The sequence below is a fragment of the Mustela nigripes genome, chromosome 2 (genome assembly GCF_022355385.1).
Source record: "Mustela nigripes isolate SB6536 chromosome 2, MUSNIG.SB6536, whole genome shotgun sequence".
NCBI classification, from domain to species: Eukaryota; Metazoa; Chordata; class Mammalia; order Carnivora; family Mustelidae; genus Mustela; species Mustela nigripes.
The window spans coordinates 141325966-141398054 of record NC_081558.1 but is presented as its reverse complement, the minus strand read 5'-3'; positions in this window follow the sequence as shown (position 1 = coordinate 141398054).

Genomic DNA, 72089 nt, shown 5'->3' with positions numbered 1-72089 from the left:
GTTTCCCTGGTGTTTTCAGGGTAATATTACCCTCTTGAAGGAGGAATAGACCAGACTCATCAAGGGTGTTAGGTATGGGCTGACACTGTCGTCATGGTCCACTGGTTGGAATGAAGACTCATAGATGGCTGGTAATAAATGGAGAGTGGTCTCAAGTCCATTTCACTGTAAGTTCAATGGGTCTGTAGACTCAACCTGTAGTTACTTCCCCAGTTCTGGAAGGTATAATTGGGATAGATACTTAACTATCAATCCTCACATTCATGGCCAAATTTAATCAGATAGTGGACTAATTGCAGTTATTCTGCCAGATGTGGTATCTTTGCTGAAGTGAGGGTCATCATAGCCCATGCTGCTGTTGGGAAATGAATTCTTCTCCATCCCTTGAGTAGGGAAACACACAAGACAGTTCCCTTCATAGAGCAGGGTGGCATACATTCTCTATTTTGCTTCAGGGTTCTGAATCAAACTGAATGCTTACTCCCTTTGTCATAATATAGTCGGAAGGAATCTTTACTGTCTTGACATTTCCTAGAATATCATATTTTGATACCATTATGCATTCTAGACTTGGTGAGCAGGTTGTAGCAATTATCCTAGATACTCTGGTCATATATATGTATAAACCAGAGGCGCTGAAACATTAACCTTTTTTTAGTGAATCAGTGCTTTGGGATATGCCAGCAAGTTCTTCTCTAGGTAAGTAACAGTTTTGCATCTTGGAATCCCATTAAGAAAGAAGCATAGTAGTTGTTTGGTTTGTTGGTTGGGCCTATTTGATTTTTCGAGTCATCTTATGCTATACTTGGGAATACTGCTCCCAATCCATTTATCAGATTATGGGAGAACATTATAGTTTTGTTTAGGACTCAGATTGGAGATGACTCTGCAGCCAATCCAGGCTATGGTACAGTCTTCCCTGCCCCTTGGCCATAATAACCTGCATATTTGATGGTGCTCGAGGTATACATGATAGATATTTGGATTCTCTGGCAAGCTCCAGGGGGAAGGTAGCAGTCTGACACCGGGGGTAAAAAGTAACTTGAAAGTTGAGTGGCTTATCCTAAATTGAATATTTTCAAATCCAAGGAGTCATCAGGTGGCACAGGATATCACTGATCTATTGTATAATAGAAGTAGTAGATTTGTAAAACAGGAATAGACGTCTCAAGAAGATTGCATAAATAGGTGGTCCAGACTTGCAAGTCAGCAACTGCCACAGTGGGGAAAGAAAATTTTCACAGTGGTCACAGCTGCAAGCACTACACAGTGCACATGTTCAACTGGTATGGAGGGAAAGATAACCTGATACATGCAAATACAGAGAATTTTTTGAGATGCTGGAGATGTTCTGTATCAATAATCACATATATGTGCCTACTGGTGTTTGGAATGTGACTAGTGCAACTTTTAATTTTAGTGAATTTTACATTTTAATTCATTTAAATGTAAATAGCCATCTTGCAGGGCAACTGGGTGGCACAGTTGGTTGAGCATCTGACTCTTGGTTTTGGCTCAGGTCATGATCACAGGGTTGTGAGGTTGAGTCCTAGGTCAGGCTCCACTCAGCAGAGAGTCTGCTTGAGTTCTGTCTCCCTCTCTCTCCGCTGTGCGTGCTCTCTCTCTCTAAAATAACTAACTAAATAAAACCTTTAAACAGACATTCTTGGCTGGTGGCCGCCATATTGGGACAGCACATATCTAAATTATATATATTTTAATAATGAATAACCAGTGATATGAGTTAAAGGAAAAGTCATTGATACAATTATTCTAATAATTTCTCACTCTGACATGGCTCTAGCCAGATAAATGATACTTCTGTCTGAACTACATTTTGACTGTGTCTCTTCCAGTGATTACACATTGAGTAGTCACTCTCGTTTATCATCCTTAGTTATTGAGAAAGAGTAGTCACTCTCTCATTTATCATCATTAGTTATTGAGAATGCTAGGCATCGAAGTTCACTTGCTGCCCTTCCTCTCAGTCTGTTTTCCTCACTGCACTCCTGGCCTCTCAGTGACTCTCCTGTCACGAACCACAGTGATACCAACCATTGTGCTCAGATGCTGTTCATATGCCAGGACCTCATGCTGGGAACACCGGAGCCAGAGGATAGGCAAACCAGGGGAGGGCATGGTGGCCTAAAGCTAAGGGGTGAGGTGGGCTAGATTTGTTTTTTCCTGATTGTCAGAGCTAGTGGCTGGCCAGAACCTGGTCATACACAAAGGCAAGGGCATGGTGGATTTCAGTCCAGTTAGTATCCTGGAATGAAGGCAGAAGTGGGAAAGAATAGAAGAGAGATAATAAAGAAAAAAGAAAAAAAAGTGCAAAAAGTGGACTAGGATGGGCAGGGGTCAGTCAGGGCCACCCTGAGGCTCAGTTGGCTGGAAAGTAGCAGATCAGAAAAAAAGATTTACAAAGGGATAGGCAGCCTCATTTGAGGCTCCTCTGCCCAGGGACCATTTGTGAGGGTAGGTCTGAAGGGACTATATGTAGGGCTGACTTGCTGGACAGTCTGTTCTTCTGGACGTACACTGGACTTTTCAGGACATACCTACAGACCTCCCCTTATCTATAGTGATTTATGTGCTTTCCCAGGAATTAAATTGTTCAATACAGCAGAACTTCCCAAACCCACCTGAAGGGAAGTTAACACACTGGGTGGGACTATATCCTCCCCCCTCCCCCCATGATCAGTTTATGTCCTTGACCGCTGGCGGCCTTCTCAGCTAATATCTGAGCTGGAGGAGCATGTACTGCCCCTTGGGTAGTGAGGTTGAAAGATTAGGTCTTCCTCAATTTAGCTATGCCACCTACTCCCCCTCTCACCAACTTTTGAAAGGAACAATAGAAGGTTTGCATCTGGCCACTTTCAACAACCTCAGCTTCACTACCCAAAGGAGAAAATGCCTTGAGTTACAATGGACACGGTGGAATTGTGATGTTGGATGGATGGATGGATGGATGGATTTACACTGCTTCTCAATTCCATGGAATATTAGACTATTATCAGTCAGTACAGAAGTACTGCATTATTTTAACAACCCATTAATTTGCTCAACTTGATATTCCCACTGAGTGTTAGTCCTAAAGGCATGTGATGGCTTTTTCCCCACTGTTATTTTCCCACAGCTTTGTCCAGGAACTGTAAATTGTTTTGAAGTCTTCTTGGTTGGCTTCAGAGTTCACTGTATTCAAATAAGAGTTACAGTAATAGTCTCTCCACTACAGCTTGATCACTGAATGATTAATATTTGAGTGACTTACAGTTACTGTCCACATAGCTTTTCCTCAGTCGTGGCTGCAGAAAAATGGTTTGACTCAGGACCGGTGAAGATGGGCACTCTGGTCTTGGGAGCTGTGTATGTAACTTGTAGATTGCCCAGAGGGAACTGGGTCTTACTGGAACAAGATTCAAAAGAGGGTTGTGTTTACCTTCAGAACTAGAATGTTAACTATGAGTATCAGGGAGATTAGAAATCTCACTCTAGCTAGCTGGGGAAGGCAATTGATTGATTGACCAATTGACTGAAGTTAATAAATTTACTGAAGAACTCATGCAGAGTCACTGACCCGGAACTCCGGAACTCCCAAAGGGATGGCTATTAGCATCATTTAATGAGCTTTAGATAACAACTTCCCACTCCTGCGCCATGGGGATTTTGGGAAAAAGCCCAGTCAGAGATAGTGATTGAGCCCACTCCTCCAGGAATGGTTGTTTTGCACTGTCTCAGGCCAGCGGATTCCTGTTCCATGGCCTGGTGACATTCTGTACTGGGATGCTGCTTCTTTGTTTCTGTGCCTTCATGACTGTTTACACAGAGCCCTCAGCCTTCCCATCTGTAAACAATCAAAGTTCACTCCAAGTGCAGTTGATGGAGGCCTCTGCTCCCCTCCAGTGTACCTGGCTAAATGCCCCAGGTGCAGGCACAGGCATTTGCTTTTTTATCCTTTACCCCAGGAATGGCATTGCTTTCCACCGCCCCCCCCCCCCCCACCCCGGCCTGGATTTCAGACCTGCCCAGAGTTCTGTTCCGCTAGCTGGGTGTGTGTTCCAGCATAGGCATCCAATGGAGAGAGGTACACTGCGACGGCTAATTTTGGTTGGGTGTGTCCAAGATCTGACTTGAAGCATCTCCTTCCCCATCTGAGGGAGGCCCTTGCATTTCACTGCATAATCTGACATTCCTCTGGAGTGAATAACCAGCAGTGTTACTACTACAAGTACAAGGAATAATAACTCTGAAATTTGTACTTTGATTCCCAATAATAGATGAAATGTGTTTATGATAACTGATGAGTTATTTGACTCAGCTAGTATGTCCTTTAATTAGATGCCTGAAAGCCAAGTTACTCTGCTGCCTGGTGTTTTGGGATTTTTTAAAAAAAATATTTCATTTATTTATTTGACAGAGAGAGCAATCACAAGTAGGCAGAGAGGCAGGCAGAAGGAGAGGGGAAAGGAGGCTCCCTCCTGAGCAGAGAGCCTGATGGGGTCTCGATCCCAGGACCCTGAGATCATGATGACCTGAGCCGAAGGCAGAGGCTTAACCCACTGAGCCACCTAGGCACCCCGAGATTTTTAACCTATGTCCTGGTTTGGGTTTTTTAAATGGCTGCACTTTCTAAAAGCCATCTGACATTGACAAGGCAACTGATTCTTAGCCTCTAAAAAACCCAAACTGGAAGAGACTCTGTGGGATCTCCTGGGTGGGCCCAGGAAGGCAGAGGCAGTGGCTGCCTGGTGCGCCCACGCTATGGGTCTCAAACACCTGCCATGACAAAGGCAAATAAAAGAATTCTTGCAACTATTATAAAAATGTCCCCTGGCACCCGCTGGAAAGATACTTGAAGTTGGATGGGTTTAGAGCAGATCGGGGAGCTAAAATCATGACCCTTTCTCAGCTCCTGTAATTGTTGCCACATGTCGAGGTGACCCATTATTGCTAGATTTTCTGTTTTTCTGGAGAAACCAGACATTTTTATTTTTCAGTGAACTCTCCTGACTTTTAAAAGTTGGCTAAAATGTTTTTAAAACCTAGTGTAGGCCAAACAAAGCACATCTGCAGGCCAGATGTAGCCTTCCACCATTGATCTGCAACCTGTCGTGTAGGGATTCCTGTGCCTCCTGTGGCCTGAAACAGCAGAGGCTGTTGGTCTGGAGAAGTGGTACATACAGGGACCCAGGTAATACACAGACCAATGGCCCAAGACCAGAAGACCCCTCCATCACCAATATGTTGACTCCACCACCTAACTCAAGGATATGAGCGAGAAGTGGGAATTCCAATAAGCAATGAGGATAACTGTTTCACCAGCCAGTCAAGAGGAAGGTTAAAAATAGAAACTGATTTGAGTTCTAAAGAAAAGAGATGTGATAATCCTTCCACACAAGAATTCATGGACTGAGATTTATACTCGCTATGCCGGAGGACCTCCCAGGCTTTGCAAAAAATTCCCAGAGGAGCATCCCTCCTTTGAGCTATTCCCCGCATTCTCTTAATCTTCAGGCCATCTGGTGACCTGGTGAGGTCTGCTATAAGGATGGGATCTTATTCCATAGAGTATCTGGAGGGATCACTGCCATGCTCTTTTTATTTTTTAGCAGCTTTATTGTGGTATAATTTACATAACATAAAATTTACCTGCTACAATTAATTTACCTACTATAATGATCCTGGTAAATTTACAGTGTTGTGTAACACCAAAATCTAGTTTTGGGACATTCCCATCACTGTATAAGGTTACTTTGGGCCTCTTTACAATCATACCTCACCTCTAGTCCCAGCCCTGGGCAACGACTGGTCAGCTTTCTGTCCATAGTTACTCCATGTTTGGACATTTGATTTGAATGGCATCGTACGATATGTAGTCCTTTTCATCTGATGTCTGTCACTCTAGCAGAATGTTTTTGAGGTTCCTTCTTGTTGATGCATGTATCAGCAGTTTTTTCTTTTTCTTACTGAGTAGTATTTCCCCATGTGGAATACCACATTAAAAAAAAAAATGTATTGGACAGTTGATGGATATTTGGGTAGTTTTCCAGTTTTGGGGTTGTATGAATAATGCTACCATGAGCATTCGTAGACATGTCTTTGTGTGGCACTGCCCATGCCTTTGAGAGACAATGTTTCAACATTGGCTGTCTAGAATTTAGGAGAGGTAGCAATTCCACTGCAGTGATGGAATAACTAAGGTAGGCGCGGGGAACCAGGGAGAGGAGGCTGACAGGTTCTGCCAAGCATCTGCTCTGCATTGCCATCTGCTTCAGCTTCCATTAGAAAACCATGACCCACTGAGGAATATTGGGCTGTGGGTCAGAGAGGACATGAGGGGAGATGTATGGGCCTTCATGGAAGCAAACGCAAACTGGTGGCCACCACTTAGGGAGGATGTGGGCTCTCCACCTTGGGGAGTGTGTTTGGTCATTAAACCTAAGCCCAAATTATAAGCGGCCCTTCAGAGGCTATCGTGACTCAAAGAACTGTGGCTAGGCAGACTTCAGGGTATGGGTCAGTGCTGGAAGAGGAGAGATAGGAGCTGAAGATTCACTTTTTGGCACTTCCCCAAAGAGCTTTTTGGGTGACATTTCGAGGAATGCTGTATAATTTACAGAGGGGCATAGGTTACATTCCTATCAGTGTACTTTTGCAGAAATTCCTTAGGGATTTAGTTTCAGGCAATAATGTCTTTGTTAATATATTCCTTTCATATAAATCCTTGAAAAGTAGGACATAGATCGTTAACACAAGTTTATAAAAATAGAATTGAAGTTTTTAGTCTAAAGTTATCATTTACCTTTATCGCACAACAAAATGTGAATGTATGCATATATGATTAAAAAAAAAGGGTAAATGACACACAGTTCAGCCACTGTGAGATACATTTTGAGATATATCTTCCTAGAAAAAATACTCCTGCACACATGGTTTTTTATATCATGAACATCCCTAAGTTTTCTGGTTTCCTGAGGTCACTGTTTTCTTATCTAAATGTCTCTTTCTTTAACCAGGTGTGTCTCGGCATTCCTGGGAAATGCCCGCCCTCTCCTGGCTGCTGGCTCTCACTCCACTTGGAGGAGCTCCCTAGTTCCTGTTAAATGCTGACCAAATGTAGGAGGGGGAATTGGAAAAAATTTAAAACTCATTCACGAGAAACCAGGCCCCCTGCTCCCAAAGTATATGATGCTTTCTCAGAGTTCTGGTCCCAGCCTTCCCCCATGCTCTAGCCATCTGGTCCCCAAACTCCAGCACAGTGTTGAGTTTGGGTAGATGATATCATAGAATGACTAATGAATGGTCTTAAGCCATTCATTATTATCACCACTCAGAATACACGCTAGAGAAAGCGCTTTCTTCACTAGATGTGAAAATAGGAGAAAGATGTTTGCATGCCGTAATTTGTTACCCCCAAGCTATGAGTATCAATGGACTTTCTCCTGTAACTCAAGACACTTTTCAGACTTCTATCTAGAATAGACATATGAAGACTGATCCTGGATTGTTGTTCCCTGAATTGCTTGACTTGGCTGACTTTGCCACGAGACTAAGATACATTGCACAGCCAGGAACACTGCACCATCTGGACGTGTCCACCAGGAACACTGCACCATCTGGACGTGTCCACCCTGCATCACAAGACCTTCCGCTGACCCCTGCCATTGCCCTTCTCTGTGCATCCTACTAGTAATACCGAAACCCAGGTTAGGCTGCCTGTTACCTGAAAAGCCAATACTCAGATGAGTTTTTGATTGGAAAGGAATATGAGCTTTATTCAGGAGGCCGGCCATGTGGGGAGAAGACTGACCTTTGTCCAAAGGCCAACCTGAGATTTCTGCCTGCCCTGGGGTTTTCTTTAAAAGAGTTTAATCAGGCAGTTAATCAGGGAAGGGGTACAGTCAGCCTTGGCATTCCCCTGGATTATGTGCAGACTTGATGGTAGCAGCTGAGATATTATCTTAGTTCTCTGAGGTTGTGCAAGGGGATCTGGCTCCTCGGGGCCCGGGCTTGTGCAAGGGGCTCTGGTTTCTGTTTCGTGATGTGCAGAGGTGCTCTGTTCTTTCTAGGAAAGAATGCATGATCTATAGATAAACAAAGAATGGTTGGTTAATCCATCACACGAGCTGAAGGTGCTTGCTAAAGCTTAAAGACTACTAGGTTGACCAGAGGGACCGAGGCAGCTTTGGGAATGGAACGAACTCCCAAAGCCTCAGCAATAAACCCATCTTGAGAAAGAAGCCCGAGTGTCCCCATTTTCCTGTGTGAATCGTCAGAAATCCTATGGTTGTCTAGTAGGGCTGAAGTGAAGAGGGCATACGGCTTGGCCAGCCCCCAGCTCAAATAAAGTCCTCCATGCCTACAGCCCCGTCCAGGTCTTTTCATTCTGTTTGACTCAACATCTTAATGTCAACCCTTCTTTCATTCACTCACACTGGCTCTATGCTATAGGGTTAAATAATCTTACAGAAAATTGGAAGGTGAAAGCAAGGTTAGGGATATGACTTAGGATCATCATGAGCTTTAAGTCAGTTAATACATGAAATAACTTAGAATCGTGGCTGGCCCAAAGTAGATATTCAACAGATGGAAGCAACGATGATGATAAAGAGGATTATTTATTTTACTTTATGGAGAGAGCGAGAGGGAGCCCATGCATGCAAGTGGGGAGCGGTATAGGAAGAGGAAGAGAGAGACTCTCAGGCAGGCTCTGCCGTAAGCACAGAGCCAGATGTGGGGCTTCATGCCATGATGCTGAGATCATGACCTGAGCCCAAATCAAGAGTCCTACGCTTCACCAACTGAGCCACCCAGGCACCCCAAGAAAGAGGGTTATTACAGTGCATAGAAAACTTCTACTTAGCTTCATCTATTTGTTCTTATACTTGAACCACATATTTTCATTATTATACCTTTAAAATATAATTAAACATCTGCTAGATCAACTTCTCATTTTTTTATTGAATTTTTCCATATATTACATTTTTTTTCCGCAGATGGATTTCAGAATTCTGCTGAACACCAAAGAAAGTTCTGATGAGAAGTCAAGTGATATATAGTATACAAATTTGGAAGGAATTAACATGAGCACAGTATTGTCTTCTTTTCCTAGACCATGGCTATGTCTCTGTATATTCATGCATTATATTTAGTCTTTCAGTAAAGATTTACTGTTCCATAAGCCTCACATATTTCTAGTCACATTTATTCATCATAGTTTTATATGATTTATCACTGTTGTACATTATCCATAATATTCTAAATGGTTTCTGTTTTGTTTTACAAATGCTATTGAATTTATGCATTTATTTTGTACTTTAGCCATCTTACTAAATTCTCTCATGGTTTCTCAGTTAAATTTGATATAACCTGCAAAACTGAAATAAGAGGAATGTGAGTCATAAATCTTCTGAGACAATCTGCCTCGGCAGAGAGTAATTCCCGAATTTCTTTTTCCTGAACAGTTTAAGAAAGAGAACAGAACTCAAGAAAATTATGTACAGGGTTGTCATGATGACATGCTTTTTTTTTTTCTGGAAGGCTGTACTATCTTTAAAAAAAAAAATATATATATATAATGTATTATATTATATATATATATTATATGTGTTATATAATATATATCATGTATATATACTCTTGATTTAATAAATATACATGTGAATAATATCTTTATTATTTTCATTAATCTCTTGTTTTTTGCAAGAACACAATCCTTCAAACCTCAGTTTTGGCAAGAAATTACCCTTGCTGAAATACTATTCCAGTAATACCTTAAGAAAAAGTCTAGTCTGGATTCTTACTGAACACGTGGTGGCTTCGTTGATGGTCATTTCCTTTGCTAAAGAAATAACTCACACTAGAACTTTCCCTAGAGTTGTTCTCAGACTCACGGAGTATATTTGGTGGCTTATACATCTTCTGCTGCCTTGAAACCTGGGACAAGAATGGGCTGGTTTTTGTCAGTTGAATCTAGAACTTGCGGTGATTGACAACTGTTTCACCATTTCATCCACCAGTTCCCTCAGCCTCTGGGAGGTACGAATCTGAGAAAGGAGACCTGAACTAATTAGGAGTTGATAGGTGACATCTGAAAATGTCTCCATCTGTTTTGGCCTTCAGCTTCCTCTTATGTTTCCTTCTGCCTGCGTTTCTAGTGTAAGAATGTTTTATTTGACAGAGGAATGAAAAAAGTGGGGGATTAAACAGTTCATCATTCTCTGTCATCATATCTATTACAATGACTTCTAAGCAAGCTCTTCCTTGGTCTTCATCTGAACATACCTGATCATGTTCATGTGATATACTCCCTCTCTCTCTCTTTTGAGCCTAAACATTCTCTGGCCTATCTTACATGTCTGTTTCTGTCTTCTGCACTTATTCTAATTTGAGAGTCCCCTTCTTCCTTCTTCTCAGTAGGTTTATATACTGGCTGAGCTCATTATGTAAGTTTCCATGCCGTCCTTTCAGACTCGTGATGGATCTTTTCCTTCCCTCTGGAGGGATAATTTGAGTCTGTGTAAATATAATTTAATTTTTGCATGGATATCAAGCTTCTTAAATTGCCACCTTGTTTTCGGAGTCTGAGGCTAGATTATTATACCTATATGTTTTCAGAACTTCTGAAATCTACTCCCTCAAAATCTAAAAATTAGATTTTACTTTTAAATTTAAATGGTATCTTATTACTATATCCTGGCACTGCCTTTTCCCATGTCCCACTAAAATACTAAGAGAAAAAAAAAAAAAGAAAAATACGCATATGTTTGGAACTCACACATACATACACACTAGAATTGTCAATTGTGAGGTGCCTGGGTGGCTCAGTTGGTTAAGCATCTGCCTTTGGCGCAGGTCACGATCCTCGGACCCTGGGATGGAGTCCTGCATTAGGCTCCCTACTGAGCAGAGAGTCTGTTTCTCCCTTTCTCTCTGCCTGCTGCTCCGCCTACTTGTGCTCTCTATCTCTCTGTCAAATAAATAAAATCTTAAAATGAACTGTCAGTTGGATGATATTAACAAATTAAATGTTCACTAACTGCACTGTTGAACAAGTCTACTGAAATATGTTTGATGTGCTACCTGCGCTTCTTGGCCTGAAGCAGCAGTAGCCCAGTCACAAGAAAGTACGTTGGAAAGAATAATCTGTCTATACCTGCCCCCTTTCCCAAGTATAGTGACTAGAACAACCTGAGTACTGGCAACCAGCCCTACATCGCGTGGATGATTTCTCTTTGAATAAATTATAATGCTGCTTCCACCCCAACCCCCAAATCCCATCTCATTTGTTCATATATTCCTCTTTTATCACCAGCTCTTGGAGATGGTATTTCCAGAAAACAGCTAGGCAGGAAATGATGATGGTGGGAGACTGGGGGTGGGGGGAGGTACGGGGATATTAGCTATGGAAGGCCGCATTCTGAGAGCTCAATGTTTTCCCCATATGCTGCTCTGGGGGTAAGAGCAGCAACAGCTTTGATGGTGTATCATAGCAAGTATAAACTTAAAGAAAACCTTTTACTCATTATGGAATAAATTAATCTTCTCCCCTCACTACCTCCGAAACCTCTCCTATCTTGTCTCCAGCTTCTCTCTCCTTCATTCTGTCCTAGTTTCATGCACCCCCTTGAAATTCTATAAACCCACCAGTCATGCTTCCACCTCAGGGGGTCTGCACTTGTCTTGGCCTGTAGCGTTCTTCTCACTGACAGCTGCACGGCTCTCTGGTTCCCTTCTTAGATACGCACATGTATCACCTCTCAACAAGGCTGTCACTAATGGCTCCATGTGGAGAGCAATATTATCGCTCTCACTCTGCTGCAATTTTCTCTTCAGCACTTAGCATCATTTGACATTCTAGATAAGCACCCACTCATTTTTTTTTCAATTTCCCACCACAGGAATTTTTGGCTTCAGGGGGTCAGGGACCTTGTTTAATTCACTGCTGTCTTTTTCAGAGCCTAGAGTCATTCTTGACTAAAAGTTGATGCTTGGGATGAAATTAAATGTTGGAGAACAGGCAGAGGACAAAAATTTAGGTCACATGTCCAGCATAATTGTACTAGATGCAACTTTCTAATAATGTGGACATTGGATTAAGTGCTCTGCATATCAATATGATATCCAGCTAAAAATCAGCATATCTGACAAGGAGTTTAGGACAGAACGCAAGTAGATACAGTTAACCCAAGATCACTCCACACATCTCATTGGTTGACAGATACAAAGTCTGGAGATCTCTTTCTTTATTACAGAGTCAGTCATTATTTAAAAAACAAATGGTATGGGATGCCTGGGTGGCTCAGTTGGTTAAGCGGCTGCCTTCAGCTCAGGTCATTATCCCAGTGTCCTGGGATCGAATCCTGCATCGGGCTCCTTGCTCGTCAGGGAGCATGCTTCTCCCTCTGCCTCTGCCTGCCACTCTGTCTGTGCTCTCTCTCCCTGGCAAATAAATAAATAAAACTTAAAAAAAAAAACAAAACACGGTATGGATCTGTGGCAAATCTCATAACGAAGAGTAGCAAATGTGATTTTTAGAGGTCAGAGAGAGAAATTTCTGAAGTTAATTCACTTCAAGAACCAGAATAAAATATATTATAAATACTCATTATAGTTGACATATATAATGAAAGAGGAGCATGAATATATAAGAGATTAAGTTGAGATTAAAATACTATGGGACGAAAACAGATTGATAAACTAAAGCCATAAGGGAAACATAAAAATGTACACTGGATTGATTAAATGTGACCTTAACATCGAGATATATCAAATCAGAGATGAGAAAATGCATCAAGGATCTAGCAGAGTACAAGAGAAAAGGACAAAAAGTGAAATTTGATGAAGAAGATGGTTGATCTGGGGCAGGGAAAATGTACGCGTGTTCCTGAAGAATAATGTGCGTGGTTAGAAGGGTGCTCAGACACGGAGAGCCATCAGTAAAAGCTAGAAGAATTTCCCCATTAATTTGGTATGTCAGAAGACAACAGAATCATCTTACAGTTTTGATGGGAATATATTGAGATCACCAAAATTAACATTCATTCCCAACAAGCTGAATTTGAAGGCAAAAGTAACAGAAAGACACTTCCTGAAAATCTAAGAGAAACAAATTATGATTTCTATTAATGCAGCTTAGCAAGGTTGCAGATATGAATGTATATAAAAGTATCAATATCGGGTCTTTGGTGGTGTTTCTGAGGAAAATTTGGATCAGTACTGTTGCAGAGGTCGTGTCTTAACAAGCTCACGCATCATAAGAATGTAAAGGAATTTGGACTTCATCTTGTAGGTCAGTGATGCATAAATATTTTTAAAACTGAAGTCATTTTTTTTAAATGAAAATTTAATATAATCAAGAGCCCTCTGTTTTAAGCTAGTTTGGGCCCTTGTAAAGTTCACTAAAGTTGAGTGTGTCAAAGACAAATGATGACTTACTTAAAGATAGGTGAGAATTTCTCATCCCAAGATTATAACAAAATCTATAAAATCTCTTTCTTCATCTCTTCTTTGAGAGATAATCTTCATTTTAATATTCCTGGTGTGTTCTTTATATACTCTTTCATTTTGTTCTTTTCCTTTGCCAGATGAAATCTCAGCTGGACAAAGTCCAGTAAATAGTAAACTGGGATAAATTTGTGTCATTTTTAAAATAGCTAGTAATTTGTATCTGTAAAGAAGTTTATAGTAGAGTTATAAAACATATGGTAATAAACCTTTATTATCATAAAATAAAAGAAAAGAATAGAAAAGAATAAAAATAAGAGAAAAAAAGGAAAAAAAAAAGTTTAAAATCCTTAAATCAGTACCCTAAGCTGAGGGAGCTTAAGAAGTTAGAATCATAAATCCCAAGCCAAGCAGAAGGAAGGAGATATGAGCAGAAATCAATAAAATAGAAGAGAGTAAAACAAACAATAAAGAATTTCAATGAAAATGAAAGTTAATTCTTTGAAAAGACCAGGAAAACTGATAAACTCTAGCTAAGCTGACCAAAAAAGTAAGAGTAAAGACTGAAATAATGAATCAGGACTGAAAGAGAAGACATCACCAACAACTCTAGAGAATTCAAAATCCAAACAATTACAAAGAAGTATTATGAATAACTTTGTGCCACCAAATTATATCATCGAGACAGAATGGATGAATCCTTAGAAGGCCACAAATTACCAAAATTGCAGGAAGAAAAAAATAGAATGACTGAACATAAGGAAAAAAGTTGAATTGGTTATTAACAATCTGTGCACAAAGGAAAGTCCAGCCCCAGATACCTTCACTGATGAATCTTTAAAATAGTAAAAGAAGAGATTATTCCAAAGTCTTTCAGAAAATAGAAGAGGAGGAAACATTCTTCAATTAATTCTAAGAAGTATTACTCTGGTTTTGCACCCAATTCCAACTGGGGAGGGTGGAGAGTTCCCATACTGCTACCAATTCTTTGACACCAGCTGGGAGTTCAACAACTCAATTCAATTCTAACCCTATCAACCTAGAGATAGCATCAAATCCCAGTTTAAGGGATCAGTCCTACATGGACTTTTATCTCTATACTGCTTTTCACATATCCATCCATCCATCCATCCATCCATCCAACTGTATATTCATTCATCTAATCATTCATTTAGTCTTATAATTAGTAAATATTTCATGACTGTTATGACCCAGCACTGATCTACGCACTGGGAAATCAAAAGTGAAAAAAATTTGTCAAGTACCATTGCCCTGTTCAAGCCTAAATTATAGATTCTGGAAGGTTTGAAGTTACTGTCTCTATGAAGAAGTCTATATCATTTCAGCATATTAATATCCATCTTAATTTTTCTTTCCCTTTTTTGCCATATTCTAAAACATATTTATTAACCTTGATCCTTTAATCCTTTGTACCCATCCCTCATAGTATTTAACTATTATCTATTTTAATTTACCTCTGTTTTCTCCATTATATCTTGAAAGCTTTTTTCCAGAACAATTACAGTATATTTCTCAAGCTCCAAGTTCCCCATTACCACTTTTTCTCAGTGGAGGAATCAAGCTTGCTTTGACTGCAACCGACTTTGGTGATCCCCTCAGCAGGAGAATATAGCAGCTTCCCAGCACATTACTGGGACAAGACCCCTAAATTGTGCCTAGTGGTTACCGCTTAGGGCGTCTCTTTTTCACTGGCCTTGTTACTCTGACTCTATGCACTTCTTTGAGTTAGCTCATGGGGAGCTTTGTCTGAATTAAATCAATAGGAGAACTCTGTAATTGTCTACCATTAACGCCATTGGCTAATCTAACCCAGCAACTGTCGGGATGCTTAGGGTGTTTAAAACAGAAGAAATAAGGGCACAAAAAATACCTTGTACCTTTTACTATATTATTTCACAACAAATCTAAGTTCAAAAGTAAAAGTTTAAGAAGTTGCTTCTCTTTCTGAAAAAAGTTAATAAACTTAGCTAGTTTTCCAAAGGAAAGCCTAAATAATTGTACAAAAACATGAATATCTTAACTAAAATTGTTTTTATTTCAATATGTATATGGAAGTATATAAGGTAAAAGAAAATGTACATATTGATCTCTGTCCTGTTTCTAGCACAAAACTTCTAAAACCCCTATAATTTCCTAAATGATAAGAACACTGGCAGCATTGCTCTTAATATTTGTCTTTGACCCATCCTTGACATAGGGCTTCTAAAACCCTTGTAAACTCCTAAGCAAAAAGACCACTAAGAGTCATCTTAGCGTCTTTTATTCTACTAAGATGACTCTGGGTGAGCTTGAAACACTCCCAGGTGAGGACTGGTCACCAGAAAGATTAAGTCACCATCAGAAGCTTGGAATTTTCAGCCCCACCCCCATCCTCCAGAGACAGGACAGGAGCTGGAAATGAATTTAGAAATTGATCGCTTCTATGCGAGGAAGGCTCTAGAAAGTCCCTGTTTATATCTTAGAGCTTCCAGGTAGGTGAAGACATCCACACAGGGCAGGTGAGGCACCCCAGCTCCATGGAGACAGGAGCTCCTGTTCTCCTCGCCCTCCCAGACTTTGCCCTATGTGTCTCTTCATCTGGTTATTCATCTGCATCTTTTTTCATACTCTTATTTTTTTTAAGAGTTTATTTATTTATTTGTTTGTTTATTTATCAGAGAGAGAGAGAGAGAACACAAGCACTGGTGAGGGACAGGCAGAGGGAGAAGCAGGCTCCCTGCTGAGCAAGGAGCCTGATTTGGGCCTGGAACCCAGGACCTGAGATCATGACCTGAGCCAAAGGTAGATGCTTAGCCTACTGAGCCACCCAGGCATCCCTGACATACTCTAATAAAGCAGTAGAGGTAAATAAGTATTTCCTTAAGTTCTGTGAGCCACAAGTATATTAACTGAACTTGACGAAGGGGTCATGGGAACCTTTGGTTTGTAGACAAATTGGACACAGGTTGCTGGTAAGCCAAGGAACTACTACTTGTTATTGGCATCTGAAGTGAGGTGGAAGCCTTCCTGCGGGACTGAGCACTTAACCTATGGGATCTGACACTATCTCCAGGTAGATAGTGTTGGAAATGAGTTAAATGTTAGGACACCTTCGGGTCACTGTGGTGACCAGAAGTATCAGAAGTGAAGTGTTCTGTGTAAGCCATAAGGAAGACATTTAGGAAAGGACGTAGGAGGAAAGGACACTAGGTTGTTTTTACAATACAGGGTGATGCGTGTTTGCTTTCTACATTTTTATATGAGAATATTAACTAGTACCTGAGGGACAATCTTAGAAGCAGATGAGGAGGAGCGCCTGGGTGGCTCAGTGGGTTAAATAAAGCCTCTGCTTTCGGCTCAGGTCATGATCCCAGGGTCTTGGGATTGAGCCCCGCGTTGGGCTCTCTGCTCGGTGGGAAGCCTGCTTCCTCCTCTCTCTCTCTGCCTGCCTTTCTCCCTACTTGTGATCTGTCTGTCAAATAAATTAAAAAATCTTAAAAAAAATAAAAGAAGCAGATGAGGAGACTAATATGTATCGACTGCCTGTATTAACTAAGGATTAAATGGGAGGGTGTAGCTCAATTCTCATAACAACAGTAAAATATATAAATGATTGTTCCCATACCTGGGAAGAGGAAATGGAAATTTAAGGGTGAATTAGAAATTTATGCAAGATCACAGAATTTTTAAGCAGCAGAGGAAAATTGATTCTCAGATCTTTCCAGCAAATTTCTATCTCTACCTCATCTTACCAACTCATATTTCCCTTAAGAAATAATGCTTACAATTAGAAAACCTGAACTTGTACTGAAAGCCGATTGTTCATAGTCAATGTGGCTTAATTTTAGTTCTAAATTCATTCTTTCAAAAATCTTGCCGTTGGAAGAAGTTGGAGAGAGTTGTGATTCATAAATTCAATTACCTGAGTATTTTCTCTCAGAAACATTGATGGATAATTTCCCCTCTTGATTAGTGAATTTAACACTTGAGCAAGTGCTTTTAGGATAATGGCACAAAGGGCATACATCTTATAGACTGTCATCTTGGGAGAAAAAAACATTTCAAGATTCTTTTCACTCCATTTTTAAAGTTTCTTGTATAACTTTTTTAAAAAAAATCTTTCTTCGTTTTCCTAAATCATTGCTTGTGTTTTAATTTCAACAGTACCTCATTGACTTTGGCCATCCATGAAACCAGAGTCTGTTAAGGAGCTGACCAACAATATGAAGAATTACTGACAATAATATTTGATTCATTTTGTTATAACAAAGATTCCATTTATGCTTATTTTTTATCACCTCCTCAAAATCCATCTAAAAAGTCAGGTGATCCTGTTTGTTTTGCTGAAATTGTATCTGTAACTTTAAGATGTCAGCTGTATCACTGAATGGGTCCTATTTGGTCCAGTTTGGGTGTTGGAATGCCAAGGAACACACCACTACTAAAACAATTGGAGAATATCATAAAATATTTTAAAGACAAATGAAATGACAGCCTGCCTCCTGTACAACCAGTTAAGGATAAGGACTCACAGAGCCTGTGCATTGCCCCAGTGCAGCTTCCCTCTATATCTGTCCCAGCCAACGATGTGGAGCTTGGGTGTGAAGACCAGAACCAAGGCTGATTCTTTAGCTGTTCTCTTTGCTGCCTTTGGGAACAGAAAATGTTCAAAGCCTAATCATTTTCCTTTTTAAAGTATAGGACAAAACTTGAATCCAAATCCTCCTTACCTTACTAGAATGCAAAGCAAGTCCCCCATAACTTGGCGGCTGGGTACCTCTCAGACCTCATCTCTTTGCCCTTTCCCACCTTGCACCACCATTTTCAAATATACCCGATAGCTCCTGTCTCAGTAACTTTGCAATTGCTCTATCCAGTGCCTGGAATTCTTTTCCTTAGCTGCAACTGTTCAGTTTTCTCCCTAAATACCCTCAATTCTCTGTTCCTTTCACCTTGGTAGAGAGGTCTTTCTCAAATATACAGGTTTAAATAGGATCTTCTCTCCTTCCATCACTGTTAGGTTCTTTTACATTATTTTTCTTAATAACTTTAATAACTCCAATCACCACTCACATATGATGTATTATTTGCTTATTGTCTTGCTGTCTCCGCCAGAGTTGAAAGCTTCAGGAGAGTGAGGACATTCATTTTACTATGTTTTCCCCAGAACTCTGCTCCCAGGACATCATAGGATCTCCAACCACTGCAGGAGTTGTTGAATTAGCAAGGCATCTTGTTTTTCACTTCAAATATCCAAATTAATGGACAGAATGGCTTTATTGCTTGATGAATAGGAACTGGAGGTGAAAGACAGCGAGGTCAGCGAAGGAAAAATGTAGGAGAACACTTCAGAAAAACAGATGTTAAGACGGAACCCGTGACTTGGGCTAGTCCAGAAAGAGCGTAAACGTTGAAGTTACGCTATGATCACAATGTTAGTTTTCAACGTGACTCAGAATTTTTTTCTTTTACTTCTATTGGTTTCCTCTTTTGAAAAGATTTAAGCTTTATACTCATGAAATTAAACTGATACCATCTCATTCTTAAAAGGAAGCAGGAGCACCACTAACATGCTTTGATTAGTTCTAGAAATCCCTATTTAGAAAAGTATTTTTGTGTACCATATTTTAATACAGCATTCATGAAATGGCTTTTAACTTTTTAATATAGCAAAATGCTTAATGGGATAGATCTAGAACAATGTGATCTGATATTTGGGTCTTTATAGTATTCATATTTTTGTTCAGAAAAAAAGAAATGATAAGCTAGCTAAGAATAATAACACCAAAGATAGAATATGGTGATAATGTACTATTATTTACTTAAACTTCTGTGAGAATCTACTTCATTATTTTTTTTGTAAAGCCAAAAATATGCCTCTCATTATCAGCACCTTCTTATCCATATCTTGTATGTTTTTATGAATAAGATAGCGATCTCCCGACTTGCTGTTCTATTTTCATTGTGCTGAACTTAGGGTTTTCAATCTTCCTTTATAGAAACAAAGAGTACTAGAATAGATTTATGCTTTTAGAGTTTTTACCCTGTAAGGCCAAGGTATACACACAAAACATTAGTTTTCTTGTGAAACATAGTATGTATTTCAGTTCAAGCTTTTTCCTTGTTCTTTAACATTTTATACACCATCTTAAATGTATAGGTTATCAGAAGCTTAATTAAAAAGTGACAAATAATTTTTCTCCATAGTTAAGCTAATGTCACAGACATATATATTAATTTCCATGATTTAAACCAAATATATCTGTTTAATATGACCTTTTTACTTGACTCACAGGATTGTATTTTAAGGTATCATGATTGAAAGGAGCTTCTATTTCCATAGTGATTCACCACCATGAGGGCAGCTAAGGGCAAATATTATTTCTGATTTCTCTAGAAGGGATGATTACAAGGAGTGAATTATAATTGACTAAGTTCTAAACATGAACACAACACCCACACAAAGATAAATTTAGTTTGCAGATGTGCACAAATGTAGTATGCTGAGAGTTCAGTGCCATTTTAGTGTTTTCATTTAAATGAGAAAATTATACCCTTTGAATTTTTCAACACGGGATGTATTGGTAATGCCCTGGTCACTTCCATCTCCAATCAATTTTTATGGCATGACTTGTCATCATTGTAAGAAAATTAGTTGTCTTTGCAACCACAGTATTTAAGCTATAGCCTGAACACAGATTGGATATTTGGTAATCTTACTTGGGCACTACTTTATTAATTGAATATTTTCCTTATTACTATAAAAGTCAGTCAGTCTTCTTCATGGGGGTGGGGCATACTTATATCTATTTAGTGCTAAAGCATAAAAAAAAAATCAAGTTTGGCCCTGACATTGAAATTTTTTCTAATTTTTTCTAATTAAGGAAAAAGAAGTGTCTTTTGTTATAATAGCTATTTGCTATTATAATTTTTAAAAAATCAAGTTCTTGACTAGAATTAAGTGCATGTTAAGATAGTCATAGAGTAAGAAGACTTGTAGAATGGACATCAAATTATTCTATTAAATCTAGTTACTTTTCTCACCCAACCCTTTTAAATAGCTTTCCTCTGGCCAAATCAAAAGAAAATTATTCTATTTAATTCTTTTTTTTTTTTCTAGAGAGAAATTTCTTCTAGAGAAGAAAATAATACATAGGTAATATGTCCTAGAGCATTTGATAATATGTATGCCCTGCTTAATATTCAACTCTAATGCCCAGATGAATTTTCCCTTTCCAGTTGTTTAGGTATGTTTCAGCAATTTTATTATAATTATAATAATAATAGCATAATATAACATATTATATAATAATATATAATAATAATAATGGATTTGATTTATAATAATGAAAATATAATAATAAGAGATTCAATTCATTAGCACTTCTTGTATCCTACAAAGCCCCCCCCCCCACAAGGTAGGTGCTATTATATTTTCATTTTACAGAGAAGAAAATTGAACTTAAATAGCCAAAAACATGAGGCCGGTGAGTGGAGTAAGCAAAATTTTGACACAGAGCTCTGTCTTACTCTAAGCCTATGCTTATAACCACTTGTTATTTATTACTTAGAGAAGGGAGTTATATATATTGATTCCATTACTTAGTGTCACATATTATGCAGGGTGGATTATGCTGTTCCTTATTCCCCACCATAATAGCTACCTAAGATGAATATGTAAAAGCCCTTCTCTACAGATGGGCAGTCTGTGTTTCAGAAATCTAAATTCTCCTCCCCTAACTAGGCGTGCAATCTACGGAAAGACATGCAAACCCTTCAGGAATCAGTTTTGTAGCTACATGAGCATTTGGCTCATTGTTCTCTAAAAAATGATATAGTCTCTGCCCATGACACTTTTGTAACATCTAGAAGATGCCCCAACAATGACTACCTTTGCACATAATGCTCTCCTTCACAATCCAGCCCCTGTGTCTTATGCGGTTCCCTGGGTGGGAAAGAGATGTAATTGACAACGATATCTTTACCCCAACCCTATGTCTGACTCTGATTTCAAAAAAAACCCCACCAAAGCCCTCTTCCTTCACTTGAAGGCTTAGGGGAATATATATAGGGATCCTTCCTCTATGAAAGTTTCAGATGCACAGTCAAGATAATATCCTGGTTAACTTTCAGCTTCATTACTGGTTTTATGCTGGATTCTCTCTAGACACACAGTCGCTTCAACTGAGGCAGTTCATATCTGAAATGGATGCTGGCAATGACATCTTTTTAATGAAGCGTCCTTGTATATGGACTTCATTTATCCCCAGCTGAAGAAACAAAATGAAGGAATAGGATGAAGTAATTCTCAAAGCTCCACATCCCTAAAGAAATTGGTAGAAATGTCTGTTAAAGAGAAGACAAAGTCATAAGAGGTTTATGCTCAATAGCTTTGCTTTCTTTTTCTGCTTCTGTGAGGCGGAAGGCATGATTTAGCAGAGCCAGGAAGAGGAAATGAAAAGTAAATATGTCATCTTGCTCTTCTCAGAGAAAAAGTCTTCCTGTGGTGGAGGAAGAAGAATGAGATGAGGAGGAAAAGCCAAGAGGGACATCAAAGAGTGACCTTAATGCCTAGCCGTGTAGAATTCTAGGGATATTTCTGGGTACATTTGCAGGTATAAGAGAGGACAAAAGAGGCAAGATAAAAGCTGAAAATGGAATAAAAGGTAGAAAAAACTGAAACTATGAAGAAAAGCCTTAGAAACTATAGACAATGTAGAGAGCCTAAGGGAAGTTCAAGTTTGTTAAAGGGGGGTTATGTTTTCCTCTTTGGACGGAAAGAGGGAAAGGAATGAAGTTATAAATGGAGTTCACGATTCCACTAGCGGTAGTTGCAAATCTGGGAAAGTTAGGCTTGTGAATCTGGAAGTGAGGAAATGGAGGAGGCAGGGCAAGCTGTGCCCTGGTGTGCAAGAACTGTTACTGAGACATTGATGCCACCTGGTGGCCAACCTCAAGTTTAATTCTAGCTGGTTCCTGTTTTAGCGGAAGGGTTCCAATCTTTTTTTTTTTTTTTAAGAAGACATGGAGAAATAAGTTCACTGCCATTGCCTCCCTGATGTCCTCTTATCTGTGCTGTCTTCCAAGACTCCTCTACTTGGAAGAGCCTGTGTGTCTTAGTAGGTACTAATTTCTCCCCAAAGAGTGAGGGGAAATCACTTCATAAGGATTGCATTCCATATTTTCAGTTATGTATTACAGTATTTTTCCCATTTAGGAGGATCAGAGCATCTTTATGTTTTCAATTTGTGTATTTGATTGGCAGCCCTATACAGAGTTAAGCCCTCAATTTTTCTTATAAGACCTGCAACGATCACTTGGCAGAATCTCCCATTTCCCCCCCATCACAGTATGATTTGGTAAGATGTTTCTCACAGCCACTCTGGGCTAAATGAGTCAGTCAAGTGACTCTAAGTCCCACACCCTGAAGAATTTGTACATTGCAGGTGATGGAAAGAGGAGGTAGAGAAAAAGAGTGAAAGAGAACTTCTTTATTGCCTTGGTCTTCAAGCCTGAGGATTCAACAAAACTTTGGATTTACAAATCTACTGATTATATTTATAACAAGCTATCTCTTTGGTACTTCCACCATTGTTAATCAGATTGTAGAAAATCTGCCTTCATGGTGTTAATGGGTAAAATCACCATGGTTAATGGAAAAGTTTGGGACAACTAAATTAATCTCAAGATAAGCAACCCTACACTCAGCGCTTAAAGTACTGGGAGGCAGAGGTACAGACCTAGACTTATACTGATGTAGTCACAGGGTCTCAATTCACACTCCCTTCTCTTCCCCCCTGATAACTGGCTGATCCAATTAATTCATAATGACAGTGTCTGCTTCCCGAATTCTGACAATCTAACACAATCACCGCATACACAAATGTAAAATAGATATGAATTTTTAATTTGCCTTCTACTTCCTTCTGCCAGCAATGTCCTCATTTATTTTATGCCTTCTTTTTATATTTTAGTAGTATTATTTAAAGAGTTCTTCATGGACTCTCCCCCCCCCCCCCCTTAAATAAATGGAAGAAGTGTATAATTGTCAAGAGAAAGGAAAAGCATAGATGAAAAAGAGATACATAGGATTGGACTCTCATCTGTATAATCTTGATTGAAGTCCATGGTGTCAGTAACATAATATTATTGATTTTCAGACAGTGAAAATATCTTCCATTAACCAACTCAACTACAAAAGGATCTCCCCCCACCCCCGCGAAAGGGCAATAATATAAATATATCCTTGGGAGACAGAATTTTCAAAGAGGCGAGAAGTAGTGTCACATCAAAGAAAAAGTCTTGAGTATTTCAATTCTTCTTCTTTTTAATCTAGTGCTTCTGCAGTATAAGGGAGGCCTCCAGTCAGCCAGCCATATGTCACCATCACAAATTTTACCTTACTGGTTTTTTATACCTACTATGATTTACTTAATATTTTTCTTTAAACTCATTTTTGTTTGACTATATTCTAGACAGTACAATATATAAAATGACAACTTTGATGTTAGTTTTATAATTCCTACTAAAATAAGCTAATAACTTAAAAAAAAAAAAAGGTCTTCCACTCAAAAGCCAAAACCAAAAAGCTCAAGGGAAAAAAAAATAGAAATTGTACTTTTCTCTAATGTTAACTATTTCTCTTTCCTCTCTCTTCCACTCTCACACACATAGAGCAGCAATCTACTTTTGAGAGTATATTTCTCTTAAAATTTAGGAAAGAAATAGTTGAAAAAAGGGGAAATGAAAACAATATAATACTTTAAAGAATTCAAAACACCTTTATATACAGACTTCCACTTCTCGCCAGGATAGAATAATAAGAACTGGGCTCAGCCTCCTGCTATAAATATAGAAAACTGGTTGAAGTGCATCCAGTGAGAGAGGGAACACAAGCCAGGGGAGTGGGAAGGGAGAAGCAGGCTTCCTGCCACGCAGGGTGCCCGATGTGGGGCTTAATCCTAGGATCCTGAGATCATGACCTGAGTGGAAGGCAGACTCTTAAGGACTGAGCCATCCAGGCACCCACAATCTGGAAGTTGTAAGCAGAATAATTTGTAGAGCTCAGAAAAGCTGGTATATCATTTGAGGACCAACCAGTCATGGTAATCACTTGGGGGCATTCCATGGATATAGCCAAAAGTTCTACCTTAGTAGTAGAGCTGAATTATCTATGGAAGAGAAAAACTCAAAACCTCTTCTAAAAAGGCTTGCAAATGAAAGTGAGAGCCATCAAACTGATCTGCCACTTAACATTCTTTAAAGAAAGACAAGAAAATCCAAAATCCAACAATGTAACAATGACAATGCCCAACACATAGTCAAAACTCCTTAGGATGACAAGAAGGAAAATATGATCTCTAACCAGGAAAAAAGTGCTTATAAGGAGAATATCAAAATAATGAAGAGAGAAGTCAAAGATATAAAAAATAAAATATAAGCAACCTCACGTGCATATTTTACTTTGACGCTTACACAAATCAATTAAATCATTCTACAGTAATACTTAACCTCTTTTTATAGATGAAAAAAACTGAGTTGCAGATATAATAAATGAATTGCTGAAGGGACAAAGGCCCAATAGTTTATCTAGAATCCAATTAGAACCAGAGTCTCCTGAATCATTAATATTCTTTAAGAAGATGGTGCCATGAACCTAAATAAAGGAAACTATTTTGGATGGTATTGGACCATATTACATTTTCCTAGATTCGTCACAGAGCAAAAATATCAAAGAAAATTGAAATTGAAAGTATAAGTATATCTCTCTGTGTATGTGTGGTGGACACTTATGTGTGTATGAATTGTAGCTGTGCTATGTAGATGATGTGATTTGACACAATACTCTTATTATCATAAAGTACATTTACTCATGCTGTATTCAAACCTTAGCGTTGGTACTCTAATAAAAATGACTTTTCTGATAAAACTAGGGCTGAGTTTTCCCCAGCCCTAAAGGCAGGGCTCCAAAACATTGCTCTGGACACATGAATGGGGGGGGGGAATAAATAAATTAGTGTTATAACTAAAAGCTACATTTATGTTTCAAGGTCAATATAACCCAAGAAAGAGTTTAAAAATTGAAACTACATATTTTTTGTTACTGGAATTTCTGAAAAGTCAACAACATGTCCTGAAAACTCTCATATCTTTTGGAATAAGAGGGTTGACTATCAGATGTATTAAAGGCTATTGTAATTATAAGGCTTCAGAATAGGAAACTCTCCCTGGTCAATATTTAACACTTTTGAGTGTTATATTCTATGAAAGGGATCCAAACTTTAGAGCATCCCAATGTTTTGTTTTATTTTATTTTATTTTTTAATGCTCTACTCTTTTTAGGAGTTTACTATCATTCTTATGTTACATTTAGAGAAGTATCAAAATACTCTCTTTTTATGATGCACTCTATAAAATTTTGGAGCATTCAATTCATTGCTGAGTTAAGTTACATTTAGAATACAGGAATCAAAATGACCCAGTTATGCAGGGGTCAGTATAAGACCTCACTAATTTGAACACTTGTACATAAACATGTGTATGAAATATATTTGAGAAATATTGAATATAATATTCTTTCTTGACGATTCACAGTGCCTATTACCATATTAAAGTTTCTGCAAAATTATGCAATAAGTTTTCGTGCATTGGCAAACTTCTCAGACCTTGGAATCAGATTTTGAAAAATAACTATTAATATCCTGCAGAGCTTCTATTCCCCAGAACCCATTTTGAGAAAAAACTGTTAAAGATGCTTACTTCAAAGTTTTGGTGCTAAAATCAGACTTCTTGCATAGAAACCCAAATTCATAGCTTATTAATTATTTAACCTTGCTGTAACTTGCCTTCTATATACAAAAGAGAAATAATAAGGGTATCTATCTCAAAGATTTGTGTGAGAGTTTAAATTATAAACTTCATTCCAAACAGTATCTGGTGCAGAGTAAATACCCAATAAATATTAGCTATATTGGCTAAGATCCAGTGAAATGATAAAATTGTTGAGAAAAACTTTCCATTTAAAAACATTGGGTTGTTAGTGCAAGAGAACTTTGGGGAAAAAAAACAAACAAACCCTCAGAGTAAAGGGGCATATCATTTAAACAGTCAAAAGAAGGTGTGTGGGTTATTTTCGTTCATTTGGCCCTCCTCATATCTGAGAGCGAAGTTGAAAGCACATCCCAGTGTGGTGGCTCTCCCAGTTTCAAGAGGATCTCTAGTAGTTTTTCAAGCAAAGTAGGAGATTCTTCTGTTAAATAAAAACATAGAATCTCTCACCTTGAATGGAGATAGTAAGTGACTCCAAAGCAATAATAAAAAAGAATGTCAGCCCAAAATATGTTTCATGTAAATTTAAATGTTCTCAAAATAGCCACTAAAAAAAAAAAAATCCTCAAACCCTGAATTAACTTCCTTTCCAAAATTAATCCTTCAATAAAATGTTAAGAGTGAATCTAGTGTTGAGGACGCCTTTCATTCAACTCTTTGACTTCACTTGATGTCGGTAATAGCCAAGAAACAATCGCTTGAATATTTGAAGCCACAATTTAGGAGGAGGTGGCGCTAATTCACATAGAGGGGAATTTAAAGATATTTCTCTTCTAATAATAGAAAAACAAAAATTTGAGAGAAGTTTGAACAACATTTGAACATAAGCAATTAGAGTGCCACTTGCTGGAAAACCTTCGAAGTGGACTTTCATCTTAAGAATCAGGTTGTTCTTAGAAGTGTTAGCCTTATAACCAGATGCATCTAGATTTGGACACAACTCCCCAACTTTCAGATTATGGACTTGAGCAAGTTATTTAGCCATGTTGTGACTTATTTATCTTACCTATAAAAAGGAAATTACGCTGCCTACTTTATGAGGCTGTGCCAGTGAGAAAGAAGAAAGATCATACTCCTGCAGAGCTCCCAGCAGAGGCCTAGCAAGGTGTGGGTATTAACCAGGTGTTAATTGCATCTCTTCCCACGCATAAGCTAGCAACATGAAAATTTTTTAACTTGAAGCACATTGCAAAACACATTCTTTAAAAATCATTTTATGGTGTCTTTTCATTCTTTGTCCTCACATAAATAAGATGGAAACAGGATATCTGCATATCTTTGCTCTCCTTTCCACAAGCAGGCAAAACCCCCTTCTGCCTGACTGGCTCAAGAACTCCTTCCCTTTGGAAATAATTCTTAATTCCTAGGCCTGAGTGAGTTGATCATTCCATCCTCTGGATTCGGGTGGGACTTATTTCTGCTAACCCCTGTACTTGCTGCCATCGATCTTTTTATGTCAATGGAATCCCAGCTGGCAAAAAAAAAAAAAAAAAAAAAAAAAAAGTGTTTATAAGGTTCATTTTCTAGCCTGTTATCTATACCACAGAACTCTAATGGCCAGTGAAGCCATATTAAATATAGTTGCTCATTCTGGAAGCCAGGGAACAAATTTTATGCAGACTGTAATATAAAATACCACACAAATCTTTCCTGTGTGATTGATCTTGGATCACTGCATGTTTTTGTGAGGACCTATTTAGTTTGGTTTATAAACCTCTGGGGAAGGGTAGAATCAGGCTACAACCTCTTTCTATACCATTATGTGAAGACCATGCAATGGCTTTAAAGCAACCATAACCCACAGTAAGGTAGACATGTTACCTTTCAGACTAGGACACACACACACACACACACACACACACACACACATTTGTACATGGATATAACTGAAAAAAAATTTACAACATAGCTCTTTATAACTTTTGAGGGATTTTGTCTACTGTAATTCTATTCTCTTTTATCCCATTTGACGTTTTGATACTGCTTTCCTGTATTCTTAGAGAATCTGAGAGTGCTTAAAGGCACATGAAATAACTTATCTCACTCCTCCAACAAATTATTGTGTACTCATTGAATAACCTCTTCCCCATGTGGTTTACTTCAGTATTGGTCTTCTTACCTGGATGTTGCCGTGTTAAAAAATCATATTGTGGGAATAGAAGTCAGATTACTAAGGAGGTGTTTCTTTAAATGAAAAATGCTTGGCATTAAGGCCATCATTTTTCGAACCATGATGCTGCCTTCTAATTTTACTCATGATTAGCACCATCATGGTCCCCACACATCTCCCACCCACATTACACCAATTATAAATTTGTTTTTACAATGAATGGTCACTTCATAAACATGAGGCATGAAAGATACACTTCCTGTGCTGTTCTCCCCAGACAGCTGGGGAAGAAAAGTCTAATTCTTTATACAAAGTCTCCTTGTTGTCAGTACATATGGTCTGTAGTTTCCAGACAGGGTGTCACCCCAGAAGTTGGCAACAAGGTACAGGAAAATGTCAACCTTTGCTATTAAAGTTAAATGAAGTTCACTGCTTAGAGCAGTTTAGTGCCTAGATGGGTTTGTATGTAGGCTTACTGATGGACACGAATATCGTCCCAATTTCAAGGGGGCAAAATGTAACTTTAATGTGAGAAAAGACTAAATGCAGAGCAGAAGGCAGTGGAGAAAGATACTCTCTGAAACACTATTTGTGTGTGTTTGTGTGTGTGTGTGTGTGTGTGTGTGTGTGTGTCTTGAGTAGAACTCCAGGTTCAATAGAAATAACATGCTGCCTTTTCAGCTCTATTTTTTCAGGGAAGCAAGAACAGCCTATACCTTAGCCTGATGACATTTTCCATTAAAATAGTCTAACTCTCTTTGCTCTGGCTTTAGCTTTCTGAAAGAACCATTTCCAGCGGAGATGATTTCTAACGTAGACCTTCCTTGCAGAGAGAGAATGCAGTGAACATTCTAACTCCTCGTCAGGTCTTTTACCAGTATAGGTTAATGCAATAGAGTCTTAGCTCATAAATTAAAGACCACAGATGCTGAAAGAATAAGACATTTTAAAAAACATTTCAAGTCCTTTCTTTTACAGCTCTGGAAATTGAGAGCGAGAGGATGCCATGACTTTCCAAAGCCATGGGTTACAAGTTTGTCCACATTCAGATAGTCTCTCCACACGAGATTACTCCAAGTAAATGGAAATAATTAACAGTTGTCTCAGATCTGATTATTGCAGTTTCACTGGGGGAGAGGGGAGTGTCATTTCTGAACATGCAAAGGCTAGCCAGTAGGCACAAGCTGCGCAACCAGAATTTTGCTCTGGGGTTGCAGCAGTCCGAGTTCAAACATACCTATGCGACATTGGGAAATTTGTATAATTTATCTCATCCTGTTTTCTTTTTAAAATGAGAATATAAGTACTACATGAATTATACCTAACTCATAGGGTTTGTGTAATGATTTAATAAATACACAACAGGTACCCAAAATGTTAGTTATTATTAAAATATTTCACATCTGTTAGGTCTGAATTCCTTATAAATGTGAGGCAGAGACTAGACTTCTAGGAGTCAAGGTTCTAAAGATGGGTAGAACTAGTGGAATTGTCTATTGGTAGAATTGTCTACTGCAGCATTTCTCAAAATGTGACCCCCAGGCGAGTAGTAGTAACATCACCTGGGAGCTTGTTGGAAATGCAACTTTGCGGGCCCTGTTCTAAACTTCCTGAATCAGACACTCTGGGGAGGGAGTCCAGAAATCTGTGTTTTAAAAAGCCCTCCAAGGGATTCTGGCACATGCTAACATTTCAGAGCCACTGGATTGCTAAATTCAGACAGTGAAGGTGGAGCTGGGTAAAAGGTGGTGGGGTCAGCTCGAGGAATCCAATTTGAAGCAACTTCTAAATTGCTTCCATTAAATACCAGCTGTGAGGAAACCAACAGTCCCAACGCGGAGAGGGGTTGGTGAGGCAAAGAGAAATGCTTTATTTAGGTCAGGAGACATTCTCTGTATAGCACAGCTCAACACAGAGTGGAGTAGGTGGGGAAGGGGACATGGGTTCTGAGCCCAGAACTCAACTGGATCCCCCGGTTGGGGTTCCAATCTCATCACTCTGTAGTCACCAGACATTTGGTAAATTTACATTCTGCCTTTTGTGCACGTACAGATGTGTTAGGGATAAAGAGAAACAGGTCTACTTCTCTTCATTCTGCACAAAATAGTATCGTTAATTGAGTAAAGTTCTGTTTAGGCACATAAAATATGCAACTTCCTGCAGACGGAATTTAGTCCCGACTCCTTTACCCAAAGGCTTGAACTGGCCACCCAGTTCTGTCACCCACTGCTTTTCAACATAGTCTCTGGATCTAGCCACTTAAGACTCCACACGTTTCCCTTAGCCCCTTGCCCCATGTCTTTTTTCCTTTTCCACCTCAAGTATTTTCTACCCTAACCAAAGCCACATCTTTAATTCCCTCAGTTAACTCCCCCACCCAATCAAGAAATACTCATTGCGTGCGTAATTACTGTCAAACGCTAGTTACCGAGGACTGAGGAAGTCTTGTTTCTGCCCTCGCTTTGCCTCACAGTCTAATGGTGGGAGACAGACAAAGGTGACACATATTCCCAATATGGTGCAAGGGGCTCATAAGCTCCTGGAGGACGGGAGCTCTGTCGTGTGTCACAGACATTGCTCACAACCGCAGCGCACCAATCATACCACGGAGTTGGGACTTAGATTAAGATAATACTGAATTTCACTGAGATTCAACAATGGGAAAATCCTGTCTGCGTGTGTCCTTTGTTGAGGGAGCATAGCAAGGAAAGTGGAATATGTAAGGAAGGCTTGTCTTTTCTGAGAAATTGTGTAATTACATGTACTAAATACAAAGAGGATGAAAAGAGAATGAGAAAGCATTTGTGGGCTGACTCAGGAGAACCTCAAATAAGAGGTTCTCAGGCAGAAACAGGAATTCCCAGAAAGCATGGCAGAGGACAGGGCCTCAAGTAATTCCTTCTGGTTTGGAGTCCCTGGCATTTGACACAACCACTGCTGCCTCTGCCCCTTTCCCTTGAGGGAAACCCACTCCTGACTTCATCCTGTCTTACCCCATGACAGAAGATCTTTGACCTTCCAGTTGCTTCCATCATGGCTGGAAACATTCCAGGTCTCTTGCACAAATGCAGCTTGATTTTTTGTGGCTTCATTGGCCACACTGTGGACTAATGTTAAGAAAATATATTTTGTGCAGTGGTTATTGTTATGTTAGAAGTTCTTACTTTCTATGATCATAAAAATGAGTCCTAAGATTCCCAGGGCTTAAAAATCAATGACACAAACACATTTAATTGAAAACGGGACAAATTCTCTCCTGCATACACTGTGTGATGGGATCACATTTATTTTCTTTGTGAATCTTTGCATAAGATAGTTATTTAAGGACATGCTTCAAGAATATGCCAAGTCTACTGAGAAAGTACACAAACTAGTCACAGGAAATTATGGCATTAATATTATAGATTGTGTGCATATAAATTATTTAGGTCACATGGAATTTTGTGGATCTAATGGACTCAGAAAGGTTTGTTTTGGCAGATAATTGGCAAAGATGATTTTTATATATAAGGTGGTAGGCCAGACTTTTGAGATAAGCTAGAATACTACTTTTCATATTTAAGTAAAGATATCACTCCACCCACAAAGTTCTGCCCTTGTAAACACACAGGATAGGTGATGATCTATTTAATGTGTTCAGGATTACGGAGTCCACACCTCTGGGATTCTCTTTGCTAATAGCACATGCCTTGAATTCCATGGTTGGAGACTGAATTCTCCATTTGTATCTTTCCGCTAAGAGAACATAGCCAACTTCCCAAAATAAGTTTAAGTATAACTTGTTACTGGCCACCTACAGTTTTTGTTAAAGGGGAAGTCCATCAATGAGATATTCTAAGGAATGAAAAAGTAGCGTGTTTTCTATGGACAAGCAACTCTAAATTTATCTTTCTTAATCATTAACAATCATGAATTGAGCAGGGTTGCAAGGCTGGGTATGAAAAGGTTCCTTGCAAATTGAAAAAAGTCTCCTGAAGATTTAGAAAGACAAAGTCATAGGGCACAGGGCTTAGTGAGGGGAGTGCAGGCTGGATTTTAGTGTCAAATCACACTTTTTCTGTGGCACACAAGCTTCACAACTGTTTGTGTTGCTGTAGAAGTAAACGAGAAATGAGAAAATAGAGGCTCAGGGGCTCAGTAGCTTTCCCTAGGGCAAATAGCAAGTTAGTGGTACAACCAGGATTTGAATTTTGGTCTATTAGATTTCAAACTTGTAATTCATTTCTTCATCTTCAGAATTGGAATAAAACAATATTTATATGATTGCCATGGGGGAGCTAAAGAAGATGATTTATATACATAAAGTATCTTACACTGTCCTTAGTATCCTATATGGTATTATACCATGCCACCTTCCCCGTGTTTGCAGTGCAAGGATAACAACTGATTCTGTGACCTTTAGTTTTGGCAACGCCTGAGGATTTGATCCTTGATCAGTCCTCCTTGTAAGATTAACTGAAGGTCTTGTTTATCTGTCTATCCCTATCCAAGATAAGTGAGAATGTGCCCAGTGACTAATCTCTAGACCTCATCCTTGAGATGGAGTAGTAAGTAATCTGAGTTGTCAAGAATTCGGTAGTCATTTGCACCTGAATGAGGGAGAAGCATCATAACTCATCAGGTGTGAATGGTGAAGGAACCATTCAGCTTGTTGTCTTCTCAGAGCTGAAGCTGTCCTTACATACCCAAGCTGCCTCTCGGGACCACATGTGTACCAAACCGAAAATGACTGGAACGTCAGAAGCTACGACTGGGAATCACAAGACCTCCACTGTTCTGTTGCTATGCATGCTTTCTTGTTTCTTTTCTTGTCTTCAAGTCATATATACTTAGGCCTGAGTGAAGCCCACTTTGCCTTGAGAGTTTGACCGTCTTCTGAACCCGAGACCACAGTTTCTAGTAAAGCAGTATAGCATTAGACTACTGAGCAGAGTAGAGGTCAGAAGACAGGAACAGAAGGAAACTTCTCTGGGGAGAGAGGTAGGTCCTCAGATATACTAAGAAATGCTCTGTTAAGAAAATGGATCCATGCAGGCTATGGGAAATCCTAATAAGGAAGCCCTTGGGATCCTGTGCTTTGCATAAGCAAAAGGCATTTTGCCCAGCAACCCCTTATGAGGGCCATACTTGTGTGTCAGCTGGATCTCAAATGCCGACTTAAGTCTTTGTGTTTTAGTGTTCAAGAAGGATAGAGATATAAAGCAATTGTTCGTTATCTGCTTCCTCTATGCCTGAAGTTGCCTTGGGTGCAATCTGTTGATATTATCAAAAAAGCAAAGCCAGATAAGCCATTTTATAGACAGGGAGCTGAAGCTCAAGGACAATAAGTATATTGCTCAAGGGAGGTCAGAAGAAGAGATAGAGTTAGTATTTAGGCCTATGTTGACTGATTCCAAAGACCTTATTCTTCTTATTTACCACACAACTTAAAAAAAAAAAATCAATGATAATGATACTAACCTTTGCTGGTGGTGTTTTATCCAAAACATCTATAGGTATAGGTGACATTTATTAGATACTTACTGTGTGCTAGGAATTGGACTCTTAAAAATGTTGTCTCATTTAATGTTTATGACATATCTGGGAGTTCCCACTGATCACCTTTCACAAAGAAGATGCTGACCCAGAGGGATTAATTATCTTGCCCAAGATCACAGACTATGAAGTGGCACAGCTAAATAGTGGTAAAGCCTATACAAACCATCTAGAATTCCTGCCGCAGTTGGAATATAAATTCCTGTAGGGCTCAAACCACAGTGTGAGGTATGTGCACCTCCCTAGGACTTTTAAAATAGTAGACACTTAATAAAGATAATCAAGGGGAGACTTTCTATGACTTTTTTTTCCCCATGGAGATAAAGTCTGAATGTTGGATTAGTCCACTATTTGTAACAGAAGAAGACCAGAAACAACCCAAATTCCAGCAGTAGAGAATGGGTTAAATAAACGGGGTTTCAAATAGCGGAGTACTATGCAGACTTCCAGAAAGCAGGAATGATTTCTCTATCTTTTAAAGGAGTTGTTGCCAAGATATATGTTAATTAAAACTTTTTTTTTTAAAAGCAAGCTATACAAGAGTGTGGATATCATGTTCCCCTCTGTGTAATAAGGGAAAGATATAAATATGATTAAAACAAAGCCTAATAAATACATTATCCATAAGGGAGGAAGGAAAAGGGGGGTAAGGATCGGGATGGAAATTAAACTTCTCTAAAATGGATTATACCTTATTTGATGGTTCTGGTTTTGAAATCATGCTTGTATTTACACAGTTGAAAAAGTTATATCAAAACCAACCCCTGAAAGTAGTGATGATGAGAACCTGAAACAAGTGAATCAAACTGTATGTTGAGTAGGTGACAATGACCATGGGGAAGGTTCATTTCAAGGGGCTGTAAACCATAGTATTTTGACTGTACATCCTAAGGACAAAAAAGAAAACCACGAAGAAATTTTAAAATGCATTTGGGGGTTGTTTAACCCTGGAAATGTTTTTATTGTTATTTGGAAACTATTGTATATATTGAAATAAAGCTAATGAATTATGTTAATGTTTTCATGAGCTGAGATACTTTCAGAGGAAGGGAAAAAGCTTTATTGAAACCCAGGAATTTAAAAATACTGGAATCTTTCATTTAAATTGGTGAAAATATCACCCTGAACTTGGTAATAATGTTTATTTTTCTTAAAAAAACCCATATTTTTCACTTGTTCCATTAAAAAAAAAATCCTAGAAGCAATGAACACCTGGAAACAATGAACACTTCTGGTGCCCAGACTGTGGTTTAAAAATATATATTTCCCATTAAAAGGAACCAAGACTCTTCAGAAAACTGCTGATTCCAGGTCTGAAGCAGGAAATGTACAAGATGTATTCAGAACGTATTGTGCTTTCAAGCAAAGAAATTGTCAGGAAAACTGGGCGGTGTCAAATGAATACAGGAGCTACCCTGAAGGAGTTCCCATTGGCCCTCGTTGGGAGAGCTCCAGTACGGAACAATACTTGCTGTGAATTGAACATGTTAAAAAAATATTTAAAAACCAATGAATTTATGATGATGTTAAAAAAAAAAAAAAAAAGCTAAAACCCAGCAGTCGCTTCTGGAGTTCACTAGAATACCAACTCATTCTGCTGAATATTGATAAGATAAAAAGACTAGAGCATTTATTCTGCCTTTCCTGTAAGGACCAAATTTTAAGGCAGCCAAACAGCTGATGAAGAAAAGTTCTTCTGAACAGAGGAAGGAGAAACTGCAGACCTAAAAAAAAAAAAAAAAAAAAAAAAAAAGAGTCTGTTTCTGAAATTGCAACACAAAGGGATAGATGGAGGCAGTGATAAGGAATGGCTGCTAATCAGTAGGTGAAAAGTTGGTGTGTGAGAGGGGCGGGGTCAGAGTAGATGGGCCTGGCAGCCCTGAACCCGGGATCACTCTGAGCATTGCTGAGAGGGTGACATCCAGGCATCCTGTTTTCCTTCATGTGATGTCAATGGGAAGAAAGCACCGAATGGGGCGGGGGGGGGGGGAAACAAACAGACAAACAACGATTCTGAATCATTCACAGCAAACGTGCAGGGAATATGCGATATAAAGAAACATGCAGAAGGTGCTCTGAAGTTCCAGTCGGTCAGCTCCAGACTATGGGACAGTATGAGACTGATGGCCCCATTTCTTCAACAAATAAATGGCGTAGAAAGGAGTGGGATAGATCAAAAGAAGCTTAGGAGACCTATCTATTCATGAAAAGTAACATTTGGTTCTTGTTTATTCTTTGATTCACACAAACCAATTATAAAAATACAGTTGTTTTGATAACTGGAGAAAATTGAACACAGTCTTATTGTAGGTGTTAATGAATTATTTATTAATCTTGTTAGATATGATAATAATGCTGTGGTTGTGCTAACAAATAAGCATTAGCTACGAGAGATACGTACTCAAGCATCTGGAGGTAAAATGGTGTGCTATGTGGGATTAAAATTCTCCAAAGAAATTAAGATTTGGGTAGGCTCAGGGAAAGATGAAACCAGAGGTGGCAGAAAATGAATAGTTGTAATCTAGTGAGCAGGCTTAGGAATTCATTGAATCTCACCTTCCATGCAATGTATGAACCTCTCTGAAATAGGCTGGTGCCTTTGGGCTATTAATATGAATGTAACTTTTTATAGTGTTACTATAATCAAAGAAATAGAGGTGTTTCACAGGGACTAGGTTTTTGCCATGTTGTGTGTTTGTGCATGTGTATATATAATGTTAACATATCCTTGACTACACATCCGCAATCATTGCTAGTACAGTTGTACGGCATTCTTTTCTAATTCTACTCCCATTTAGTTATCCATTTGACAAGTAAATTTGAGGGCCTGTTGTGTACTAGTCACTGCCCTAGGCACTGAGGATCAAGAAGTGGACTTGAGAGACAAGGTCCTTGTCTTCACGGACATTAAACCAAAAAATAAACACAATTATTTTAAATAAAGGATAACTAGAAGGGGGAATGGGAAGGGATGTGCAGTATTAGGATAGTCAGAGGAAGCCAGTCTTGGGAAACTAAATTTGAGTGGAGTCCAGAATGACGTGGAAGCAGCCAGGTGAATAGATAGGGAGAGGAGTTCCCAGCAAAGAGCACAGCAGGTACAAAAGTTGTGGGAAAATAAAACCTAGCTTAAGGTATCCAAATGGGGACCAAACAAACAAGCAAACAAACAAACAAAAAAGAATGCCAGCAGGGCTGAAGTATACTGGGCTGGGAGATTAGCAGTACTAGTGAGGTCAAGGAGAAAGTGAAGGCCAAGGGGTAACGGGTAGGGTAACCCAGCATCTTGGTTGGGTGATGTGGTCTCAGTATGTGCCTGCTGTCTCTCTGTGATGACTAAGAGGACCCCCTTCTTCTCACACGTGTCCCAAAGCCAAGTCCAAGTGATATGGTCGTTCTACTTTGACTTTGGATTCTATTCCAAGTCCAACAGGAAGCCACAGGGTGATTTTAAACTTGAGAAAGGTAAGATTAACCTTTTGAAACAGCACTGTAGGTGTTTATACAAAGTATCAAATATTTTTCCTTGTTTAAAATACTAATACAGATAAGAGATAATCCTTGATTTACTGGGTCAACAGAGATGATTTTCCAGGCAGCCCCCACTTTTTTTTCACATGATCCCATAAACATAGTAGTCACCAAATAAACATGGACTAGATGCAAACACACCTCCACCTACTATTTTCTATCTCGCAGTCATTGGAAAACTATAGAAATAGATACTCTTGTTTCTCCTTACTTCTTTATAGAATGAAATCATTATCCAAATCATCTTCAGAGAAATGATGCATATCCTACTTAGGTGACGGGGCAGCACAGTTCTAGAAGCAATAGATTAGGAAGAAACTATCCTAAATTCTTGCTATTTAACTGGAATAATTAGTGTATACCTGTTAGGTCTCAGTTGTATCAACTATAAAATGGGAGTGGAGCGTTCCTTTTCAGATCTGCCGCTTTCAAGATAGGACTATCAATAATGACTTGAAAATAGGAGCCAAAATAATGGGAGTGGCGCGTGAAGGTAAGGGGCAGGTGAGAAGGAGGAGTGGGATGGGGAGGTGGCAGAGAGAGGAGAAGTGGGTAGAGGAAAGGAGAGGTGGAGAAAGGGGGTTGGGGAGGGAAGGAAAGAAGGAAGAGGAGAGGAAGAGAAAGCTAGGGAAGGGATTTGAGATTGAGGCTAAGGAGATGACACAGGGTTTTTAGTTGCACGCAACAGAAATTAGTTTGGTTTATTTAAGCAGAAATATAATTTATCCCCGAGTGAGCTTGGAGGTTTTAGCCAGAAGTATCCACCACTTTGCACCGCCCAACATCAAACCAAGCAGAACTGGGCTTACATAGGCACTGATGCCACCATTTCTAGGCACAGACTCTCAGGCAATGAGCCGTGATGCTCATCATGCTGGAAACTGACCAGGGATCTTGCCATCCCAGCCTGAAGAATACATTTTGCATCATCGTTCCCACACCACCCTTCTCCAGAATACCATCTCATGGGCACATGCCAAGTGTCTTGGCTTCAGGAAGACTGAGGAAACCATTTTTCAAGTTCTTTCCTGGGAGGAGGTCTCTGCCTCCCACCAATAAGCATGAGGAGCATTCCTCCAAACAAGAAAGAGATTGGATGCCGGGCATAAGAGGAAGAATGACATTTACTCATTAGGAGAGGAACAGATTGCATTCAGTGATACATTAGCTTTGTGATAAAAATGTATCATTGTAAAAAATAGTAACATCATAACCTAAAATTAGGTAACAAGCTTCTCATTTCTGTTATTTTCCAGGGATCTTTAGTCTGGTGTCCAGGAGAGAGGACAGACCCGGGTAAACGCCTTCCTCTGCTCCACAGCAAGACTAAAGATACCAAAGAGCTCTTTAGCTAAAAGCAGCTGTAAAAGAGCAAGGCCGGAAGCTCAACTTGGGAGGGAAGAGCGCCAGGGCTCTTGGGTGCCAGCTAAACTTCTCCTTTAAGTTTCTGTCAGGAGAGAAACAGGAAGCACACTTTCTTATCAGCCAAAGCAGAATGAGTTCTTTTAGAGAAACCCCACCCCTGGGAGTGAACACCGCACCCCCCCCCCTGCCCAAATACGGGTGTGGAGCTCATTTGTGCTCTAATCGAATCATTTACTGCAACACAGCTGGGAGACCCACGTCTCACTTCCTTGATAGCCTACGGTCTGCAGTTCATTTTGCCAAGCCAAAAGGTGACTTAAAGAGGGAAAAATAACCATAACTACATCCTCAAAGGAACCAGACCAGACCGGCTATCTGATGTTTGGGATCCTGCTGCTCAGAATCATTTCTCTGGACCTAAAGCTCAATTTCTTTTGAGGTAATTTATAATCATGGAAACCACACAGATCCCTGAGGTCAGGGAGCCACAGAGAGACCACATCCTTTGTTTTCATTTCTCAGCTCCAAGTATCTTAAGCTGCGCATGGTGCCGGTTTCCAAGATGTACAAATCATCCCGAGTGGCTGGGTTGTGTAAGAATGTTTCAACTGGCATGGCGCCTGCTCCATCAGTACAAATGGCTTTACTATTTTCTGATTAACCAAAGGATCATCCTACGTGGCTCTCACAAATCCATGTCTAGTCCTGAACTGGCAGGGGGAGACCTGCAAATGTGCTGCGTTTGGGAATCGCCTGACGGTGGCGCTCTGCAGGGGCTGGTCCTCCCACTCTGAACTTGGCAGCAACTTCTGCAAGCTAGAGTCAGGTATCCCGACACTCAACAGGAAGTGCTCTTCAGAGCGCCTGCCTTCACTTCCTCTCCAGCATCACATCAGGCAGCACCCTTGGAGTAGCCTTTGCCTGCCTCCAGCACAGATGTTCTCATTCAGACACACATGGGAGCCTCTCCTTCCGCACAGTGCTCAGTGTGGTTGCCTGACAACCCTTACAGACTCTCTGGACATGCACATCAGCAGTGGCTTGCATCAGGCCTTTCGGTTCATTCCTTTCTAGAAAGGTATCATAGGTGTAAAGAGATCTTAAAGACTGTTCAGAAGTCTAGTATTTACAGAATTGATGTCGAATACCAGCAATTTAATACGGGTATAACATGGTGTTGTTTATTCCCGAGTTAGAGTTGGTTTGTTTTTCCCAAGATCAGCCCTGTCCAATTAAGAATTCCCTTTGGAATTTAGAGATTAATCCTTAAAGTGGATGGAAAACAGGTCATTTATATCGAAAGAGTTCAGATTTGAATGGCATGGATTGACTTTGTGGTTTAAGAGGTTAAAACTTTGGGAGGAATTTTTATCTAAAACTATTCCATGTGTGAGCATTGGGCTGAATTTAAACAAAGAGGAAAACTCTGACTTTTTTCTTTCTTTTCTGTTTGTTGTTGTTAGTTTTGTTTCAAAAGGTTTGCTACTTGTTTGGAGATATCTACCTTGGCATGTCCAGGAAAGACATTGGCTGACAGTGAAAGAGATTAATGCAGAAAAAGTCAAGCACTATTAATTCACTCTTGGAGCTTACCATGTGACTTAGGAGAAATCAGTGGTATTAGAATTACTATTATTTTATTTTGGGCAATTGTGGAATAGGACATATGGGAGCAAAAGAGATAGAGGGTAAAAGAGATTGAAAGAGAAAGAGAGGCAGAGATTGAGAAGAGGAAGTATTTGGTAATATTCCAGAATTACAATATTGGGGATACTCGGTTTCAAAATGTCTTCATCCTTGGAAGGCTAAGTAGGACCCAAGGAGAGTGCCTGAAAGGGGGAAGAATTCATTGTCCACCTTGGACCATGCCAAGCCTTAAGGAAGAAAGGTTTTCTGATTTGATTTCTTTCATTTCTCTTTGCTCCATCATAGATGGATGAAAGTAAAATCTCCCAATGTGACTTCCATAGATGAAGTGCTTGGGTGAGGTCTAGAGAAATTTATTCCTTGGAAGGTCATGGTGGAGACTGGAGCAGCATCTCCTAGCATCTGGGCCACTTGCTCAAGGGACCCTTGAGTTTTTTAAGATGTCTGGTTCATCTTTTGAAGGTAGGATACCAGGAATGGATTTGTGCCTGAAAGTCAAAGACAAACTAGTAAAATTGTATGTGTTCATCTGGAGGGTTTTTTGTTGTTGTTGTTGTTTGTTTGTTTGTTTTGTTTTGTTTTTTTAAGATTTTATCTATTTATTTTAGAGAAAGAGAAAGAGTGAATGCACACAAGCAGGGGGAAGGGCAGAGGGGGGAGAGAAGGGAGAGCAAGAATCTCAAGCAGGTTCCACGCTGAGTGTAGAGCCCGATCCATGGCTCTATCGTGAGGTCATGATGGGAGCTGACACCAAGAGCTGGGCACTTAACCAACTGAGCCACACAGGTCCCCCTGAAGTTCTTCATGTAGTGCAAACCAAGAACACCAGAGTGACAGTGGGAAATCAGTAATTCTGGTTCTTGGCCTCACGTCTTTCATGGGCAACTAATGACAGTATCTCTGCCTTAAGTATACCTGTTCCGTCTTTCAGGGACGTGTGTACAAATCCTGCCAGCACAGGCAGAATTCTTGATCAAGTGGAAAAACATTAAGGAGCTTTCTCACCTAGTGATCTTGAGGTACAAGTACATATCTGCAATGGAAGCCCACAGCCAAAATAAGTCATGTCCTCCCTGAGTATATGACACAGATGTTGAATGCTGAAAAAAAGCTGCCAGCAATAACTCAGAGAATCACAGACACTTGGAACGGGTCACTCAAGAGCTTTTATTCTGCAACTAATAAAAACAGCAAAAGGATTTGCTTTCCATCAGAATGTGAGAGGACATTCTTCTGCATTGATATGCCTGTTGCTCACTGATTTCTGCTCTAAGCTCTAATACATTTTAAAACATTTGGCGTCCCTTTGGTTTTTAACTGTGTGGTATAGACCAGAGGTTGCAAGATGAAGGGTCTTGTGTGTCTTCCTTGACTCACTCAATTTTATTATTTTTTTTAGAAAACAAATTTTTAAAAATTATTTATTAATTTGACAGCGAGATCACAAGTATGCAGAGAGGCAGGCAGAGAGAAAGGGGGAAGCAGGCTCCCCGCTGAGCAGAGAGCCAGATGTGGGGCTCCATCCCAGGACCCTGAGATCATGACCTGAGCCGAAGGCAGAGGCTTAACCCACTGAGCCACCCAGGCACCCCTACTCGCCCAATTTTAAAGAAGTTAAGCTAACGCTTTAAAATTGGAAGATTTTACTTAAAAATCTGGATTCCCACCTTTCTTTGAAAAACTGGAAGAGAGGGAGAGTGAACTTACATATTTCCATGTGACAATGATGTCTTGGGCTGAGAAGCAGCTGACCCCATTAGACAGGACAGGAGCTTTCTAGGACAGCATTTGATCCCTTGCTCTGCGTCTCTAACAATGAGGCTGGAAACAGTTGCCAATCACTATACCAGCACAGTCAGGCTTTTGTTGTTCTCTTAGCATTGGAACTATTTCTCTGCAGCTCATGTCTATCCATTTTGGGGTAACAAATGACATGTCATGCCAACGCAACCATGTATTTAAAGAAAAATGGAGAGTAGGGTTTTTCCAAGGAAATACAAAGTAGTTCTACATGTTTACTAGGCAAGTCCTCCCCTTCACTCATTTTTCTCTTTGGTCCCTGTAGGCTTTTGAGTTCTTTAAAGCCCGAGGCAGGGTTTGTCATAGGTTGTATTTTATCTTTGAACGCCCACTGCTGCCTGGAATGCCTACGATCAGATAAGTTGTCAAGGTGGCTTAGAATATCACCGTGGGTAGGAGAAAGTCATACCCAGCACTCAAGGACTTTGAATGGGTTTTGAATTTCTTCCTGCCCTTCATAGTCCCTATCTCTTAAATTACAGAATTGTGCTTTATGTTTTCATGGAGTATATGAGTCCACATAATACAGGCTCAAAACAGTGAAATGTTCAGCATACATAAAAAAATAAACTTACATTGTCCTAACTCAATAGCTGTTATGTTTTTGCCCCTAACATTTGCCCTGGGCACTTAAATAAGGAATAAGAAAATGGAAGTATGATACAATATTTTCCAACATCCCATTAATGAAAGTTTGGGGTTCTTTGAGGGGGGGAGGGCAAGTTAGTCAAGTACAAACTCCTTCCTCTACAACTTCTCTGAAAACCTCCCAAAAGGATGGGATGATCCACAATTTCAATTGCAATTTTTTTTTCTACAAGAGTTATTTTCTTGTCCCATGCCATTGTCTGAAAGCTTTAAACATTTTTTGTTGTGTTAAAATGACGATCGTATATTAATTATAATTTTAAAGCCTAGAATATAAAAAATTCCCATTTTAATCTTCTCTGATAAATTATCACACAAAGGGATTTAAAGTAAAGTTTCTCTTGGCTGTGTCCACCAGACAATGAGCTGGGGAAATCAAAGGGACCTTTTAGAATTAGAATAATGGAAGACTGAAAGACAAGAACATTCCTTTTCTTGGTATTTAAAATCATAAGTTAGCAGATGAGCCATGAACAAACAGTACATTTGTAAGACACACACACACACACACACGCATGCACACACACTCACACTGTGGGACTTGCATCCATGGCCATTATGTGACTCAGCTGCTTGTGGATGGGAGGCTGGGTCTGTGCAGGGTACATGTTATTTGGCGTATCTCCAAGAGTGCCATTTGTGTATTGCTGTTATCTTAGAAATACATGTACCAGCACAGAGTTCTGTCTGCCGTAAGTTGTGCATATAACATATCATTTGTCTAGCCAGGCCAGGATTTTTTTTTTTACTTAAAAATCCAGATTTTTAAGTAAAATCTCCCAATTTTAAAGTGTTAGCTTAACTTCTTTAATATACACAAAAGTCTTCCACTTTCTCCTGTGATGAGTGCAAAAGGTGGCTTTCCTCCAGCTTCTTGCTTACTCTCCTATGATCTCATTTGTTTTCCATATTTCTTGTTTTCAAGCCTAATGCAGATAAGGCCAAGGATGTTAATGGTGCTGAAGATGTTACAAAAGTACTGAGGGGGAAAGATACATTGTGTTAAAATACAAGTTGACCCAAAGGTCAGCACCTTCAGGGATTTGGTTAGTTAGGAATTTGGGGCAGGACTGCCAAATAAAGCTGTACGGTCTATGCGGATGACCAGTCCTCAACCAGTGATGAGGGTGGGGCTGAGACACAGCCCTGCTTAGCTCACCCAGCTCCCCGTAGCGGGGTACTTCCCCTAGGGAAGGGTGCTTCCCCTTGGCACAAGGGTGCTTCTGTTGCCTGGGAGGGGCTGCATATGCTCTGAGGGGTCACGTTTTCTTACTCATCTCCCCAGTACTCTTCTTTTTAATATACACAAAAGTACCCTGTGGGCTAGACCTGTTCCCTAATGTGGGAAAGTCCCTTAGTATCTTCTGGTACACCACAGACTGCCCATGACCTCGGAGAATGTGGCTGACTTGAAGGTACATCCCTAGAAGAAAAAGGAATTCTGAAAAATGGTATTGCTTCAGGAAATATTTAGAAAGCCTACTGACCTGAAAACATAGAATGTTGGAATATGTTTCCATAGCGATGGTACTGTAGTGATGACCCCCAGACCTGATTCAGTGAAGGACTCCCCCCTGCATCACAACCACTCCTCACCGGCCCCTCTGTCCCTGTTATCCCCACGCCGTCAACACGCCACCTCCCGTAATAGAGGTATCTGCAGCTGGACGAGGTTCTGGAAGAAGCGTGCTCCAAAGTGCTCCAAATTACCTACTGAAGGGGGAAAAGATTGCAGGTTCCATCCTGTGAATTAAGCAGTTGCTGCCACTAACAGGTACTTCTGAAATGTAAAGACTGCTTTTCAAGATGCAGTCATTGCACAAAACATTTTCCAGTAAGTGGAAAAAGAAAATGAGAAAATGCTCCTTCCTCCCCACCACCCAACACATTTTTGGTTCTCGGTAGAGCCAGTAACAGTCTTTGGGGTGCAGAACTACAGTTCACACCTGCTTCAGAAATTGCGTTCAAGTGTCTTTCTCATGTGCGTGTGATCCTGCTTTCACATTAATATTCTCAGTGACTGGAAATGTTTATGCATGCCAACTTTTTCTGTGGTAGGCTCTAGAAACTACGACGGGGAGGGAGGGGATGGCAGAGCTTCCAGACTGAAAGCAGGCCCAGCCTTTCTGGGGACACTTGCCCAGCTTTGGTCATCTGCGCCAATACTAGTGAGAGCTGTTTGTCCTTCCTGTGTGCTTCCTTGAGTACAAAAATATGGCCAGAAATCAAGGGAAGTTTTCTTCCGAATTGTACAAGTGCTTCTTTGAGAACTGTTATAAGAGTTAAAGCAGTCCAAGTCCCCACATGGGTTTGGAGCACAGAGCTTCTCGGGAACAGTGTGTTCAGAAATGTGTTTTTAATTGTAAAACTGACCACCTGCATCTTCCATGCTGTCCTGGGGAGGAGGAGTAGGAAGTGGGGGTTGGGGGGAGAATGATAAGGGAGGGACAGACTTCCAGGCATCACTATGCTGGATAGCCTGAAGAAAGACAGGGACTAAAAGGTTTATACGAGTATGCATGTGTGTGATAGGAAGCGTGGATGTGGGTGGGAATTTTAAGGTGTAGAGTTAGCTCTTTATAAGGAACAGTTTTATGCCAACTGAGGAAATTTGCATATGGATTTTGTATTAGCTAATATTAGAGAATTGTGACATTTGCTAAATGTGATAATATCTTGAACAAGTAAAAAAATAGTCTCTTCTTTAAAGAAGTGGATGAATATTTTTGTTTTGGAGTTTTTAGAGGTAGAATTTCATGTTTGCAAAATATTTTAAATACTTGCACAGAAAAGTAGTAATCAAAACAAGTTAGGAGAGAAAAGAAGTTTAATAATGTAAATGTCAAGCATTAAGATATAGATAACTATGACAATTCATTTTTGTAACAGCATGTGGATATATAAACCAGAATTATTAAACATTTTGGTAATTTGGGGGGTAATTTTGGTAATCTTTTCTTTTTTTAAGATTTTATTTATTTATTTGTCAAAGAAAGATGCAGAAAGAGAGAGAGAGAGAGAGAGAGAGAGCGAGCACAAGCAGGGGGAGTGCCAGAAGGAGAAGCAGCTTCCCCACTGAGCCAGGAGCCTGATGCGGACTCCATCCCAGGACCCTGGGATCATGACCTGAATCAAAGACAGATGCTTAACTGACGGAGCCACCCAGGCATTCCAAAGTAAATTGTATCTTACATCCTTTACTAATAATGTAAGAAATAGCCCAGTGGTAAAGGAGTTAGCAGAGCATAATATTGTTAGGTAGAAAGATTGGTGTCTCTGCAACTTGGGTTTGCACAAAGCCACACTCAGTGGCAGATATCTGTGAATGAATGAAGCCGTTACAAGGCTTACTCTAACTCTCAACCTCTTACACTGGTGATCACATCTGGTAAGATCTTTCACACATGTTTTCCCATCTTCTTTCACTCTGTCCCTTGTAGGTAAAATTTCAAAGCTCTTTACCTCTCAAGGCAAAATCAGAGATCCTGCTGAGCCCAAAGAAAGCATTTTCCTTATGGCGTTGTTCAGTAGAAATATGTAGGTCAGGATTCTGGGAATAGAAATATTGCATGTAAATGCTCTTCTCTGTTTGGGCTTCTTATGCATTGCTAGCAAGCATATATTATACATGAACTAATTAATACTTCTTAATAATAACTGTACTAAGCCTCTTATTTCAATTAAACACTGCATGCCATGTTTTTCACCTGAAGAAAAATAAACTGGAAGGTGGCGTTTAACCATCTCAAGTTCTCTGGCCTTCAGCCATATATATAGTAAAAGTCTAGGATCTTTGTCTTTCTTCCTTACTTGTTTCCTCTCACAAACATTTCCTGACTACCTAGTAGAAAGTAGAAAGTCCAAAACTAGATTTTGGAGGGTGAAAAAAAAAAAAAAAAAAGGCAGCAACAAACACTACCATTGCTTTCACAGAACTTAATGTCTAGTAAGTGATTCTTTTTTTTTTAAATTTTTTATTTTTTATAAACATATATTTTTATCCCCAGGGGTACAGGTCTGTGAATCACCAGGTTTACACACTTCACAGCACTCACCAAAGCACATACCCTCCCCAATGTCCATAATCCCACCCCCTTCTCGCAAACCCCCTCCCCCCAGCAACCCTCAGTTTGTTTTGTGAGATTAAGAGTCACTTATGGTTTGTCTCCCTCCCAATCCCATCTTGTTTCATTGATTCTTCTGCAGCCAGAATGCAAGATATAATTTGTAACGCTTATTTCTGACCCCTCACCTCCCTCCTGCATTTGTGGTTAGCTTGAACCTTGTATTTTGTAAAAACTGGACATGTTTCTATTGCTGTTAATTCTTTTTTCCACCCCCAGTTTCTGGCTGCTGGTCAGAGTGGACGGGCCAGAGTATCCCAGGATGGACCGCGGCTGTTGTGTCTCTGGGCCTTGCTGGAAGGGGAGAATCTGGGAGCCGCCCAAAGAAGCTGCTATGATGTAAGCCTTCCAAATGTAGCTTTGCAGAAGAAACAGATATATTTGAAAGTTGTGGTGACCAAGGGACTAAGTCTTCTATCTAAGGATGAGCCTAAAGCTTTAGAGTCCTGCATTAAAAACATATCCGTTCAGAGAGGATTAATGATACAATCCTATTTTTCTTTGCTGTTGTGATTTAATTTTTAAAAATTATGAACTTCCCTGAATCATAACTCCTCTCCTTACCCTATGGGCAAAATCATGTTGCATTTCAAAAATCAGGACTTCAGTCATACCTAACCCATCCCGACTTTCAGGATCCCAGTCTCCCTTGGGATCCTCGTCCATGGTCCCCCTTTGGAGAGTTCCGTCATGTGATCCCACTGGGCAGGGCTGCTGGTCGAATTGCCAAGGACACGGCTCACAGTTGTTGCTCTGACATGTTCGATACAGTCAGAGGTCCATTGTATTTTCTCTAGGCCTAGTCTCTGCATGGGGCTCAGTGGATGCTGAGGACCTTTACGTGTGCTAAGGCCTCGTGCTTGTCCTTGAAGATGTGCAGGTTCATAACTTAGTTTACAGTTACAGAATTACATAGATGCTATACATTCACATCCATACAGTGGAATGGAATATAGCCATAAGAATGATACTGTGTAATAATGAGTATCTTTCCTGGATGAGGTGGTTAGAATTGCATTCGATTTTTCTTATGTATTTGTATCCATGTCCTATTGTTTATGGATCCTCCTGGAAGTTGTTAGGAGTTCCTAAGTTCTGTGACCTTAGAGTTTTTCATAAACCCCAAGGTCACAGACTGCACTGGAAATGTTAGTACATCTAGTGAAGGGGAGAAGGATATTCCTTTACTAACGATGTGGTGAAATCAGCTTGTTAAGAAATTTTTATCAAGAGTTTCAGTTGCAACAGGTTTACTTTCAATTCAGAGCTTAGTGTAATAGAGTAAACTTTGTTAGTATGCTGCTATTGATTTATTACCAATAGTTCAAATTAAGTTATGTTAAGTATTGACAAATTAAATTACATCTTTTATTTTATTATTTTTTTATTTTTTAAAGATTCTATTTATTTGACAGAGAGAGAGCGAGAGAGAGCGCGCACAAGGCAGGGGAGCAGCAGGGAGAGGGAGAGGGAAAAGCAGGCTCCCCGTTGAACAGGGAGCCTGATTTGGGGCTCCATCCCAGGACCCTGGGATCATGACCTTAGCTGAAGGCAGAGGCTTTAACCCATCGAGTCACCCAGGCACTCCTTCCCTTTCTCAATTCTTGATTTCATATACCAGTCAGCATTAAAAAAAAAAAAAAATAGTTCACTTGAGGCTAGAGGAGAATATCAAAAGATTGAAACTCTTCAATTTTTTTAATTTCATTTTTATTCGTGTTTTGAAAGTGAGAGAGAGCTAAAAGTGGAGGTCAGGAGTTAGGGAGGGAAATGTAGGAGGGACAGAAAAGAGGAAAGATGGAGAAACAAAAATGCCTTCTATCAAGAGTAGGAAAACTCACAGTTCTTTTTTTCTGGAGCTTCTCTCTGACCCCAGATTGTTCTTACAGTGTTTTCACTAACATGGTCATTTGGAAAGGAGAAGAATTCGTATCTGAAAATGAGACTTTCCTTCTTGAGTTAATTTGGTGGCTAAGATGTAGCTCTTACACTCAGCTAGCTCACTGAGATGAGCAGGGGAGTCTCCCAAATACCGTATTGAGGACTCAACTTCCCTCTACATTAGATTTATACTTACAAACTGTGACTCAGATGACCAGAAATCTAGAGTTCTTTTACTTCCCCAGTAACGAAACTGACTTGCTCACAGTCCTTATGGCTGCTCTGTGATGACGTCCACTATCTACACTTAGGGCTAACTCAGTCTCTCTTTGTTTACAACAGCCTCTTGGGGCACCTGGGTGGCCCAGTTCATTGAGCATCCAACTCCTGATTTCAGTTCAGGTCGTGACCTCATGGTTGTGAGATTGAGCCCCGTGTTGGGCTCCACACACAATGTGGAGTCTGCTTGAGGTTCTCTCTCCCTCTCCCTCTGCCCATCCTGCTTGTGCTCTCTTTTTGTCTCTAAAATAAAGAAGTACATCTTTAAACAGACAGACAGACAAACAAACAAACAAACAAATAAACCAATAGCCTCTTTCAGGTAATTATACAGTCAATTCAGGGTATCATCTAGCCAGGTGAAGCTTGACCTCCCAGGAAGAGTGGTCTCTTCTCCACGGTTCACCCTCCCTTCTCCCAGCATGGTATCTGGATGAGAAGAGAAGCTTCACAGGAGCAGGGCTGAGGGTAGGCATATCTCTGCCTATTGTTCTTTTGTCCTCTCTGGTCTCTGGGAAGATCCTGCATTCCACAGTAGCTCTGAGATAGGCCTCTACTTGCCATGTGTCTGCTGCTGACGTGTGCCATTCTTTCCTTCCCCCACCATGTCCAACAGAGATGTACAGCAACATGAATAGTTTTGAGGAAAGAAAAAAAATGACATAAAATTTTTAAATTTTATCTTACCATAACTCATTTGGGTTTCGTTTTTCCTTTCCACAAAAGAAGTTTTTTCACAGAGAACAGATGGCTTCTATATTGAGGGGATGATAGAAACATGACCCTATTATTTCCTTCCTGGAATATCAACAACACACAAATATGCTAGTATTTCTTTCTCTGAATATATGCGAAGGTACATTTTATTTCCTAACCAAAATTTCTGTAAAGCACCTTAAAATTGTTTATAATCCTACTCATAATTACATACAAATGGATACAAAATTCACTAATTTATTTTCTCAATAATATTTATGGAGGTTCCACTATATTCCCAGTTATTTGGGGGACATTAATATAGATTAGATCACCCTTACTGAATTACAGGGTATTGGCAGAAAGCAGTTGCCAAAAAAACCCCACAAAAAACCAAACTGTTGGAATAAAATAAAATGTTATGATGGGGGGATATACAGAGCTGACAGAGCACTGGGCAAGGGGAACACAATTGAGTTTGAAACTGGAAGGACATAAGAGAGAAAATTTCTCTATGCTGAAGAGAAAATAGCGTGTGAAAGGCCTTGAGACTGGAAAGATCATACAAGAGAAACCAACTGCCTCATCACAGCTAATGAATAGCCATAACTTGAAATAGGACTAGAGAGGGGCCAGCACTGGACCTTAGGGCAGGTTTAGGATTTTGGAATTAATCCCAAGAGTGGTGGGAAGCCATTTTCCAGTCTTAAGTTAGATGCTTACTAAAACCAGCGATCTTGTGGAAAATGTTTTCGATTGTACGAGGTCCTGAGTGGCTACGGGAGATCAGCAATTCAGGTGACAGCTGATGACAGAAGACAAAAAGAAGATTCAGGAGACATGAAGAAAGCAAACTCAACAAGATCTGGTGATGGATGAGATAGGAGAGTGATGGGAATGGGAGAATCAGTGATGACCCCCATTCCTCCCTTCGGTGGATGGTGCGCCATGTAAGGGAACATGGGATGAAAAAGAGAGGGAGCAAGGTGGGGATAGGGAAGAGAGAAAGTGTTTTGTACTGGATATATTCATTTTGAGGAGTCTGGGGGAATCTATGTGGTTATTTCCAGGAAACAATGGACTATACAGGACTAGTGTTCAGTAAGAAGAATTGAGTTGGAAGTGCTTGTTCAAAGTGCCCCATATTCTTGGGCACTAAAGCACGATAGCCTAGGAAGAAAATGTAAAACTAGAAGAGGCCTAAAATCAAGGAGTGTCTGGGTGGCTAAGTCCTTAAGCATCTGCCTTCGACTCAGGTCATGATCCCGGGGTCCTGGGATGGAGCCCCGCACTCTCCCTCTCCCCTTGTTTGTGTTCCCTCTCTCGCTGTGTCTCTCTCTGTCAGATAAATAAATAAAATCTTAAAAAAGAAGAAGAAGATGAGGCCTAAAATCAAAACCTGAGGAAATATGCCATTTAAGACTTTGGGAAGTCTTTGAGGACTTTGAGAAGAAAAGGTCAAAATACGTAGATAGATGGAAGGCAGAGAAGCCAAGGAAAAAGAGAATTTTGCAAAGTAGAGAGTCATCGAATTGTCCTGTGTTATTGAAAAAACAAGTAGTACGGCTTTCTAGAAATGACCGTTGACAGATTTGAGAGGCATTTTGGTGGGGCGCTATCCCCAGAAGACCTTTTAAATTGAAGGAACGTGAAGAGAGGAGGGAGTGGGAAAACACGCACTGCCTGTAGCCACTTACTCAGAAAACCTGTCTGGTATTGACATTTGTCCGTGTGGCCGTAAAGGCCTGCCCTGCATAAAAGAACGCAAGCTCTTCTAAAAGAGACAATTTCACCAGCATTCACAAAGCCTCACGGCTGAGAGTGCTGAAGTCGGCTAAATCTGTAGAGACTGTTTCGCTGAGTATATGAAATCTGGACAAACATCGGGGTTTGTCTTTCTGTTTGGCTTCCCGGCTTGAGGGGTCTAAGGGCTTGCTAGGGTCCCACTTTAACCCCAACTGGGCCACTGGTGCTCCAACTTTGTGCCAAGCATGCTTGCCAGCCAGCCTTCGAGCGGGCAGCTGCTGAAGCATCAGGCCAACTGAGATGCCCACTCGGTCAGCTCTTTTACGGCCCTAATGGCAGCTCCCGGCACTGCCTAGGGCTTTCACCTCATTGTCATTTCAGCAAGTGAAACAAAATTCAAAGTAGGATAAGGTTCCCAGATAGAAACTGAGCCTACTCTACAAACTCTGAGTTTGTAATTAGGGTAGACTTTTTACCGGGAGCCTGGCCACTTAAAATAATTTCTGAAACAAAGCTGGTATCAATAAAATAGATACACGTGTCCTTCAGTGTAGGTGTTTTAGAACTGCCTTGACTCTATCATGATAAAAGGATGGTTTTTTAAGAGTCTCCTAACACCTAACTTATTTTAGAGTAAACAAATGGCTTAGAATACTGGTGTTAAAAAAAAAAAACAACTAATCTAAATGAATCTGAATTCCATGAGGGCTTTTTGCAAGTGACCTTTTGCACATGTGAAATGCGTGCTTTGTTTTTGCATTTTGAGCAGCCTGTTTGAACTAGATGGCAAGCCAACCCTTCTTCTCCCGGCCAGCATCACGGTCTGGCTGGCTTTAGGAAACTGCCGTTTCTCAGACACCCACACTGCTCACTGAATTGCTCTCCTCGGAAAACAATGAGGCAATTCATGGTCCAAGTGTCCTCTAGGGACAGAAGACATCGGTCCTGAGCTGAAATCTTCAAATAAGGGAGCCTTTCAATATTTGACTAAAACTCCTTTACCCAGACACAAAAAGAACAGGGGCCATGTGCTGGGAGAGTGGCCTGGGAGAGAAGACAGGAGGAAAGGAAAGCAGAAACTGCTGTTTGTTTGTCTGATTCTCTAAACCAAACAGTAAAGCAATATTAATCACGGGCAGAAGTATGTCTTGTTCCAACAGCGCGTGACATGGCTGGCTGTGGGGCTCGGGACTGTATTTGAATGAAGCGGAGGGAAATCTCAGGGTGTCACACCTCTTCATGCCTTATCATGCTCAAAGTGGATTAACCTTACCTACGGATAATGGATCTGTTTCTGTAACAAGTTGTGACGGCTAATTGTGCCCTTCCTACACCACACGAAGGGAGGTATTAGTGCCATTGAATATTAAGCCTCGATGACTCAGTGTGCTGAGCTTTCTTTATTTCTAGGACTGGGAGGAGGAACAACTCAGCACCGGGGCTTTCTCTCTTGGAGTGCTCACAACAAACCGTACACATTCTCTAAGCACTTGTGCTGCATTTAGTCCCGAATCTTAGTTTGTGCTTCAGTAGACTGACTTATTATTATTGCCTACTGCGGTTTGGTCTTTTCCACTAGACGGCGAAACTCTCAAGTAAAGAATGTATGTTTCCTTCTATGTGATCTACCATTTTATCCTCAGGACTGGGCACCCCAATGTTTGGACATTTATAGGTGCTCCATAAATAGTTGCTGAGTGAATGAATATTTGAAAGACTCTCCTGCTAATAGAAGCAAGTTGATAGTTACCACTAAACAGATGTTAATAATCTGGAAATATCTTTATTATTATTATTTTATTTTTCCTGCTTGTCTACTAACATTTAAACTATTTCCTGAGGCCAGACAAGAAAGGCGATCACATCTCTTGGAATTATTACTATATGAAAACAATTGACTAGAAAACAATAGTCTTATGCTTCATAAGTCAAAGTGTCATCATATTCACCTCTTGCTTTTTAATTGACAGCTTTGAGAACTGTTTTTACTCTAGACTATGAAAGCAGGAAGGACCTCAGAGTTTTCTAAATCTAACTTGCATTTGTGAGAAAACTGAAATCTACACAGGTCAGATGACTGGTCCACAGTGTCCTGGTGACAAAACCAAGACTAGAATTCAGGTCTCCCTCCCAGTGATGGTGACACCAGGGGCCTACTTTTGCATTTGCAAATGAATAATAAGCACTGACGCATTAAATCCCTCTCCTAAATCCCCCTACTGCAAATCAGGACAGAGGCCAGGCTGAAAAAACAGCACATGGTGTCCTGGTTCGAGTTAGGATCTGTGCATTTTCTCCACGACTTCTGTGAATAATATATACACACGTATTCTGTATGTGGTCCCGCGATGAATCAGAGAATTGTGGAATTAGGGTTGGGAAGAATCTTAGGTCCTACCATGCCACACCCCTTCTTGGTCTTGGCTATTACACCTCCAGTGCCTGGGAACTCAACATGTACAGCTTCTGATCTGCTGGACAGATTTAATAGAATGTTCATTCTTGGGTGCCTATGTGGCTGAGTTGGTTGAGTGTCTGACTTCAGCTCAGGTCATGATCTTGGAGTACTGGGATTGAGCCCTTTGTGGGGCTCCTCGCTCAGTGGGGAGTCCGCTTCTCCCTCTCCCTCTGCCCTTCCCCCTCACTTGTGCTCTCTCTCTCTCTCTCAAATAAATAAATAGAATCTTTATTAAAAAATAGAAAGTTCATTTTTTAGACCAAATGCTACTCTCCCTTATTGATTCAATTTATATCCTTTGGGGCTAGGAACAACAGGTCGAAGCCCTCTTGAGTATGCCAGGACACTCCCTATATGAAGAAATTTCATTTTCTCCCTGTCATCTCTCTTTCAGGATAAATCTCTGTCTCTTATATTCTTATTGTCACAGGAACTATGTGACCCAGGGGTAGATACGAGAATGACTCAGCCATTTAGTGTAAAAAGTGGATACCATGTTGTGTCGGCTATTTCAGGAAATTGTGAGATAAAAAATAAGTTTGGATCACTGCAGAGTTGAGGAAGTAATCAAAAGATTGACCAAATATATGTATGAAGCACTGAAAATTGAATGTTTGGCTAACATCTCCAGTTTCTGTGGCTTCAGGGACAGAACCAGTAAGCTCTGATGTCCATCTTTAGTTAGCCACCTACTTCTCTTGTTAACAAAACAGAAATGCATGTAAACTAGAATTAGAACAAGAATAGAGAAGAGAAGTTCTGTTGAATTTTGCTGAGCGTACAAGTTGAGGGTTGAGCAACAGCCAAAGAACAAATCTGTAAAAGAGAATAAGGCATTAGGGAACACTTTTATACTTTGGGAAAGAACGTAAGCATGAAAAGAATGATCCGAAAAGTAACTGTGATCTTTGCTAAATTATGGACTTTTGTAACTGTGCACAGAGCTTTAACAAAGGACAAAGTTTTTCTTCCTCCAACTCACCTCCCCCAGAGTCTAAATATATGATGGCACAGGAAGCATTATTTGAATGATATGTTTTGATTCAAAAATACAATTAAAGTAGCCTAAAGAGATAAGATTGCTTTCAATAGGGTAAAAATACATTGGATTAGTGCTGTTTTGGGAATTTTTCTTCAAAAGAAAAATTGTTGTTTCCAGGCAGTCTGGCTCGCACTCCTGATGAATTTCCTTCTGAACAAAAATGTTCTGTTTTCTTTTTCTTTCTCTCCTAATGTTTTGGACTCCTAATTCATTTTAACTGTAATTTTAATCACAAAAGCAAAGAACAAGAGGCTCACTCTAAATCTGATTCTGGAGTGAGGTAAAGAATGTACCTGCTTCGTTTCTGAAAGTCCACCTGTGAAAACATCCAAGTCAACATGTTGCGTATACCATTTTCATAATGATGTTCTCTATTTGTAGGAAAATGACAAATATTGTAGCCTCACATTTTAGGTTACTTATAGAAGATATTACTGTAAATGGCAAATCAACCATCCCTACTAAGACTTTCTCTCTCTTTTTTAAGATTTTATTTTAAGAGGTCTCTACACCCAATATAGGACTCGAACTTACAACCCAGAGATCAAGAGTTGCATGCTGTACCGACTGAGTCAGCCAGGCACCCCAAGCTTTCTCTTTTTTTTTTTTTCTTTATTTTTTAATGGACTTTATTTCTTAGAGCAGTTTTAGGTCCATAGTGAATTGAATGGAAAGTACAGAGTTCTCATATACTTCCTATCCCCCAACATATGTACAACTTTCCACACTGTCAATATCCTACACCAGAGTAGTACATTTGTTACAATCAATAATCCAAGATTGACACATCATGTTTCTTTATTTTTAAACTGTGCTGTGCCATTGAGCACTTTTGGTTAGGCTCCTAACTCAGACTGTGGAAATAAAGTTTGACTGTATTTGTAAAGTTTTATATTCCAAAATATTCAATGTTGTTGCTTATCTTTGTTAAAATAAAATGGATTATTAGCAACCAACATCCAACAGTATTGACGTTTATAGTCTGATGATCAGGTAGTTCAGATCTTTCACTTATTATCAGATATCTGATACAGCCAAAAATCAGGTATTGTTGTCAATCACATCAACAGACTAAAGAAGAAAAATCACATCATATAAGTAGATGCAGAAGAAGCATTTAACAAAAATCCAACCCATTCATGATAAAAATTCTCAGTAAAGAAGAAATAGAGAGAACATTCCTCAACATGGTAAAGAGCATCTACAAAAACCAGAGCCAATATGATACTTAATTATGAGAAATTCAGAGCTTTCCCGCTAAGATTAAGTACAAGTCAAGGATCTCTCTCATCACTTCCTTCCATACTGGAAATTCTAGCAATGTAATTAGATAAGAAAAGGAAGTTAAAAGTATATTTTAAGAGAAGGATGAAATAAAACTGTGCTTGTTTGCAGATGACATGATTGTTTATGTAGGAAATCCAAAAAGATTAACAAAATAACTCCTGGAACTGATAAGTAATTATAGCAGGGTTGCATAATACAAGGTTGAACTACAAAAGTTAATTTCTATCCTGTATACTAGCAATGAACAATTAAAACTTGAAATTTAAAACATAATACCATTTACATTAACACTGTTAAGAAATTAATTACTTAGGTATAAATCTAAGAAAATATATAAGATCTATATGAGGAATACTTCAAAACTGATGAAAGAAATAAAATAACTAAAATAAATGGAGAGACATTCTATGTTCTTGGATAGAAAAACTCAATATTGTCAAGATGCTAGTTCTTCCCAGGTGGATCTCTAGGTTCAGTTCCACCTTAACAAACATTCTAGTAAACTTTTTTTTTTCTGGATATTGGCAAATTGATTCTGAAGTTTATATGTAGAGGCACAACTGAGAATAGCCAACACTATATGGAAGAAGAGCAAAGTGGAAGGCTAACATTACCCGACTTTAAGACTTACTATAAAGATACAGCAATCAAGACAGCGTGGTATTGGTAAAGGAATAAGCAAGTCAATGGAACAGAATAGACAAGTTTGGATAAGTTTCTAAACCCAGAAACAGACCCACATAAATAGAGTCAACTGATTTTTGACAAAGAAGTGATGGTAATATAATGGATGAAACTTTTCAACAAAGGGTGCTGGAACACCTAGACATCCACATGCAAAAAAAAAAAAAAAAAAGAAAAAGAAAAAGAAAAGGAAAAATCTAGACACAGAACTTACACTTTTCATAAAAATTAACTCAAAATGGATCGTGGGTCTAAATGTAAAATGCAAAACTGTAAAACTCTTAGAAAACAACATAGGAGAAAATCTAAATGACCTTAGATACAGAAATGACTTTTTAGATACAACACCAAAAGTGTGATCCATGAAAGAAATAATTGATAAGTTGGACTTCATTAAAATTAAAAATTTCTGCTCTGCATGAGACTAATGTTAAGAGAATGAAAAGATAAGTCATGGGATGAGAAAAAAATATTTTCAGAAGGCATACCTGGTAAAGGATTATTTTCAAAATAATATGAAGAACTCTTAAAATTCAACAATTAAATTAAAAACCCAATTATAAAAAAGGCCTGATTAAACATCTCACCAAAGAAGACAAACAGATGGAAAATGAACATATGAAAAGATGCTCAATATCATATTTAACCCACAAAGTACATATTAAAACAGCAGTGAGTTTACCCTACACACCGAATAGAATGGCCAGACTCCAGAACACTGATAACACGAATGGTGGAGAGGATGTGGGATGACAGGAAATCTCGCTTATTGCTGGTGGGAATGCAAACTGGTATGGGTACTTTGGAATTCAGTTTGATGGTTTCTTACAAAACTAATTATACGATTACCATAAAATCCAGTAATCGATTACCATAAAATCCAGTAATCATACTCGTTGGTATTTACCCAAAGGAGTTGGAAACTTACGTTGACACAGAATTATTCATAATTGCCCAAACTTTTAAGCAACCAAGATGGCCTTCGGTAGATGAATAAAGAAACTGTGGTACATTCAGACTATGGACTATATTCAGTGCTTAAAAGAAATGCCATCTAAAGGCAGGGAGGAACTCATGGGTTTGCAGGTGTGGGTATAAGGGGTAGATGGGAAATCTCTGTACCTTCTGCTCAATATTGCTGTGAACGTGAAACTTCTCTAAAATATAAAGCCTATTTTTAAAAAAGGGAAAAATGCAATTCCTGTATCAGTACCTCTCTGTGCAGTTGATGTCTGTATATAAAATACAATAACATATATAATAACCAAGGATGTAATTGCCAGCTGTAACTACTTTTTTTTCACAGAAGGTTTTATTTCTAGTTTGAAGAGGCATGTTGTAGAGTGGAAAGAAGGTGACCTTCCAATTAGGGTGGACCTGAGTTTGAATCTTAGTTTTAGTGCTTAGTTGATGGGTGACATTGGATTAATTTCTTAACCCCACTGGTCTTCATTTTCCAGTCTGTGAAGTGGGGATAAGCAAATCTACTTTGTAAGGTTGTCACAGTGAGGAATAGCAAAAGTGTATCTAAAGCCCATGGCACAAGCAGGCATGCACACTGTTGTGTGGCATAAGGGCAATGACTCGAGCCAGACTGACTTTCTGATCTTGGGCAAGTTATTTAACATCTCTTGTGCCTCCTTTTCCTTACCCGAAGATTCTGGTAACAGGACATACCTCATGAAGCTCTTGTGAAAACTAAAAAAGATAGCAGTCAAGTTATGTAAATTGCTTACCACGGTGCCACACACATAGTAGATGTTGGATAATGTTTGCTGTAATTATTAGTGTCTTGAAGTGGAAATGCCTGAAGAGATGAAATGGTGTCCACCATCTTCAGACCTGAACGAAGATGTGGGTCAATGCAACCCATTGTCAGTCAATGCTGAACTTTTCTTCATCAATTTTTTTCTTAAACTGCCTTTGAAATCTATTATTTCTCTTTAAGTAGTTCAGGTCAATGTCTTAATTTAGAACTATGCAGATAGAGTGTGCTTGTTTGAGTTGATAAAAATTCCTCTTCCCAAATTAACCTCTCAACAGTGTTTAGCATTAAACCATAATTTGTTTTGCATGTACCAGTGTCCTGATACCAGTTAGAAATAAGACTTCCAGGGACCCTTGAATGACTCAGTACATTAAGCATCCAACTCTTGATTTCGACCTAGGTCATGATCCCAACGTCATGGGATTGAGCCCTGCATTGGGCTCTGCGATGAAGTTGGAGCCTGCCTGTCTTTCTCCTTCTGCTCCCCCTTCTGCTTCTGTGTGCTCGCTCTCTCTCGCTCAAATAAATAAATAAATAAAACCTTTGGGAGGAAAAAAGAAATAAGACTTCTAAGTAATACCTAAGATGGTCACATTTTCTAGCGAGCTATGATACTCTGAAAAAATCATTAGATCTGGGGTTAAACACATCTAAATTTAGTCATTATTTGCTATTTGATGTGGGGAATGTCACTTATTCTGCGGTCTGATTTCATCATATGCAAAAAGCATGATTGTGGAAAAATGAAATAATGTATGTACACCTATTCTATATATTCTGGAGGGACAAAAAGACACAGATACTTTTGGTAACTTTTGGTGAAGGGACTAATAATATTTACAGTTCCTATGACAACCTGCTTGAGTTCACATTCTGGCTCTGTTGCGTACTAGCCTGGAGATATTGACAAGTTAATTAACCTCATTATGTCTTGGTTTCCTCATCTATGAAATGGAATGGTAACAGTATCTACATTAGGGGGTTGTTGTGGGGATGAAGTAAAGCCAATCACACAAAAAGCTTAGAATAAGTTCTGGCAAAGCCAAGTTCTCAATAAATGTTAAACACCATTGTCATTTTTCGGATATAAGATTTAAACACCTACAACCCTAAGAAAATGATAGAGTATAATGTAAATGCTGAAAATCGGAGAAGATAAAAATCAAATGCCGGAATGAGAAATGCTGGCAATACACCAACATTTTGTGAAAGAATACCATGAAAAATAAGCATCCCAGTTTGAATTTTGATGTGCCAAATCAGCTGAATATCGTATCTCTTAGACATTTCTGCATTTTCTGCACTTGAGAACTGTCCAACAGAGGAGCAGTGTTTGATAACTTTGTAATCTCTTGGAGCACAGCAAAGAGCACAGATAAGTGGCTTTTTAAGGGTGGAATACAAAGAGAAAACCCAACCTCTGTTTGGGTAGTGGTGGGATATCTAAGTTTGTTAAAATCAAAGCTGTATAGTCATACTAAGCGAGAGTCAATTTACAAACAGAGATGATATTTGAAATTGACTTTTATGTCAAATATTTTTAAATCAACAGAGGAAATCATTATTTAAATTATGTTGATAAAGAAATTAATATGCTTATTTTCACATAGGAAACTGGGGTTATTCTTATATCAGTGATACTTCAAGAGAAATAATTTGATTCTATTCCATATGCTATGAAAGCAAATGGAAGAAGGTAAAAGAAAAAAAACCCACTTTTTAAAATGTTCAATTATTTCCCATATTCTGCTTACTATTTCACTTAGGGTTCTTTAAATGAAAGATACAGATTTTTTAACATTTCGTCTATACTGATAGTTAGACTTCAGTGATTTTCTGTGGTATCAGTCAGATTTATAACCTGCATTTAAAGCTTCAGTAAATCCAGAATTTGAACATTTTACAGCAGGTTCCCTTTTTTCCCTTAAGATAAGAATGATAGTTGATAGTGTCTGCAGCTATGACAGCTGTCAAATGAAAAGAAACCTGGAGACTCTGAGATTATTGTGGCTGAAAAGAAGTTGTTTTTTCCCCACTAAATACCAAGAGTTACTAATCAAAGAATCAATGCATTTGAAATAAAATGATCTGTATTGTTGTACCTGAAAGTAAAATAGATTTAGGCCTCAAATGTGTATTGCAAGAATAAGGTGCTTTATTTTCTTTCAATAATTGTTTATTTATTTTTTTCATCATGATAAGTACACTCCTTAATCCCCATCACCTATTTCACCCAGCCGCACCCCCCCCCCCCCCCCCCCGTCCCTAGCAAGCACCAGTTTGTTCTCTGTAGTTAAGGAAGGGTCTGTGTCTTGATTTGTCTCTCTTTTTTCCCCTTTCATTGCAAGAATAAGTTTAATATAATGAGCATGTCAGCCTCCTGAGTTTTAAAAATTTTATAACTCACATTTTTTGCTTGTGGTTTTTAAACCCTATAAAATGAGCACATAGTTCCCATGACTATTTTTAAATTATAAAATAGATTAAAAAAATAGCTTAGAGAACAAGACACATAAAAAAAAAGAGGACTGTGACAGTGCAGGGAATAGTAATATCCATCCATATACCCACAGAACAGATTAAGAAAGAAACAAATGCAAAACTGCTAGAGATAACCATGTCACCCCTTCCTGGTCAGATCCATCCATGCCTTCCCCTTTCCCACCTTCTACACTATTAACTTCTGCTTTTATGGATACTTGTATGATGCATGTTGCTATTCCAAAGCGACCAGTACCATTGCCTCAGAAGCTCTATGTGAATGGCATCATGAATTCTAAGAACATGTTACATCTTGCCATTTTGAAGTTTTCCTTGGGGCTCCTAAGTACTGGTGTATGATTTCACTCACAGATAATTTACACATAGAAAAATACATACTTTCCTAAGTTCTTCCTATTTTACTACTGATATGTTTCTTTTTTCTTCATGTTACATTTTTTAACCGGTTAGTACTTAATAAGACCAGTCACCTGTCTCATACTTTGTAGATCTCATGGATATTTTAGGCAGGGAAATAATGCAAGTATTGAACGTTTTGTTCTTTTCTTTTCAATTTCCGTATCTTTGATTTCTTCTGGTTTCTTTAGTGCCTGGGCTAACTTTCATTCCAGTGTTGAATAGGAGCAGGGGTAGAGGATAGCCTTTTCTTGTCGTTCCATTTAATGCTTTCACTTCAAAGCATTCACCATTACACAGGATGTTTGTTCTCTAGAAGTGAGATTAACTAATTGATTTACTAATTAATTAACTAATTGACTTACTAACTAGTTAACTATTGATTTACTAATTAACTTTTAGCAATTAATTTACTAAGTAGTTAACTATTGATTTACTAACTAGTAAATTTAGTAATTGATTTACTAACTAGTAAATTTAGTGATTGATTTACTAACTAGTTAACTACTGATTTACTAAATAATTAACTTCATTAACTAATTGATTTACTAACTAGTTGATTTACTAATATTTAATATTTCTTCTTACATCAGTTTTGGTAAGTTGTCTTTTTAAGACAAGTATCCCCTTTATTTAAGTATTACAATGTATTGATATTCATGTAGTATTTGATGATTTTTAGAATCTCTGCCTCTGGTCTCTTATTTTGGTTCTTTCTATTATGTGTTTATGTCTTTTTTTTTTTTTTGACATGTTTTGCTAGACATTTATCTGTTATTAATTTCAAAGAACCTGATTTTTATGCTGCTAATTATTTTCATTTTTAAAAATTCATTAATATTTGCCTTTATCTTTATTATTTGTTCCTTCAGTTTACTTTAGGCTTAACTTATTTTCAATTTTAACATTTTTAAAAAAAAATAAGAGTATTCAAATCCATTCGAGATTATAAATTTTCATCTAAGAATTACTTTAAGTTGTAGTCTCAAGTTTTGGTATATTGTATATTCATGTTTTGTTGATTGCAAATAGCTTGTAATTTCCATAATGATTTCCTTTTCTTTCTTTTTTTTTTTAAGATTTTATTTATTTGACAGGCAGAAATCACAAGTAGGCAGAAAGGCAGGCAGAGAGAGGGAGGAGGAAGCAGGCTCTCTGCTGAGCAGAGAGCCTGATGTGGGCCTCCATCACAGGACCCTGAGATCATGACTCTGAGCTAAAGGCAGAGGCTTTAACCTACTGAGCCACCCAGGCGCCCCTGATTTCCTTTTCTTTAACCCATGAGTTAGTTTTAAAATACATAACTTAAAAATTGTTTTCCTTATTATTGATTTGTATGTTAATCTCACTGTTGTTAGGAAGCAGTCTGTATATTAATATTTTAAATATGTAACGAATATTTTATTGTTTATGGTGTCTATGTGTACATAAGAAAAACTTAAAACTTATGTTGGCAAAGTCATGGGTCTCTATTTTTCATTCAGAATAACTTCCTAATTGTGTTGTTCACAGCCTCTATATTTTTATTAATCTTAATTTTGGTATCTTTGGCTTTTTAAACAGACTTATGTTACATTCTCCCATCACACTTGTAAAATTTGTCTGTTTCTACTTGTAATTCTAGGGGATTATTTTGGATCATCTATTTGGAGAGTATGTTTTCAAGTTCGTTCAAGTTCTTCATTATCAGAGATTCTCATTTGATTGTTTCTTTTATCATTACATAGTTATCATTCCTGCTAAATCAAACCCTGCCAGTTTCCTTTTGTGTTTCTTATTTTTTTCTGACATTAATGGAGTCATTAACTTTCTTTTGTTTCAAAAGTCATCATATATATCCTTTAATTGCTTTTTTTTTCATTTTCCACCTTTTAGGTTATGTTTCTTGTAAGCTACATATAGCTAATTTTTAAAAATCCAAAAGAGATAACTTTTTAATGTAGGAAACTTTAGTATTTTTACATTTGTTATGATTGCTTTGATTTATAGTTAATTGATGTAATTATAGATCAATTTGAAATTTTCTATTTGTATTTCTACCATATCTTTAGTATATTTTCCTTTTTCATTATTTTTTAAATTTAGAGACCTCCAAGTTGAATTTTTGTTTTTGTTTTTGGTTTTGGTTTTTTGTTAAGAGCAAAAGAGTGGGGAGGGGTGGAGGGAGAGAGAGAGAGAGAAACTTAAATAGGCTCTATGCCCAGCTCCCATTTATAGCTCGATCCCAGGACCCTGAGATCATGACTGGAGCCAAAACCAACAGCTGGACGCCTAATCAACTGAGCCACCCAGGTGCCCTCTACAAGTTGAATTCTCAAGACCTTCTTTAAAGTTCTGGACATTTTTCTTCTTCCATTTCTTTATCTTTCTTCTCTTTTGTTTTCTTTAATGCTTTCCTTTTAAAAAACCAAATGTTTTTTCCTCACACAGATTTTGCTTTTTCCTGGATTCCAATTTGCTGCTTTAGTAGACTCTCTAAATTGGTCTTTTTGATCTCATTTTTTTTCTCATGTTTTGTTCTCCATAGGAGAACAAAGGATTGGAACAGAGGAAGAAAAAGTAGGGGCTGACTGATGAAGTTCTTCCTTATGTGGACTTTTAATGCCCCTGACTTGTCCTTGGTTGCACTTTTGCTCTTTGTGGTCCTGGTGGGAGCTCATCTGTGGTGTGTTCTGTACTGATTGCCTTGCTTTTTTTCATGCTCCCAAATCCTCTTTTTTATTTCCTTTTTAATAAATTAGTTTAAACTTGTCTTGATGGTCCTGGCATAGGTAACCTTCAATGTCATGAGTTTATCATTTTGGCTTTTTGAATACTTCTGTATTATCATTGATTGGGTTCTGAGAAGAAGGAGAAGCACTGTGTGCTCAAGCTGCCATTCTCAGATGCTTCTATCATTCTTCTCATTACTACTAATACAGCATCTAAGTCCATTTCCCCCTGGTCCCACTTCCGTGTGTAGAGTGAAGGCAACCGTCCCCCCGTTTCAAGCCCTCTGCTCTACGTTAGTTCACAGGGCCATCTGTTTTCATTGCCCTGGATCCTAGGCCACCTGGAATCCTCCCTACTCTCTCTGTCCCACACCACAGAAGGACCTTCAGGTCTCTTCAGTTTCCCTTTTTCATTCCACATGCTACCTCATCTCTTGCTTTTCATTCTCATCCAAGCTTGCTAGTGGCTAACTCTCCTTCTTGACTTCCCAAACACTAAAACTTAGTGAGGTCTGACTCCTTTATTCTCTCCTCTGGTGCTCTCTGACAAAGGTCATTGGTTGTCTCTACTTTACCGAATCCTATAGACACATTTCAGTCTTCTTCGTGTGACCCTGTTAATGACACCTGACAACCTCTTCACCCTGGGCTTCTAAGCAAACCGCTGATCCACCCCTGTCCCCCATCCTCTTTTACTAATTTTTTTTCAAATTTCTCTCCTAAGCTCCTCCTCCTACCACCCTTCGCACTTTGTTACCCAGAATCCATTGTTGGCCAACTCTTCTTGAACTTTTTGGTGTGCCCAAGTATTCTCACCCCTTTCATCCCATTTCATTGTTGCATCTTCACTTGGGTGCTGATCTTTCTAAATGACATAATAGTATCACTGATATTTATTATTGCTCATCCTGGGCCAGACCCTATGTCAAACATTATCCATATATTATCTTACTCACCCTTCACAGTAAACCTTTGAGGTAAGTAGTATAATCTCCATGTTACTGAAGAGAGAACAGACACTTTGTAAAACTCAGTACCCTGGCCAAGTTACGCAGCTAGAGAGTGAAAAGCCAGGAGTTCTACCTCATCTGTTTCACCAAAAGGTTGTGCTGTTCCTCTCTGGGCCTCCCAACCCCCTTCTTCTCTTCTATGCAAATCATGGAATTCATAGACCTACAGGGTTATCAGCATTTGTTGATGCCTGAAATGGGCCCAATTTTCTACATTGGCATATTTTTTTTTAATAAAGTCACAAGTTTTCCTTTTGATGGTTTTTTTTTTTTTTAAATCAAGTGAGTAGATATAGTCTCTAGCCTTGTTTGCATTTCTCCTTTTATTTCTCTTTTAAAGATTTTATCTCTTTATGTAATCTCTACACCCAATGCAAAGCTCGAATTTACAACCCCAAGATCAAGAGTCACTCACTCTACCAAGTAAGCCAGCCAGATGGCCTGCATTTCTCTTTCTTAGTAAACACACAGCGCAAACACATATAACTTTTTTCCTAGGCAAAGATATATATTAGTCATGTTAAAAGTGCTATTAAGTAAAAAAAAAAAAAAAATGCTATTAATTTATTTTAAAAATACGTGTTACTTAGTAGTTCCAGGTCAATAAAAGTAAGAATTCAAGTGGTGAGGTGAGTTTTAAAATTAATTCAGATTTATATTTTGGTCCTACACATCCCATGTTTTCATGTACAGATACATATAAATAGGAGATCCTCAGAAAAGAAGGAAAGTTGTGAGATCCAAGGACTTCTAGAAACAAGAGCCCAAATCGAAAGCTCCCATATCACCTTTTTTGGGGACAATTCTTTTCTACCTGCTTGCTGCTGTCAGTTGTCCTCTGTGCCCTGTTTGGGGTTGGCAGCAGCATTCCCCGCTCGTAATATGGGATCTGAGGTAGTGAAGTCTATTTGTTAGCTCTCCAGTTCCCAGATTACATTGACTCTAAAGTCACCTGTAACTGGCATTAGGAACTCTCAGGAGCTCTGCTTTGATGCCACCCTCACACAGTGAAAAGTTCCTGCTGGGCTTTTTGGACCTGCGGTAAGCACTTATTTATCTCCTTGCCCTCTTCATTTCCAGAGCGTGCCCAAGATCAAGGACAAAGAGACATAGAATCTGAACACCTAACTGTATCACATGTATATTTTGTCTTTCTGTTCTGTCCTGGGCCCTTACCTATGTCTTCCTTCTTTTGCTTTGCCAGTGCCACGGTGTGTGGCTGTGCGCTGTATCACTCATGGGGACTCCCAGTTGCTTGGAGTGCAGAGAAAACAGTGCCCTCTAGAGTTGTGCAGTGGGCTGATGTCTCAAAGATCTGCCCCTACCAGGAATCTTGGTCCTGGTCTGTGAATTAAGAAGTGGAGAAGACTATAATGGTTCCCAAGATGCTGTACTAAATTTTGTAGAGCTAATTTTGTCCAGGAACCTGAATATTTTAAGTGGACATATAAGGCTCTCATTTTGACAATAGCTTTATTAGATATACATGGATGGATGAAATGATAACAGTAAAGACAGTATTTGAATTTAGAAATCCTCTCTATTGCTCTTTAAAATACTCCCTCATGTAAAAAAAAAAAAAGTATATTTCAAATTCTAAAGTACAAGAGCTCTGACCCTGTGGGTGAAACAAGAGGAATTGTTAGCACATACCCCAAGGAGCAGAATGAAGAATAAGTTTCATATTTCTTTGAACACTCTCGTGTTTTAATGAAAATGCTGCATAGTTATATACAATATATAGTAATAGGTCTATAACTTTGTCCTAGATTCTTTTATAACCAGGGCCAGTGTCCATTCATAAATTTATTCAAATAAAAAAATTATTGAGCGCTAAGGGTAAGAGACTAAGAATGATCCCTGTCCGATCTTGCCTTGGTCTGAATGAGAGTAGGACTTCTCAAACTCTATCTCTTGAACCACAATTCAGCCACTAAATAGTTACTCTCATTTAACTTGTCGGAGGACAGTCCTTGGAAGAAGGACCTACAATCTATTAGCATATTCCTGAACTCCTTGCAAATGTGCATTTGATTAGGAAGGCTTGTTTGCTTTTTCTTTTTTACCTTCAGGCCTGTGCTTGTTCTTTCAAATAAAAACGTGTGAGTGGGTACATTGCCACAGCACACGTGTGCCAAGCCCAATTAAATGTTTAGCCTGGGCTCAAATGCCTCTGCTCTGAACATGTGTTCACACTGCCTGGCAGTCATTGAGCAACTGCGAGTGAGTGGGTAGCATGCCAAGTCGTGATAATATCTTTTACGGGTTTTATCTGAAGGTTCTGTGAGCTTCTTGTCTGACTTTTATTTTTGTGAAGGGGAATGCAAGCAGATGGTAGATGTTGTCAGGGATTTAACTTTGAAATAAAACGACAAACTACCTCCTGTGTCCGATGTCTGGATTAGAGTAATTTGAAGAGGGTTCCTCAAGTGTGAAGCAAGGTGGTGAATACAGATCATCAAAGATGTAGTTCGCAACTACATATCTTTGTAAACTTAAGTAACTTTAGCAAAACAGAAAAGTCATGAGATGTTGGTATCTATAGGACTACAAATGTCACCAGTAATGTCACCCTGATACTCAACTTCTTGTTCTTTATCAAAACCGGCTCACTGCTCTCATTTAGTGATGTGAGACTTGTACAAAGTTAGAAATTTGGATATATTTAATATCCTTGTACTAGAAAAATAGAAATTTGACTGTTTTAAATAACTGGAGCCCCATATATGTTTTACTTGAAAAAAAAAAAAAAAAGGCTGGTTTAAGTGTTTGAAGATTTCTTTTCCATTAGTGCCCATAGTTCATGGTCACACTGCTTTGAAGAATGAAGAGGTAGACCAGACCGAGTGGTGGGCAGCAAAGCAAAGTTTATTGAGCAAGAGTACAAAGCTCCCAAAGAAGGAGGGGACCGAGAGAGTTGCCAAGGGAATTTCTGTAGGTGGGCTGTTTTAATCTTAAAGATTCACCTTCCCTGCGCTTGTCACCCAGTCAGATTTTGTCCACACACTCATCCACCTATCAGGTAGTTGTTATATGGGAAGGGCAGAAACCTCCTCCTGTAGAATAACAGGATGGAGTCTTTTTCCTTTCAGGGGTCATTTCCTTTTAGGCTGGTGGTGCCCCTTGACCCTGCCTGCCTTTCTTCTGACTATCCTCCATTTAAAGTTTGGAGACAAGTACAAGATCCTTTAATATAGATAATTTAATAATTTCTTCTGATTTTAAAGAATTCACTATTCCTAGATATGTGTTTGTAAGAAGTGAATAAATGGAAGGGCATCCCCATGATTATTATACATACATAAAGTAAAAACAGTAGAGCAAGGTAGCTTTTTGTAGTCACTTCTAAAGTTTTAGGCAAAAAAAAAAAAAAAAAAAAAGGCAGAAAATCCAGTGGAATTACCACAAGTTACAAAGGAAGATTAGTGAGCACCAACTATAACAGTAACTGATACATGGTAGTTGCTCATTAAATAATTGTTGAATGAATGAGCATTCAAAAACATTAATTTCTAGTGGGGATGGAAAGGAAAAGCCAAATATATAGCAATCAGGGTTTTAGAGATTATTCTTCCAGCTAAAAAATGAGCAAAATATGAATCCATGTAGAGAAGTTTCAAAATATTTGAAAATGAAATGAGAATAACAGTGAGTTCAATAAAAACTTGAAATGTTTTGGATATTCAAAATAACGTTTCATATGTAAAGAGAAGTTTTGGATATCTAGGCTAAAATAATGATCTTCTTATATATCTAGTGCTTGGGCCAAAAGGGGGACATATTTTGAAATTAAAGAAAAACCCAAACACTTAATATTTAAGAGTAGAGATGTAACAAGATCTACAGATGAAGCAACAATTAAATGTGATTCCTAGCATTTTGGCATTGCATCACTGGTAATTTCCAGAGAGCCTGGTGCAGGGGGAAGGTATTGTGGGATTGATCACAAGAGAATATTTATAAAGAAATTGAGATTCTGGAAGTTAATTTAAAAAACACCTATTTGGTAATGAAAAGTTTTCCTCCCTTGGGAGAAATAGCCTTTCCAGATAGAACCAGGGGAAGAGGAATAGCAGAGGCACTGACAGAAGACGGAGGACATTGATCCCATTTTCAATATGTAATTATCAAGTTCACAACTGTAAGGTGTGAGTGCAAAATTCATCTATTTCTAAATTTTGCTTTTAACAGAAAAAGCAGCTCTACGCCCATTTCACAGATGAAACTATTGAAGTCTGGAGCGATTTCTGAATGGAAAAAAAAATAGAGCAGCTTGGAATGTTAGCATTTCTTACTTCCACTTCCGATTTGAAATTTATTTATTTTAATTTATTTTAATTTTTATTATCAAATGTGATTATCAAATGTGATTATCAAGAGCCGTTCAAATGTCAGGAGATTGTTTGCTTTTGTGTTTTGTTTGCTATCTTATTTGACGTAATGTTAGTTATATAACATAAGATGTGCTTAGCGGTCATCTGTCATTTTGTAGGGGAGGGAGTGCTTCATACTGTCACTCCATCTTGCTGTGACCCTCATTGTCCTTTCAGAAGTCCCCAGCACCCCCTTGTCTCTGTATGGTGGGGGGGCTGGTATCACCCCCCCACAATGAACACCCCATGTGCCAGACCCCCCTTTCCTGCTGGTATGCAAGGTAGTAGGGAACAGTTAAATGCCCTTGTCACCAGCCCCACATAGCTCCTGGGGTCTTTCCTGTTTATTAGTCAAAGCCCCTAGCCTCCCCTTCCTCTCTGATTCCCCTGTAGTTTATCAGCAGATTCCCTTTACCTTAAGTTGGCCAGAATCATTTTATGAAGCCTACCAACAAGGACAACCCTTATCTATAGAAAAGAATATGGTCATCTTCTCAAAATAATATTAATCCTTTAGACCTTGGACAGTCTTTAGCGATATTTTAACCAATTCACATATTTTGTAAATGAAGCAGCAAGGCTGAATTGTGTCCCCCACTCATCATCCAAATTCATATATTGAAGCCCTAACCCCCAGTACCTCTGAAAGGGAATGTATTTGCAGAAAGGGCCTTCAAAGAGGTTAAAAGTTAAGTTAAAATTGGGTCATTAGGCTGGACCCTCATCCAATATGACCTGTGTCATAAGAAGAGATTAGGATACAGACAGAAACACAGAGAAGAGACCATGTGAACACGGGGAGAAAAGACATCTGCTCCAGAAGGAATGTTTGTGTGCCCTGCCCACCTTCAACGGTTGAAACTTCCTTTCTAATGTGACAGTGGAGGTACGGTCTTTGAGAGGTGATCAGATTATGAGGGCAGAGCACTTGGGAATGGGATTCATCCTCTTACAAAAGAGACTCAAGAGAGCTCCTTTCCTCCGTGCGAGGGCACAGTCAGAAGACAGTCCTGTAAGAACTGGGAAGTGGCCCCTGACCAGATACTGAATCCGCCAGTTCCTTGACCTTGGACTTCTCAGCAGCCAGAACTGTGAGACATAACTACTTGTTGTTTAAGCCTGAGTTGACTAAGACAGTGTCCCTCTGTATACCAAGGAGAGAGGCTTCAGAGAAAACCAAACCTGCTGACTGGACTTGCAGCCTCTGGTACAAAGAGAAGATAGAATTTTATTGTATGAGCCCCCCCAGGCTTTAGGAGTTTGCTATGGCAGAACAAGGAAATTAATACAAAGGAGTAATACTGTTTATCCAATAGTATACTTTCAGCCATGGCAAATGTTAGACCCAAACCCAAATCTAAGAAGTCCACGTTCTGTGCTTTTGCTGATTCGTGACTGGCAGCAAACTTGGCTTCTGCCTTTCAAGACAACCATGAAATGGTATTTTGAGCAGTATTTTAATTAATAAAGTAATTTAAATAATAAGGTAATTGACTTATTAATCAATTAGTTTATTAATTAAATTTAAAACTGGTTATGCTTACCAGTCTGTCAAAATGGCTCTAAATCTTATTAGTGTTCACACACACACACACACACACACACACACACAAATGGCTGTCTTTTTTCAGATTCTCAGTTCACATGGTTTCTGAAAATCTATTAAATTTGGATAGAGATTTGTTTTTTAAAACCCACATTCCAGAGTATGATTCAATGAGTCTTAAGAAAAGACCACACTCGACTGTGATTTTAGAAATAAATTACATGCTAAGCTTTTACCAAATAGCTTTACAGCTTCTGCCAAAGTCCGTAATCAATCTTTTTCTTAATTCATTTTGTAACTTAAATGCTGTTAAGTTACCAGAGGAATAATGCTAAATATGAATACACAAAAAAGAAAGAAAGTGAAGCTTATCCTTAATTCAGTGGAAAATGAGGGTGAGTAAAAGCTTCTCTGGGGGAATAAATTGATTCAATTAACCATCTTAGTTAAATTAATCCCATTAGAGAACCAAATCCTGTCCAGTGCTCTGGAAAAAGTAGCTTTCTAAATGGGCCTCTAGCAATTTATATAATACAGGTAGGTAAATGCATGTGTTTATACATTACAATTTTACCCATTGTAGTTCAAACGAAGCTTAATCAAAATATTCTTAAATTTTGTATTTTGTACTGTTTTTGAAATGAAGCTCAATGTCTGTGGTATTACTATCAGATCA